This window comes from Protopterus annectens, chromosome 10.part0, assembly GCF_019279795.1.
Source record: "Protopterus annectens isolate FY-2018-M chromosome 10.part0, PAN1.0, whole genome shotgun sequence".
In the NCBI taxonomy this organism is placed as follows: domain Eukaryota; kingdom Metazoa; phylum Chordata; order Ceratodontiformes; family Protopteridae; genus Protopterus; species Protopterus annectens.
In genome coordinates, this window is record NC_056744.1 from 579,589,400 (window position 1) to 579,661,488 (window position 72,089).

The following is a 72,089-nucleotide window of genomic DNA, read 5'->3' on the forward strand; positions in this document are numbered from 1 at the left end:
CAAGAAGGATGCTTCATGCTCATCAAATGATTTACAAAAATCAGTGCATACCAAGACTATATATTCCCTGTTCTGAATGAGGTATGGACAACCTCAAAATTGATTACATGTATAGATCTGCAATAGTGGGACTGGATGCATATCTGCTGATCTCACAAGATGCAAATGTAGTGAAGGTTTTAAAACATGAGGAGAAAAAGTCTAAGATGACTTCCCTGCTTAGTTTAGCAGAAGCATATTGGCATCAAGTGGGAATGGAAATCAAACCTGAACTAAATAAAAATCAGGTAGTAACTCAATGTGCCAAAAAAAAAAAAAAAAACAAAACCAAAGAAATAACATAAGGTGAAGGATCAGATGAGAAAGCAAGAAATGTGGAAAACGGATAAATATAGTGCAAGTATAGAAAACACTTGGAACAACCTCATGTTGATCAGGATCGAATGTAGAAATGGTTAGTAAAAGGTGAATTTAAACCAAAAGACAAAAGGTTAATATTAGCTGCTCAAGATAGTGGACTACATACTCGGTTTACAAAGTCCATTGAACATGTGGGAGAAACAGACAAATGTAGGTTTTGTAAACCAGAACTGGAAACAGTTACACATCTTGTTGCTGTCTGTGATATACTAATGGCAGAAGGACTGTATGCTGAAGGGCATAATAATGTATGAAGATTGCTGCATTGTGGATTGTGCAAATATTATAATATTGAAGTAGCTGAAAAAAAATGGAAACATGAGCCACAATGCATCATAGAAAATGATGAAGTTTATTTCACATGGGATCATCCATTATCAGCAGTTCAAAAAATAGATGCAAGAAAACCAGATATAGCAGTCTATGAAAAGAATACAAAAGAGGCATTGATTATTGAAATTGCTACACCTAGTGACTACAATGTCTTACGTACAGAGAGACACAAAGTGATAAAGTACCATGATTTGAGGGAGAAGCGAGGGCAATGTGGAAGAAAGATACTCAGACAGTTCCATTATTAGTAGTAGCCACAGGTATTATGAAAAAGAATTTACAGTCATAGTAAGATATGTTACTGATGCATGGAACTCCATATATATTGCATAAGGAGTTATTACTGGGCACATTACAGGTGCTGCAAAGAGTACTTCTGGGTGACATCAAAGATTGAAACAATATTAATTTCATAAACTTTAATTATATCTTGACATAGGAATGGGGTCCATTTCTGTCATGGTATTAGAAACCCAAAAGACTTGGAGAAATTAAAAAGGGAGAAACTAAGATTGAAGGAAGCACTGAAACATAAAGAGGAGAATGATATTGCTTTCTGCAACTTACAGTGATACAGCTTCTCTGCACAGTATAATGAATCTGGAAGCCAAGCAACAATAATAGCTATATTTAGTGTATGAACAGTATAACATTGCTTATAAATTAATATAAGAAAATAATGCTACCCAAGCTGCAACATAAAATGGAACTAATAAGCTATGACATAATGCACCACCAAGAAATTAAAAAAAAGTCATGGTTTATAATCAATGTTTTTAAGTTGTACTAGTCTTATGATGGAAAATAAAAATAAATACATTAAAATGTACTATTGAAAAATAAGCTGCAAAGTTTTGAGAAATAATTCACATAGTATACATGAGACATCTACTAAAAGGAGGTTGACTGTCATTTTCTTATTTGGTGGAATATTTTAAATGACATATGATTGAATAAGTGATTATTAGGTCCATTTACAGTAGAAGAAATCAAAAGATGAATGATATCTTTTCTGAAGAAACAAAAAAGGATACTTTTGACTCAGTAGAATGAAGAATTTGAGCTGGAATAAAGCTGTATAAAAGTTGAGTAAAACCCAGAAAAAATATAACGAGCTTCTAATTGGAAATGAGGCTGTCAAAACAGGGAAATGCTTTGTTTACAAAAAGCTGATATAGTTAATGGAGAGTGATGTGGGAGGTTTGGGTTTAACAGATTGATTGGACCAAGCAGCAGATTCATAGTAGCTTGGTCTCTTAGTTAAGCACAAGGTCACTCCAGACTCATTCAATATTCAAGGCAACCCGAGAAAGCACTAATGTGCACCACCCTTATGCCTATCACCTATGTTCACTACAGTGTCTCTAAGGTTTTCGTGGAACTAAAAATTACACTGTTTTGGGAAGGGAAGGTCAGAAGACAACCACAAGAAGATCACACTGTGCCCCCCTCCATGAACAAAGCTGACCTGAAGAGCAGAAGCAGTAGATAGCAGGACAACTGGGAGAGTGAAACTTGCTGTATACTTACTACCTACAGATATGTGCTATTATTTTGTACTTGTTTAACCTTTACAGATTACATGTTGAAATCAATTAACATCAGTCTTACCAACATATTTAATATTCTAAACATATACTAAAATGAGCCCTTATTTAACAAGTAATTAATTAACTGACTAACTCAACAATAATTTGTAAGATACTAATCAAATATTAATTTTAAGAGAAAGAAAAAAGTGATTTGTCATATTAACATATTTGATTAAAGTATTATTTGTCCATCATTCTGAATTGCCTAAAATTAAGCCATCAGGCAAGCTATAATCTGAAAACAATTAGCAAAGAGAAAATTAATTATGATTGTGATGTCATTCAGTATATGAGGAATGATTATAATTAATCAACTGACAAGAGTGCATGCTAAGATTAATTCATTTATGTAAAAAAAGCAAGGGAAAATAGTCTGGAGCTATACAGTTAATTAACAAAAATTAGGGAACAATACATTACAAAAGGATGCACCCATGGATAAACACAACAATTCACAGGATGGAAAACAGTGTAGTGGTACAGAGTACAACTGATATAATATACAGATATTAAAAAAAAAATCAAAGAAGGTAATTAGACAATAGCAGAGAGGACATGTAAAAGAAAGGAGGAGAAATTGATATCTTTACACTTCTGGCTAAGAAAGCAGATTAATTGCCAAGACAAGAACAATAGAAATTAGATTTATTTAAGAAGTATACTTCATTATACTAGATGAAAAAGATGGCTATATAAGTCTGTGCAAGAAGGTGCATTTGTCAGAGAAGTAAATCAGTTTAAACTAATATGAGGTTAAAAGATTTTATCATGCAATAAAACCTAATGTTGATACTTCCCTAAAATTATTAAATAAGTAAATAAATAAATAAATAAATGAATAACTGTAATAGTAGCATGGCTTCTTAGATAAACATAGAGGTATGCCAACATAGAGGTATGCCAACATTAATAGTTGAGACTGCCATTGAAAGAGCTACTGTTGCCCAATTACTGCCCATCATTACTATGTACTTTGCTGTCTCAGTTTCACAAAGTCTCACCTTAAATTGCTGGACAGGAGCTTTGGGTACTAACTTGTCTAAACATGGGTTAAACTCTTGGCTAGGCTTCTAAGGACCTCAGGGCCAATAGCCTAGTAATCTCCTATGATCCTATGGAGGTAATTGAACACAGTTTAAGGAGTGTCCACAGCTTCCCAAAGAAAAGTCTGTTGAAATCAATTAACCCTTAAAATGTCGGAGTGGGATCCAGATAAATTGCTGCAGTGAAAGAATTTGGTGACATGCCAAAAATGACAATCACCAGATTATGCCAAGATTCTGGGACACAGCAATAGCTAGGTTATGACAATGGACTAAACTTTTACTGAAGAAAACTTGCTTTGTATGTTCCAAGCATTATCATGGTCAGCTCATTATTCATTCCTACTAAATGCTCAAACAAAACTAAGTTTCTAACTAAATTATGCATACCAAAGTATATACTACAGATAAATATTCAAATTAAACGTAATGCTTACAGCATTGTACTAATGTAGCAGAAAGATAAAGCCCAAACAACAGCACAAGCTACCTCAGTTTGACTAGTGGTTCAGGTGTTTGATGGTGAAGGCAAGGAAGATGGGCATCTCCATCCTGGAGAACAGAGGCTTGTAATGCAGTTGGGGGAAGGAGTTGCGAGACAAGGGCATGATTATTCAAGCCAGTTCTGGTACTCCCTGTTGTCACATGTGGGGGAGAACAGTCGCATAGACTGATGGGGCCATAAGTGGTGCTTGCAGAGATGTAATTGTTCATTTCACCACTGGGGGGCAGGGTTTAAGCTCATAAATGAAAAATGCTCTAATTGCCGGAATGCTAGTGATAGCACAAAGCACCTTTATGGCCACCTGGATGATGACCCCTTAGAAAATTTGTAATCATAAGGAAGGGGCAAACACAAATTAAAAAAAAAAAAATCAATGCTTACAACAAACTTGGGAAAAATTCCAATATGATAAAGGTAAGATATATAAAAAATTTCTACATGTTAAATCTTACTCTATCTGGATTAACATCTCACTGCAAGTAACTAGAATGAACAGCTAAAGTTGTTGGATATTATTGATTGTTTACAAAGACAAAGCAGTATTAATATTTGTTCATCCAAACAACTTGCCCTCAGATATGTAACATATTAGTTTCTTAGCGAATGTATGACCTGGACAACCCATTAACCCTAACTGATCGATTACAGATGATTCTTCAGGGCATCTTTCACCTGAATAAAATATTTATTAGCCTTATAAAATGTAACATAGCTAATCTGCATATGTGGTTCATTCTGTGTACATGAGTGAACCCATATGTAAAGCTAATAATAGTCTCCTGTTACAGTACTGCATTTATATATTACTCTGCAGAGTTTTCTGTATGGATGGTATAGATGATATTGTATTGTACAAAATCTCTACAATATTCTACATTCTCAAATGACTGCAAAACATTTTTATTTGTATTTATCTGTGGTAGAGCACTGATATACATGGACAGTTTTCAGTATCAGTCTGAGAATACTGTCTGATGAAATGACTTGCTCAGACTCACATAGCGAGCAAATACTGGCTGAAGGACTCAAACCCTGGACCAGGAAGCAAATTATTAAGAATTCATAGTCTTAAACACCTGCACAAGCTACTTACTTTATATAAATTTGGTGCCTTAACAATAATGAAACTTACTATATCTGATAATTTATAGTGAAATATCTGATGTAAACATTTAAATATTCCTGATCACTTTGATTACACTTCCTTCTTAACTGCTCATTCTTTATTTAAGAATTTAGTAACATCCTTCGTAAGTGTATATATCTATAAATGTGTCTTACCCATTGGCCCAGACCATGTCTCAGAATGATATTCGGCCAATGTAATTGCCAATTAACATATGTAAAAAAAAAAAAAAACAGGAGATTGGAGTATGCAAAATATGAAGAAGATATAGAGGATGGAAAGTGAAAATGTATGCATATGTGGGAGGAGTGGGGGGGGCATTGCCTAAATGCATTCACAAATGAGAATGTAGCATTTGAGGAGGGTGCAGGTGATGACATAAGCGGCAGAAAAATGACAAGAGTGGAGGACACATAAATTCTGGAAAAGCATGGTTTTGTTTACTGGAAATGTCTAAAGAAATGTGCAAAGAGTCTGACCTCAAGGAAATGGAAAGGAGTTCCATAAATTCTTCCGAATAAAGATACACAAGGTGAGAATATCAGCACTTCCCAAGCTCATGTAACATATCTTCCACATTCTTCAGTTAGTACATCTAGCATATCCAAAAAAGCAATGCGATATTTTTTTGTAGAATGAGGACCTGGGCAGTTACTCATAGTATAGAATTATGCCGGACTGATCTTTTCTCATGAAAGTGAGTTTCCTATATTTCCATCCAGTGTCCATTTTACTGGTACTCTTCAAGGCACACTTCATTCCCTACTATTTTGGCTCTTTTTCCTTCATGAAATACCTTACACCCTGGGAGTCATTAAATTCCATGTCAGAATAGTGTTATTCCAACACGGAGTGGACTATGTCTGTGTAAGCGCAGCCATAGCAATAGTGCACCTTGCATATTCATGAAGGAGCGCTACTGTTACGGCTATGCAGTCACGAACAACACTGAGCAGTGCACGTACATTTAACATGCCCCCTGCACTCAGAAAGTGCTGTATGGCACTTTTGAAAACCATTTCAGTGTCTGCGGACACTGAGATGAAATAAAATGAGGATATCAGTGTCAAATAGATAGGGGAGTAAGAAACTATGCAGGGGGTGTGTGACAGGTTCTGTCACACACCCCCTGCATTGTAAAAGTTCCATATGGCCTTAGCCATCAACTGTACATGTTTCTGCAGAATGCCCGGATGCCTGTCTCACATACCCCTCAACCTCCTAGAACAAGGAAGCTGTACAAAGCCATAAATAATGGGGGGACAAATGCACATAAATAGGGACACTGTAAATATTGCACTGACAAACCCAGAAAGCTGATAGAATAAAAGGTTTGCAGTAGCAAGGACTTTCTGAAGTATATGAAGACTGGGACACAAAGGTCTGCCATTTGAAAGTGCCGTACAGCCATAGCCGTCAACTGTACAGGTTTCTGCAGAATGCCCAGATGACTGCCTCACATACTTCTCAACATCCTAGAGCAAGAAAGCTGCACAAAGCCATAAATAATGGGGGGACAAAGGCACAGACATAGGGGCACTTTTTAAATATTGCACTGACAAACCTGGAAAGTTGATAGAATAAAAGGTTGAGTAGCATAGACTTTCTGAAGGGTATGAAGACTGAAATACATATGTCTGCCATTTGGAAGCCCCGTATGGCCATAGCCATCAACTGTACAGGTTTTTGCAGAATGCCCAGATGCCTTCCTCACATATCTCTCAACCTCCTAGAACAAGAAATCTGTACAAAGCCATAGATAATGGGGGGGGGGGGCAAAGGCACAAAAATAGGGACACTTTTTAAATATTGCACTGACAAACCTGGAAAGTTGATAGAATAAAATGTTTGCAGTACCACGGATTTCCTGAAGGTTATGAAGTCTGAAATCCAAATGTCTGTTAGTATGTTCTGACTTAAACCCCGAGTGATTTGCCAATGATTTGCTAGAAAACCACAGTCACACTTCCTAACTTTGTAAGATCAATAATTGAAATCTATCCCTATGTGTCCCTTTACAACTTCCCTTACTGTGACTGACAAGGAGTACAGATACATGTATATAAAGTGGGTTTATGAATTTATAACTTTTTTTTATTCTAAGGTATGTTTAAACATAGCTGAGCTGGTGTGCGCGTTATGGCCCTCTGCTTATAATTGCTGAAACATCCCATAGGAGATAAATAAAAATATACAGCTGAAGTCCTCATACTGAGATAGCATAGTGGTTAGAATCCTGGCTTTGCATGTAGGGGTTCAAGTACCAAGACAGGGACTTTATGTTTGCATGGGAAAGCAGTGTTAAAATTATTATTTTATTTTTAAATTATGTAGCAATTGATACTTGTCAACCAGGGTAGTGTAGCTGGTCTAAAATGTAAGTGTGAGTGCATATACCATGTAAAATCACCCATGTATACACTGAAAGCACATAGAGGGATGTCATGTAAAGTAAATCATATACACTTACTAATATGTCAGTAATGATTAATGAAGTCATTATCCTGATATGTTCTAAAATGCCACAGAAGTACCTCACAAAGAAGATTACTGGCATAAAACAAATGTCCTAAACTGACCGCCTCAAAAAACTCCAGCTTTACTGTGTAGCATATCACCTACTCTGAGGAGATCTCTGCCTAACATAAAAAGCTATGTTAAACCCAAAGCTGTTGGACATGCTACACCTGAAGAAATCCCAATCCCTCTGAGCTACACACTCTAGGGACCTAAACCTTGTCACCACAATAAACAAGACATGCTGGAGGGATAGATTCCTGTCCCAGAGACTTCCTGTACTCTGGAACAAGCTACTCATATATGTCAAGCAAAGTTCCTCATTAGCATTCTTCAAGAAAAATCTTGATGAGTGGATGGGACATAGAAAATACACCCTGAGGATTACTTATGTGGTTCTGCTCAACAGGGGCACAGGAAATTAACTTTCTTGGATGGAGTAAGCCAGGGAATCTGGTTGGCTAGGCTTACTTAGGCCCTTGGGCCAATAGCCTAGTACCTACCTATGAACCTATGAACCTATGAACGTATGAAAAGTGAGCAATGGTTAGAAGTGCCCAGCTATGCTTAGCTGGTTTAAGCATTGCTCAGATGTAAATGCTAAGCAGCAGTCAGCTCAGCTAAATGGATTTGCACATTATTAAGCAATGCTCAGCAATTGCCACTTTAAGCACTGTTCAACCCAGCCTAGTAGATTTGCACACTGCCTAGCTGAGCTTAGCATTTTCAAAATGGTCCAGTGATGGCAAAGGGTGGGAATGTGGCCTTATTTAAACTGTGCAGCCTGGAATACAGCCATAACCTGTTTAGTATGATATCTGTAGAAACATGTCTGGCATTGGAGACTGTGCATGCTTTCAGGTGCAGTGCTGGAGCATCCTGGATTCCAGGGTCAAGGCTGGACTCCTCATAGAACACCATGATGACAGACTGCTGCAGGGCCAGTACCAGGCCTCTCAGTACAAAGTGGAGGCCTGGGACCATCTGGCACGTGAACTCACCAGTGCCACTGGAATCCCCTGAACTGGTGAGCAGGTATGGCATCATTATGCTGACCTAAAGCATAGGAAGGGGGACAGGTATGCAAAATGTTTGTTTCTCACCCCTACAGCTGCAAAAGAGAGGGCTATGAACATCGAGGCCCATGCTAACAGACTGACAAGGATGAGCCAACAGGCTGCTGAGTACAGATCTACCTTTCAGTATATATTGAAATAAATAAGGAGTAAATTGTTTACTGTGTTCTATGTGACATCATTAAAGAAATGTATGCCAGACTAATAGTCATCTACAGCATATGCAGTAGTAGAGCACTGTGTCATATAACTACAATAAAAACCAAAACCACCAACTGTTGTGTTTATTCTGGTATATTGTTGTAGAAATAGAATGTGTATAGGTTCTGCACAGAAAATATGGCTTTGCCAGCATGAATTAACAGAGGTTGTTCCGAGAATCAGCTAGTATGCAAAACAATAGCTTGTGGAGCTGTAAATCAAAATATACATGAAATATGACATATGTTATGCACCAAGATCCGAACCCTGAATACTAATTCCAAATGTATTATGGTGTGTCCTCTGCTACAGTGCCTTGTGTTAACCTTTGTTTTCCAGATCATATAATTTCAAAGGATTACTACACAGTACAGTAACTATCTGTCATGCATGAATCTCAGGATTACAAGGTCAGACTGTTTAACCCACAGAGTATTAGACAGAAAACAGTCAAACAAAAGAAGTAGTAGCCCAGTGTGATGAGAAACAGCCTTGTAGTTCATTTTACCACACCTAAACATGATTTGAATCCAGGAAATGGTACTGAAATATGTGCATATAAAGAAATCTGGAATGTCGGTAGAAACAGTCAGATAGTGGTAACCAATATTTTCTCCACAGGTCTTACAGGTAATGAAATGTTTGTAGTAGCTGTTTGAAGGGTATAACAATACACCATGAACAACTGTCCCACTGTCCAACCCCATGCCTGCAAATGACAGAAAGATAGATATATACACCACACCCTCTGCCAGATACATGTCTCTCAAGTGTCATGCTGTCACAGCTAGTGGTCACTGCTGCCAATCACCTAGGACACAGATAGGAATCCAGGTGAACTATGCTAGTAGCAGACTCACACAACATCATTGCAGGGGACCCCTTCTTTGTCAAGTATGTAACCCTGACATCTAAAAGCCCCCTCCAGTAAAGTAGCTACAATTTACCCAGTCTGCCCCATACTATTACAGGTTGACAGTCTAACAGGTACGTATGTGCCACAGAAGCTATGGGTCATAGGTAGATGTAAAGTGAGGGCAAACCTGTAGAGTATTAAGCAGTACTGTTATGAAAAATAGAAGCCAATAGAGTTGTTAATGGACTTTTTATTCACTCCTCCCACCCATCATCTGCATTAATAATCATTATTCATATACTATGGGTATGTTGTTCTCAAAACCTATTGTTGAAACATGTGGTCAATTATTGTTCATAAATTTCATTGGTTGCATATTAACATACCTTCTTCAAATACCATTATTGGTGGCCTGTTGCCATCAGTGTAACTTGTATGCTATTAAAACGCTTAATGTTGTTCCATTTATGCATGTGTTTTGTTTGCTATGCAACTGTTTCAAATCTGTTGGTTTGGGTTAATTGGAACACCCATGCATGCTCTTATAACTAAATTTACAATGTATTGTTCATGACTAAACAATATATCTGGGAAAACAGCAACACCATAGCACATTTTCAGAAGGCAGATCCTGGCGGAGCCGCTTGTCCTACCCCATCTAGCCATGGCACCGGGCCCCAGCACATCTGGGACCCAACCAGGAACATCCTCCACTGGTCCTGCAACACCTTTGGGTGGAACTGCCTCAGGAGATGGGGCCCATTCCCTCCTGGGCGTGGGCCCAGAGAGGAGCCCATCACCCACAGAATGTTCCGAGGTATGGTGCTCAGCATCATCTGCTCTAGTTGTGTGGGAAGCTGAGACAGATGGAGGGCCATCTGGCACATGTCAAGGGGCAGGCCACCCTTCTTGTCCAGCCCCCAGCACAGCCACCTTCAGAGCCATGAAAGTGCAGTAGTGACTGCTCATGGGTGGGGACCTCAGTCCCACTGTATACATTTGGGAGCTCATGGGCCTCTTATCACAACCACCCTCCCCATTCAAGGTGTTTAACCCCTCATGTGTCATATACTGTCCCTGTCTGCTGTCTTGTGTGTCTGGCTGTCTGCAAATGTTACCTATCCAAGCCAAACCTACCTCCCCAAACATATTTACAGGCCTTCCCCAAGGGCATCTGTCCCACAAAAAAAAATGGCCCATACATAGCTCTACATTTTACCCCCATGTACAGTGAAATTAATAAATCTACCCAAAAATGATTCTACAAATATCTGTCACCAACACCCTTCCCTGTGGAGTGTGAGGCTGTAAATTCCAAATTCTTCAGATTATTCACAGCTGTTGCTGCAGAAGAAATGTAGAGCTATAGTCCTTTCCTACATCTGAACAGCACATCACTAGCTGGTTTTCCTAATGTTTTACCCCCTGCTAGTCCCCATTTCATCACCTTTTTTTCTTTTCTTTTTTTTATTAAAATTAGCACGGGTATAGTGGGAGCAAGTAATGCTAAGTGAAGCTAAAAGGGCTTAACCGTCTGTTATCATTGCTTAGCTCCATGCAAAATCATGCAAATCCACTTACAATTGCTTAAAGGTGCCTTAATCACTCTGTATCTATCAACCGTTATTCTGCCCAGCAACAGAATAATCAGAACTGCCAAGTCTCAAACCCAGGATGCTGTGCACTAAAATCACAGCAATGTACAACTACACCATCTGAGCTGTGAGAATTTGTAATGCTTTTACAAACATATCATGTATCATGGTCATTTAACATTAATGAAAAAATGTATCCCTTCTAAGTCTTGAACCCAGGATCTTGTACACTGCAATCACAACAACATACTTCTACACCAGCTGAATTGTAGGAGTTTATAATGTTTTAGAAACATGGCATTCACTACAGTAATTTCATATAAAGGAAAATATATATCTGTAGTACTGTTATACACATATATATGTATATATAAATACAAATATATATATATATATATATATATATATATATATATATATATATATATATATATATATATATATACACATATATATACATATATGCATATATTATATATATATATATATATATATATATATATATATACACACATATATATATATATATAGATAGATAACCAAACCCTTACTGCAAAACATCTGCAAAAAGCCTGACAAAGTGGGGGAGTTTAAAGGGCAAACAATAGTGACATCTTTGAAATATGGCTGTTATACATGTAGAAGTCTGCTAGAGTAGCATGGGTTCATTTAACATATAATTCCTGATAAATTCCAGGTCTAAAACACAAATTAATGTCATTATTTACTGATGTCAATCCTCTCATCATCAGTGATTTCTAAGAAACCCACAACTGTTATGGAGAACAGACCAAACATATGAGCCACGGATCTTGACAGTGGTGAGGTATGACTGCAGTCATATAACAGAAGAGAAAAGACAGTGAGACCTGCCAACCATTTCACCCAGCACCTTTTGAACCACAGTAAGACCAACACGACACTACTCCAAATCAGCTCTGGGGAATTACCCATGTATTTTCAAATATAGCATACAGGGATGGAACTGCAGGGAAAAGCAGATATTGGTGCGAAAATGTCCACCCACAACCATTTGCACCACAGTCACAGCAACATACCAGTACCCCAAATGAACTGTAGTGTAAAACAACTGTTTTAAAAAAGATATCATGATTGCCAGTCACAGACTACACTGACATATACTGGCCTAACTCACAGTCTACTGAGAATCCTGAGGTGTTACAGGACATTTCCCAGTCTGCCCTTACAAACATATACACCTGATAGACCACCAGCAACTGTAGAAGCATGCACATTCAGACAGAAAAGGAGCTATTACACTCACATCTGCTACTCTCCCTACTCAGCCCAACAAACATTTACACGCAATACTGTTACACAATCTTGGCAGTCTAATAGCCAGACATACATAACTCTCAACTGTACAGATTTCCACAGAATGTCCAGGGTGTGGGACCATATTTATGACCACTGCAGCATACCACTTCCAGGAATCTGCTAAGTCACTGGGATGATACCAGGAGTGCAGTCACTAAATAGTGTTATACCATAATTCCGAACCTCTTACTGCAAGACATCTGGACAAAGCATGAGATATTTGGGGGGCCAGGTGGCCAGAAAGAGGGACATATCTCACATAATTGTGTTACAAACTGAAACAGTTGCTGGTGTTACAGGGTTTGTTGTAACATAACATCCTTGAAGGATATGATGTCTGAAACTGTAATGGATGTCAACATTTACTGAATACAATCCTCACATTATCCTACTGATTTCACAAAAACAGAAGTTGTCTGAGGAACAGACAAAACATGACAGGCAACGCTCTGAGCAGTCTGTGGACATCTGGAAAATTGAGAGGTATGTCAGAGACATATCACTGTCAGATGTCATGTCACTCAGAAAATGCATGTGCAGACAAACTTTGTTAATCTAGCAATCCTCTATGTGTATAACAGCAATACTTACAATGTGTACCCAATTCTAGAGATTTGTCCCCATGTTGTTGGGCTGTCTCCACATGTCTTGTCCTGAGAAGTGTTTCCACTTACTGTCTATGAAGCTGTAGCCCCAACACCTCAATAATGTCCTCTACACAGGCAAGGAAAGAGGCAAGGCCCACATGAAGGACTTAATTATAGCACTGTGTTCCTATGGCATTGGCTAATGGAAAGACAACACAGCTGCTCTGGATGCAAGTAGCAAGTGGGAGACACCGATTGGTGCACAGGCCATCACCTGATCATGAGCATTACCTACAAAATGCAAGCTGCTGCCTATGCAACACAGGTCTGAAGCCATCTACACAAAGACAGACTGTGACTACACAAACCTAACATTTTGCAGTATTCTGAGGAAACTCTTCAGCACTATAATAGGTATGTCAATCACATAAGCTTGTAATGGAATGCAGAAGGGCTGATGCAATAATGTCAAATAAGACATTAACACTAGGTCACGACAAGACCTGCTAGACTCACATGCTGATGCCTGGCCTAGGGCCTAGGGCCTATGGCCATTCCTGCTTGCCCTGTCTGCATTGACAAGGATTACATCTCTGGCCCCTGAGTCACCCCAGCAAAGGTCACCTCATGTATGACTATTACTGGAGTGTCTGTTGTGCAATACTGAGTGTGACACTGCTAGGCCAGCTACCTGGGGTGTTGTACATATTCATATTTTACCTGTGAATGCTACCATGATACATATGCTTGTCCTACAAATGGAAAAGACTTATATAGGGTATGTGCATAGTACACAACAAGTGCAGTGTGTGTTGACCTGTATGTTATGTACTGAGCCCATGCCTGACAACTGTCCAGAGTTTTGCAGACTGACCACATGTCTGCCTCATATTTGTAGTTAATGCCTCATACAGTTGTGTTTTTTGGCACATCACTGGCAACCCATTAAAGACTGAAATCATGATATACTAGCATACATTGGATTGTCAGAAGTCATATCCTGCGGAGTAGACATGTGAATGTGGCAATGCTTTTGCTGGCAACTACCTGTGTTTCAGTTAAATTCATAAGGTGACACTATTTTCTGGCCTTTGCCCACCAGTGACATGTGCTCTTGTGCAGATGTCTTGCTCTAACAGGAGCTAGGTGTCTTAGCATGAAACCCATGTCAGTGCAGGCGTACCTTGTCCTGTAGGATGCTGACATCTGTGCAGTCACTGACACCTGCTTTGTATCTTTGAAGAGCACAGTAACCTTGTCAGGTTACTCATCCCATCATATATTTAGACCCCAAATGGAGGGCTGCAAAGCCACAGGAGGTGGAGTACTGAACATAACATACACATACACACCTCCAGGCTGGCCAAACAGCATGATGCATGGGAGACCTCCCGAGTGCAGTTAATAGTTGACAAAACACCTACTCAAATCATAGCTAGCTACAGGCCTCCAACCATGACTATGGTATGCACTACACCTATTGGGACTTGCTGTAATCTGTCAGGATTCAATCTTCTACCCTGCTCCTGGATGACTTCAACTATCCAATCATAGTGTGCATGACCTATGCCACCTGAACATGAATGCACAGAGATTCCTCAGCTTTGTCTATGGTAATGCAGTGGATCAGCTGGTCAACACTCCTACGACAGGTGGAAATAACCTGTACCTGGTCCTAATCAACATGAGTAGCCACTTTAGCACTCCTACAATGTCATCATCTTTGGTAAGATCTGACCACATAGCCATCACTGTTCAAGTCACTATCTCTCCTGTCCCCCCTTGTCAGGGTCAAACAAAATTAACTTTACGCAAATTACTATAAATCTCCTCAGAGCAGGTAGAAGTAGATTTACAGCCAATATCCCATCAGATGGAAGTAGCAAAAGTGTCCAGGCCCACACCCCAATACTATGTGGGTACCTACACAGCTGTATGGACTCACCAATACCTGACAGGACAACATCATCTCCCTCAATTAGGGTAAACATCCATGGTGGACAGCAGCAATACACAAACACCATAACAGGTTGAAATAATTGCTGGACAGGGCCAAGAAGGACCAGGTGCCTTATTGGAAGCAATATCACCTTGGTTTGCACAATCAAATAAGGTCACAGGTGAATTACACTAAGACTATCTTTGAGTGCAGATTGGACACATCCACCAAGGCCAATCACCAGGGATTCCACACATGTGTCTGCAATCCCAGAGGCAACATACAAATCTGCTCTGTAGTGGTGATCAATAACACCACATACACACATGGCATAGATATAGGCAACTGGCTGCAGACAGGTGAAGTGTAAACATCACCCCCTGTCACCCTATTGGTACACATGTGCATGCAACAGCACCTGCCCCCCCCCCTCATCATCAGGAAGCAGGTCCATAATGCCTTCTCTAAGGCAACACACAGAAGTCTTCATAGGCCTGATACCATCCCTGGCTACATCTTACATGAACACAGGCATGGCCTCTCAGATCCATTCCCCATTGTAGTCAACTACAGCCTGAGCACTGGTGTCATCTCATCTGCACAGAGGACAGCCACTGTCATCTCTATAAACAAAGGTGGAGCAATCCACTGACCCAGCCAATCATATGCACATCAGCCTAACTAGCCTGCTCTGCAAGTCAGGGAAGGCAATATCAAAGACATTATGAACAGGGACATCGGAAACATTGAAATGCCTGAGCCCACACAGCATGGCATTGTCAAAGGGAGATCAGGCCTGTTAAACCTGGTCAAACTTTCTGAAATGATCAACAAACACAAGGATGAGGAAAAGATGGTGAACAATGCCTGCCTTCAGCCAGCCCAATTCTCTCTCAATAATCTCCAGGCGGTCAGGATACATACGCCTACACAGCTAGGCACCAACCTGTATGTTACCAGATGGCAGCTAACTGGCCCAATGATAGTACTCACTCAGTCAAAGTAGTGGAACCCACCTCTAGTAGTAGAGTCTTCCAAAGTGGTGTACCCCAAGAATCAGTCTGGGTGCCTCTACTGTTTGAGATATACATATCTGAGGTACAGGACACAAGCAGTGGTCTGTGGTTGACCAGGTGTACAGATGCTTGTAAGCTGGCCACTGTCTTACACTCTCCTACTGATGTGATCATCCCGAAGAGGCCCTCACCCAATTAATGACTGGTGCAAGAAGCATTTCTGAAAACTGAATGCCAGGAGAGGCATCATTCTCCCTGCTGTGGCAGATATCATCCACACTAATTATAATAATGTGGTGAGCATGCAATCAGGTGTGAGGCAACTTGTGCACCAAGGTTGGTAGCAACCTGACAGTTTCCTACCATGAGGGCACCATTGTACTGAAGGCTGTCTATATGGCCCACCTCCCAAATACAGGTATATGATCCAGGAACCAGGAGGCCACAACATCCCTGTACTCCACCCTTATCAGATGCATTACCAAGTGCAATGGCTCCTTTGGCATGCACCTTGCCAAGCAAATGCAGCAGTTGCAGAGACCACAGAGGTTACTGACCAGGTAATTCCAGGGTCTGCAACATCTATCTTATACAGGTAGGCTGAAAGCCCTTTCCCTGTACTCAGTCTCATACAGACTGATCATAGGTGTCCTGTATCTGGCATACAAAGCCATGTCCAAACCAACCTTGATGGCATTTCTGCATATCTGTAAGACAAATTGCACTCATGCATCATGCACACAAGGCTCTCACCTGGTCTGTGACATGTATAATACTTGTTGGCGGGATAGTGTAGTGTCCCACACAATACACTGTCTGTTAAATACACTCCTTCCCCATGTCTAGCAGAGTACGTGTATAGCCCTCTTGAAGAAGAAGCTGGATGACTGCATGGGAAACAGATGAGACACCCCTGGGATCCCATGTGTGTCCCAGCTGGATAGGAGAAAGAGGTGCTGACTTGGAAGGGGCATGGGCAAAAGTCTGGGCCAGGCTTATGAGGGCATCAGGGCCAATAGCCTGGTATCATCTTATGAGGCTATGCACCTAGTACTTTACATGTTGCCTGTATGTATTGCAGACTGTCCTGCAATGATTTCTGAAATTAATCCCTGTGAGTCTGAATTGTGTATGCACTGCAGTGATAGTGTATATTCTTGTCCCCTCATCAGTTACCATCACATATCATTACATCTTATTGTGTGTGGTCTGTATAGCAGTAAGTTAGCTCTTACAGTACATGCATATGCACTTGGTGATACTGTATAGCTCACTCCAATAGCCTTGGTCTTGGTCACAATTAAAATTCTGCTACTAGGCGCTTCACACAATAGGATTTGTCACCCTTTGTTGTGGGCCTAACAGTAGCAGTGAAAGAGATGGATTGCAGCAGGCAGACTTACCACAAGGTCTGCCCTGAAGGGCCCATAGGTGTCACAGCTGTGCCAGACTATACCAGGAGTGTGTGTGTGTGTGTGTGTGTGTGTGTGTGTGTGTGTGTGTGTGTGTGTGTGTGTGTGTGTGTGTGTGTGTGTGTGTGTGTGTGTGTGTGTGTGTGTGTGTTCATGTGTGTAGATATATCAGCAAACATAATGCTGCAGTGTATTAATTTACATATGTTGTGTTCCGCTCACAGGTGAACATAGGGGTTGGTGTCCCTACCCCTCACAACCTGATGTCAGTGTCTTAGCATACTCCCATGACAATGGTGGACATAGTGAGGCATTGGTGGGGTTGTTGGTGCCTGGATCTGTTCCATTGTTTGGTATCCCACTTTCACCCACCATGTCCCTGCACACAGTCAGTATGCCCATACATGTCCATCCATAGCAGTCACGGATAATGGACAGGTTACGGGTGGTGGCATGGAAGAGGCTAGTGTGTTGAGTATGCTGAGTGTGAATGTAGACACCAACCATAGGCAGAGAACAGGCGAAGTCACACACAGGCAAATGGAAAAGGGTGCTGCCCATCAAGCCCCTGTTGCAAGTGCCAAGGCAGGTGTCACCAGATGCATGTTATGGTCTGTCATGGAGGCACTGGCACATACTGACTACAATACCAGACAGATGTTCAGGGTCATGAATGCAGCAGTCCCTGCCATGCATGATGACCTCCATGGCAGTTTAAAGTCATACATCATCTTGCCAATGTTGTGGATAGACAGTGGGGTGAGACATTGTCACTGCTCAACCGTGCAATGTCTGTGCTTGAGCATGTGGTGGGAGTAGGGCATCTCCCAGGTGGACGTAGGTCAGCAAAATGATCAGCCGTGAGCCCACATGGCCATGCGCATTCACAGTCCCGTAGTGGCAGTACAAACAGCACTATTGAAGGGAGGGTGCTGTCCACAACACACCAGAGCAGGCCATAGGGATGTTGTCCTGGCCAATCTCATCAGACATGTGGGACAGCAGTCACCATCAGGGAGTAATACTGCATCTGTCCTTGGGCCTGGAGGTCCCAGTGATACTCCTGGCAGTACCAGTTACCACATCCCTGCTGGGAGACGGTGAACTATACATGCTGCCATGTACGGTCCCCAGCTGTCCAACATAGCCCTGTGTCCGGCATCCACATTGCTTTCAGGTGTGCAGATGAACACTCACACATCCCTATCCCAGGCCAGTCACCACCAGACACTCACAGCTCCTCTGCATGGCTCAGTTGAACATCACCCCTCCAGAAACACACACACACACACACACACACACACACACACACACACACACACACACACACACACACACACACACACACACACACACACACACACACACACACACATACACGATGTCGGCCATATGGCCCAGCTTAGGCCTCTGGCAACTCAACACCACACTCTGTGCATGTGATGATACATGTGCTTCAACCCTGTTAGCCATACCATTGATGTACAGATATGCTCAAATGGGTCTGATGCACAGGGTGACTATGGTAGAGTGTAGCAATGTCATGCTGTGTAAGGGGCTGTCTGCTGGCAGTAGTTATGGGTACACATCGAGGTGTATGTACCTTGTTAGCCATGATGCACTATTGTTGTTAGTACTGCTGACTGACTGTAGTGTCATGTACTGTATTCGGTTGTGTTCCAGGTGTCTGTGTGTCTAGAGGCTGTGTGCCTGCTGACAGTAGCAATGATGCGTAAGGTTTAGTGGAAACACAGCGACCTTTTCATAGCCAAGGTACAGCTGTACATGTACATGTTTACCAGGTGTGTTTGCATGCAACAGTGTGTGAGGGGCAATTGTGGCAGACAGTGTGATCTTGCATACATACCCTTGACACAGCCACCTAGCCTGCAAACATGTCACCTGGGTGTTCTGAGGGACTGCAGGCTCACACATACAGAGGAGGTTACTTGAGTACTGGCACTAGGTCACTCACCAGCTTAGCCATTACATTCACTGCAACAAATTCAGCTATTAGCACCTGTTGCTCCTGCTGTTTCTGTCACACTCGACCATCATACAGTTAATGAGAGTTTGCCTGGTACTGGGTATGACAGGTTTGGGCTATGTATTTCTGACACAGGTCAGCCTGTGTTACTCTAACCTGAAAATCACCAGCATGTGTGTCTGCTATCTCATATGCATGTCTGGCCTCTCGTGCTGGTAGTGCACACAGAGTCATAGTCCTGTACTTGGAGCAGCTGATGATGGGCTGAGCACAACCCCTACCTGCACAGTCTTATGAATGATAGCACTAAATACATAACATAGATAGCACAGCTGTACTGTATTGTGGCTGTGTCTGACACTACTATTGAAGTGGGTGACAATTGCAGGGACTGTTAGGATTGGCAATGGTGGGTTCTGAGACTATTAACATGTTAGAGCCATTACACACACACACACACACACACACACACACACACACACACACACACACACACACACACACACACACACACACAAATACACAGCTGCATGGGGACATGCATTGAGACATACATGCACATAGTGGTGACACTTATCAGACCTACGTATCTATTAATGTACAATATACAGTGATGAAACCATTGCACCATAGTGGCTTGATGTTAGAAATTGTGTAACTGTGCTTGTACGGTGGATGACATCTGTATGGGCCAACACTAAGCTGGCAATGTGAGACTTACAGGGTGGAAGAGGCACACAAAATGGTATAGTCATCACATACACACACTAAAGACAGCCACAGAGGCTGTGCATACAGAAACACATGCACCGTTGCCAATAAACATATTAGAAACCATACTTATCCACTTGTATGTACTGTAGTGTTGCATACACATGCCATGCTCCACATACATTATATACCTGGGACATAACACACAACCTCTTACAACAGGTAATCTTGCAAATGCCTTCATGGATGGTGGGATAACTCACCAGACATAGCGATTGGTCCAGTCTACTGCTCCTACATGCCTGCACAAGTGATAGTGTGACAGACTTTGTATCAGCATGATGTGTCAGTCAGGTATGATGTCTGATACTGGCATGTGTGTCAGTATGGTAATTGTGACATATTTGGCAATTATATCACATGAATGCTCATTGTATGCAGACACAGACCACATATAGGTTGCAAATATGTGGATATCCCATGTACATCTATACAGATGACTGGTATGGGTTATATAGTATTACATGGTACATGTTAGGCAGATGCCATTAACAGGGTCTTTACAGTAATGTCATGGGTAGGGGTCAAGAGGCCTTAAAATAGTATAACCTACACACACAACAGCCACAGGGGATAAGCTTCAGACACTGCTAGTGTTGTCAGTATTGAGAGTAGAACCTTTACCTATCTAACTATTTCCATTATAGTATTACACAATTATTGCAAACACCACAGAGCTTAGAGGGCTAATAAGTGTATATAGGTACATTTAGGGTGAATGACTTCAGCAGGCCTTGTAAAGTAGGGCAATGGGACGTATACTGGGTGGTACATGCCTCAAAATGGTATAAACCACACCCCCAGCGGATATGAGTCTCACCCAAACATTGATGTGAGTCTCACACACATAAACTATCAAAGTTGCCAGTACTGAGATTAGAACCCCTACATATCTAGTTATCTATAGTACAGTGTTAGGCAGTTATCACACATGCCATGGAGCTTAGACGATTTAATAGTGTCACAAGGTATGTCTAAGGTGATTATATCAAGAGCCCTTTTAAAGTATGGCAATGGGAAATGTACTGGGAGGGAAGGGCATCAAAGTACATTACTTTACAAACATACACACTTACAAACACCTTTAAACACACGCACACAAATTTGCCGCTCCTGAGTGTAGAACCTGTGTGTGATATCTTTCTTACCTGAGAAGTCATATCCTGGTGTAGCCATACCTCTCAACTGTACATTTTATGGCAGATTGTCCAGGTGTTTGCCTAGAAGTTTCATACAGTCAACATAAACTTGTGTTTTTATGGCAAGTTAGTTTCATATAATTGAAGACTGACATTACAAAATAATGACAGACATTACTGTTTCAGACTACATAACCTTCAGACAATTCCCGTTAATGCAAAACCTCTCATCCTACCAACTTTCTCAGTATATAAGGGCAATACTTATAACACGTGCCTATCATTGTGCCTTTTTCCCACTTTTATTTATGACCTTGTCCAGATGTCTTACTGTCAGAAGTTGGGAGGTATGGGTTTGCCTACAGAGTGCATTCTACTGTACAAACATGTCCATTATATGTGTAGTATATTCCACATAGCACTGTGACTTCCAGGTATATCAGTGGCAAAGCAGTACACTATAATGTGGTGAACCACTGACAGACAATTGTGTATAGGTTGGTGGTTTGCTATAACATTAGTAGTGTATTGGCCCTGAACCCCTTATAACCCACACAGACGAGAGCGTAGCCCATGTTAAGACATGTCAGCACACAGAGCCCCTGTTCAGCAGGGACACAGGTGGGATCACAGGACTGTCTTCTGTGTTTCCCATGCACTTATACAAGGAGCACATCACTAGGGGTATTAAGTCACTTGGCTTGCTGTTGACAGGGATTGAATTCCACAGATGGGGGAGTGTGTGGTACACATATCTGTCATACCAACAAGCCATACTGATATCACAGCTCAGGTTGATGCTGCACCTACAGGTCGATGTAGTGGGCCTTGAGTTCCAGATGTGCTACAGTTCCATCAGGGCAGGGTCTGAATTGCCAGACAGGGGTCACCGCAGTAGACTCTGTATGGAGCAGTGTAGAGGGACAGTGCTGTTAGCCTATCTATGTAGGTTAGGTGTTTGGGAATTGGGGTAAGGCTTCAGTGTTTGCAAGACCCTTGTGTGTGGAGTCTACATGGTCTGTGGTGTGTAGGTTTGTGGGGTTCTCATGTGATTTTACCTCTGAGGTGTCCATTGTTTTGGTTTTGTTTTGTTGTGGATCTTCTCTTACATGGGTGTGTGTTGTGTATTTGCAGGTGATATTTACTGACCCCTTACACTGCATGGCGCCTATGTTACTGCACAATCTATTCTGGTGTGCACAGTCTCTTTGTCCTTCTATAGTCCAGTCATAGGCTTTGGCCACAGTGGCTGCTGTTATGTATTTGTAATTCTGATGTGGGCAAGGTACATGCAGTTACATTGCATATAGGGTTGTGGACTTCACACCTCTGAGTGTACCTATTTAGCAGGTTGTCCATCATTGCACCACTCCATTTACTGTGGTCCTTAGACGGTTTGTGTTGCTATATGGTATTATGAGGTTACACGTGGGCCTAGTTGTCATACCATCACAAACTGACATCTGCTCAGGCCAAAATATGACAGACAAAGGCCCACACATGGGGACAGGGTGTTAATCATGTTCTGCCAAACATAGACAGTTGTGAGTCCAGTTTGGTAATTGCTTGTTTGCTCTTATGGGATTGATGTCTGCTTCCCCACTGTCTGCCATTGCTGTTTTGACATGACCCTTTCTTGTTTGTCAAATAGTTGGCAGGCAAATGCAATGCTAGGACAAGCTGAACAGATATACAAGGCTTACTTGTGCTCCTTCTGTGACAACCTGTGTCATTCCAGGGGTATGGTTGTTGGTCACTGACATGTTGTCAGTGCTGACACAGAAGGGTTGCAGCCTTTTATACACTGGCAATACACTGACCTTCAAGTACCTCAACTTCTGAGAACCAGACATCTGGACAACACCATAAGTGATTGGGGGATGGAGGACTAAATGTAGGGACCATTTTTGAGTTTGGGCCTTACAAACCTAGAAAGGTGATTTGATAACAGGTTTTGCATTAGCATGCTTGTTTCTTTGGGTATGCAGTCTGACACTACAATCGGTCATTACTTTCTGACCTTAGTCTTGCCTGATTTGCCAATGAATTGCCATGCAACCACTATTTCATGTTATACAGACCACAATTATGATGCAAACCTTTGGACATTCTGCAATAGGTCTGTATAGTTGAGAGATATGGTAGGCATTGTGTAGGTTACTCCAAGCTGTGTACTGTCCATATGTGTGGCCCCCTGTCCATGACCTCTACAGCTTTCCTGCATTAACAGATATTGACATCTGGACAGTGTGAACATCTCCTACCATAGGTGCAGCTGACATGCATAATAGTTGGCACTGCAGTTCTCTGAACATAGATCTGTTAAAGACAGCACTGTACCTAGGCTATTATAACACAACAGCCCAGAGTAAGTGCTGGCCAAATCCTGACAGTATTAACCACACATATACATAGCTCATTGACTCCTGCGTATTGTGGACATGCAACACGTTATCATGTGTATTGGGACAGCCCTGGCAATGTGTGCTCTGATGCTATTTCTCTGCAAACATACACATTACTGCATTTTTGTGGGAATATGGGGGGTGTCGCACCTGTCAACTGTACACATTTGCACAGAATTTACTGATATTTTCTTTACAATTTGGTTCCATTGAACATATTATTGTGCCCTGTCTTGGGCACTAGAGGCATATCACTAAAGACCACAGGTCAGATTGTAATGGCATACATTTGAATTTCAGACTTCTTTCCCTTCAGAGCCTTACTGCGACTGCAATACCTGCTGTGCTGTCACTGTGTAAGTCTGTAGGGGTGTATTTCATCACTGTCACCATTTGTGGGCCTTTGCCAGACATTTCTTTATGGTTTTCTACAGCTGACTTGCTGGGTGAGGGTGAGGGGTGAATATGGGACCCCCACACTGACATCCATGCCTGTGACCTATAACCCCCCAGTTAGTTGGCCCCCCACATATACTGCAGAGGGATTTGTTACCTTGGGACTACTGCATAGTGTGGGGAGGCCAGTATTGGGCAAACATTTCCTGGTGTCCCACATAGCTATCAGTTGTCTGCTGCTATCCCAGTAGGCCACCCTATTCCCTTGCATGCATACAGCAATACCATAGATATGCTACCAGAATGTACTAATACATTCATTTATTGTTAAGAAGACTGACTTACCTTGTGCCTGCAGCAGTTGTGTGGACGGTGCTTGAGAGTTGCCTATGATGGATGCATGCGGTACACTGCCTATACATAGTAAGTTACAGGTAGTGTGATGTTTGTGTCATCCATTTCACTGTGTGTGCGAGTTGGAGAGAGGTGTCAGTCCCTGGGTGCCTACAGTGTCAGTGTGTGTGCTATGCATTGCCTCTTTGCCAAGGTCAGGGCATACTGGGCACACTTCCATCTGCCTACTGGAGCTGGCTCAAAGGGTTCATCCTCCAAGTCCCTCTGTGCCTCTGGGGACCTAGGCAATGGTGGGGGGGGGGCTGTGTGGCCCTTCTCTGTGCTGTTTCTGTTGCAGCTGTTTCTGCAGGATCATATTGTGCAGCATGGCACATTCTATGAACATGTGCGTACATGTGGCTGGAGAGTACTGCAAGCCTCCACCAGATATGTCAAGGCAGAGAAACTGTGACTTGAGCGTTCCAAACACACTCTCTATAATGATCCTGGTTTGTGCATGTGCCTCATTATGGCATTCTTGAGTGGGTGTGTGTGCATTTCTGATGGGTGTTATCATCCACAGCTCCAGTGCATAGCCAGCAGCACCCCCCCACCAGATGGCTATACAGGATGTGTCCCCTAGCAAATCCCTGATACTGCTGTGAGGAATGCCAAATATGGGAGTCGGGATAGTTTCCAGGGCTACCAGCACACACATTCATGATAATGCCCTGGGCATTGCACATGACCTGGCAGTTGATGGAGTGAAAGCCCTTGTAGTTTATGTAAACCCTACCCTAATCACCGGGTGGTGCTTTGATGCGGTTGTGCGTGCAGTCTATGGCACCCAGTACTTCTGTGTAGTCTACTACATGATGAAAGAGGTGCATATTGCTGGTCCACTCCTCATGGGTGCTGGGGAAGTAAATGTGCTCACTGGCATGTGGTAGCATGGCATCCAGGAACTGGTGGAGTAACCTGGATGCAGATGTCTGTGAGACCCCCCCATGATGTCTCCAGTAGGGATTTGGAAAGTACCTGTAGATAGTATTCTTAAGGATCCACATACCTTGGTATCCACTGAAATGGGTTCCCCTCTATTGGCTCTGGGTCTGAGGTGAGGCCGGCACAGCTTGATGAGTTGCTGAAGTATGTCCCTGTCCACCCTGTAACGCTCTACTATCTCCAGATCATGTAGCCCCTGGTAGGTTACCCTGGGTCTGAACACTCTTCTCCTCTTCCTCAGTCTGGGGTGGTTGTCAGCATTATCCTCCTCACTGCCCTGAGCCTCTAGCACATATTGATGTATCAAGGTGACAGTAGTCCCTAACATTTTTTGTTTTTCTCAGTTAAACTTCCCCCATATTTGTACACAAATGGTGCAGAGTTTGTGGGAAAAAAACAGACTGAAAGGTGTTTACATAGTTTATACTGTTGTACTGCAGATGCTGCCTGTGTGACTGGCTGACTATGATACATTCCACCTGCCAGCTCTATTTATACTTGATTGCTTTGATTCTGCTAATTCCCTTTTTTTTTGTTTCTTCTCCTCCCCATTTCTGCCCCTTTTAAGCCCTGTAGCTCACCGTGCAAACCCACTGCCTAAATGTTCTGCTATTTCTGTCTTTTTTTCTTTTTTTGTTTAAGACCCAGTGTGCGCCACCCAACCCATTTAGCTAAAGTAAACACTTTTGGGCAGTAATGGCCCTCACCTGGACACAAACACATTCCTCATTTCATGGAAGAAGTAAATACAGCCTCAGACAACCCCCCTTGCTTTGTTGTGCTTAGCTAATCTCAAATGGCAGCTGTGGAGCTCCAATGTGTTTACACCAAGCATAACATATCCCCTTTTCATGTTAACTGCTTCTCCTGCTTACACTGCAGAATTATAGCTCCTACACAGTTAGGTGCATTCGGACATGGTCTCCCATTTTGTGATTCAGTAAATTTTGCTCATTTGCATACCCCACTGCCTTAGTCCCTTGTTACACTGCTACAGTGGATGCTTTCTCCTTAGCAACCACTGTTTCTTATTATTGTTTTGGTTCTGCATGCTACCCACTATAATGGGAAAATGCAGATTTCACTTATAATTGTCTTTTCACATTTTTTTTATTTTCTGCACAATCCCGTTTGTGCACCACTGCACTATGCTTAAATGGCCCAAAGTGGCCAAAAAACTTTTATTTTTATAATTTTGAAACTATATTTCATGACAATGCCCATATTTTTGGCCATTGGCATGCCTAATGATTATAATATATGCTTTACTTTGAGCTGTAATGCCCTTGATTTAATTTTTGCAGAAATGTATTTGGTTATTAGTCAAATACATTTCTGCAGTGGACACTATTCTGGCACGGATGCTGGCCTGCTTACTGAATTGCTAATTTATCTAATTTGCATAATTTTCACCAGCAAATGAGGTTATTAGCATTATTCAGTGGTGTCCATGCCAAAATAGTGCAGCCAGGCTCATGCACGTCCCCAGCCTGGTTTACTGAATTGCACAGGCTCCGAACTCCGTGTTCAGGCCGTGCCACTATTCGGACATGGAATTTTAGTTTACTGAATCCCAGGGACTATGTTTATCAGGGAATTGTACTAGCCTATATACCAATGACTGGATTCAATTAACATTGTGTAAAACAACAAACTATCACTAAATAAAGGAATAATTTGTTAAGGCTTCTCAGTGAAATGATTGTACTAGATTAAGTATAATGCCATCTAATCAATTAAATAGTACTAAAACTCAAAATGTACTCTTACTCAAACAGTGAATTGCAAGTATTTATTTATTTATATTTATTTAAGAATGTCAGGTCAGACTTGACCCATCTGTATCCTTTAATGTTCACATAGAAAAAATTGTAATTAAAGTCTTAGCTCAGGTGACAATTTCCTAAAAACATCCAAAGCTTCTTACAGTTGTGGACAAAGACTCAACAGACAATTATTACAACCTAAACTAGAAATACATATTTTTATTAAACTAGAAATAGATATTTCCTTCATACTATTGAACTATGCTTATGCGACCACTCTGCTTGCTATACTAAACAAAGAGTGTCAATTCATCTTCCTGTTAGCCTTTTCAAAATGGCAGAGTATCCTAAGTATCACTACTTCACTTTTTAATAACACAGAATATAATTGGCTCACACTTCAAAATACCAACTGGCTTTCCATTGCATATTAAGCTGCTGTTGTTTTTTAGGACCTGAATTTTTAATCTACTTAACTGTATTATTTGTCCTTTTCAGCTCAGAAACTTAAATTAGGCTCTAACTCCTATGATCCCAGATCACACTACCAAGGCTGCCTCATGCTCAGCAGACTTGTTTATCATAGTGGTAGGTTAGTGATCATTTTGCAAGACTGCCTTGTTATCTACACCTCCCTTCAATCTGACATAAGCTGTAGTAAGTAACTTTAAATCAGGGATCCTCCCTGGGGGCTATATTGAAATGTCAAATATCACTAATTTGATATTTCAGTATATTGAACAGATTACATTGTTTGACAGTAATTCTGAAAATACATTAAATAAGTGTTTTTGCAGAGGAGAAAGCCCCTCTGCACCCTCCATATTGGGACTGCTACATTCCTATATCACCCACTAATTAAATACACTAACTCTGAGATCACACAACAGTGGAAAATAAAAAAAAATCTCCTTTCCCCACTGTTATCAGTTTCACAAAAAATAGCCAGCAATGCACCTAGAATCCAAATTCGCCTCCCCCTACATACGTCCAATACATACACAGACTCTCACATATGCACATATTCACACACATTCAAACATACACACACACACACACACACACACACACACACACACACACACACACACACACACACACACACACACACAGGTGATCCATTTTCACTTGATTTTACATACATCAACCAAATAAGTTTGATATAATGCAGAATCAAGCAAAAATCAACCATCTGATCTTTGATCATATGAAAGGTACCCTCCTGGCTGATAACCTTTGATTTTGTCTTTTTTCTAGCTAGACAAAGAATGTTTTCCTCATGCTCACAAACTCTACAGGCTGTATTGATGTCAGTGTCTGAACACATGCATATGAAAGTTAATGGTTCTTAGAAATGCTTGCAGAGAATAGTGCATTGAACTCTGTATTGTCAAGGATGATCTAAAGTACAGTTCTGATATATACATGATGGTCTTGTACCAAAGTCAATATTGAAATTATTTTTTTTAAATGCAAAAAGAAGTCTGTGTGATGGAGTAAGAATTTTGTACTGACTGCCAAGCAACTAAAGTGACACCAACCCCCCCCTCTCAGTGTAACAAAAAATAATTATTCATTTATTTATTTAGTTATCAATTATTGTATATTTATTGGGTTGGGTTCTAATCACCCTGGTCCACTTTCAGGAGCAGTCCAGGAGTGTACAAGTAAAAGATGAAGGGAAAAAAATAATGGAGTGTTAAAAATAATTAATGTCCTATAACACAGGAGTAAACAATGACTGTATGTATGCAAGTACAGCTCTATTTGAAACATAAAGAAATAATCATGGTGAGAGGACTAGATGTTGCAGAGTAAAGAAGATACTACATATATGCAGGCTCAATAAATAAAGCACGGTGACCTACAAAACATAAATATATAATATTTACAATACATCAGTAATGCTCATGCCTTAGTTCAAGTTCCAGCTTCAATTTAAAATAATAAAGTGTTGGTTGTTTCATACACTCCTCATATTATACTGCTTTATGAGGCTGTAACATCTGGTCTTAGCATAGATAACCTTAATTTTAGGTTAGGTAATGTTTGTAGGCTTTGGGACAATTGTTCCTATCAGGATGGTTAAACTTCATTATTTGAAGATGTGCATAGTGTTTTTTTTTTGTGTGTGTGTGTGTGTGTGTGTGTGTGTGTGTGTGTGTGTGTGTGTGTGTGTGTGTGTGTGTGTGTGTGTGTGTGTGTGTGTGTGTGTGTGTGTGTGTGTGCGTGCGCGTGCATATGTGTTTATGTATGTCGGTTATGGGAATGTTCTGGGGGTGTGTTTGTTTTTTTGTTTGAGGGTTTCACTAAAACAAAAGGGCTTATAAAATGTGAAATAGGTTCCAATGATACTGGCAAGAAACAACTGTATTAAGGATCCACCTGTCAAACAATGGTGGTTGCATGTAACACAAAAGCTGGAAAAAATACATTTCAAAAATCTGTCATATATAATAGGTGGGAATAATAACTTCTTATCATAATGGCTACACTATCCATATTATTTTGGAACATGAATGGCCTCATGGGTATAGATAAAAAGTACAAGTATTGAATTATATTAAGAAATGCAGAGTGCAAATAGAAATTCTGCAAGAAACAAATTTGGAAATAAGTGAGCACATGAATTTAATAAAGAAAGGATTTCAGTATGGATATTCAGTCAAATATCAGGGTCAAAGGAAAGGGGGGTACTTATACTAATTGATAGAGGAACTCCAATAGTGACAGATGAAGAAGAAGAAAAAGAAAAAAAGATAATAATGGTAGATTTGTGGTAGTAAGGGACTACTGGCAAGTGACAAGGATTATACTGGCATGTATTTATATTCCACCTTAGACTGGTATTTTTAAGAAAATTTGGGAGAAGTAATCAGATTTCAGCCAAGAACATTACTTATAAGTGAAGACTGGAACTTGATTTACAACAGTGAGGATGTGTCTTGGGGAACTAGGGAGAGAAAATATAACAAAAGAGAGTACATTTCTGGAGAAACTTATGAAATATTTAGTATGAAAGACGTGAATTCAGTTGTAGGACCTCAAACAGAATTTACCTTTGATTCCCCAAGTTATAATAAGTGGGCTAGACTAGGCAGAAATTATATTTCACAGGAATTTGTGCATTTAATTGAAAGCTTCAACACACGTCTAATAACTATTTCAGATCACGTGCTAATAACAACTAAGATACAGATGCAGTGCAATGAAGTAAAAAATGAGACACTGGTACTTCCCCTCCTACCTGTTAAAAGGAGAGAAGTTTAAGGAATGAAAGATAAACATTTTTCTGATGTTATAGCTAGACACTGGGATAAAATAAAAGCAGAGTTTAAAAAATAGGGTATAAATAAAGGAGAAAGAGATATTGGTTAAGAAGTAACAAGAGGAGCTGACAAAGGTTAAAATTTTGCAGAATTAGGGGAATCTCACAGAACAAGAAGAGGTGCAACTGTAGAGTGCTAACAATAAATAAGGAAGCATTTGGATAATATGCAGGAGTTTGGAAAGATAGCTGGTAAGCAACTGTTTTATATATATTTTTTTTATAATAACTCCAGAGCACAAAAACTTTTAAGACAACAACTTAGGCATCAGAATGTAGAAAGGGCCACTGCCAAATTTAGGGAGCCTATAACAAGAAAAGTAACCAGAGAACCTTTCATGGTATAAGAGGTATTTTGGGAATTTTAGTGAAAATTTGCATATAGCACAGAAATGTGGAAATCAAGAAAGAGCACTAATGGAAATATTTATGGAAGGCTTAACTATGTCAAAATAAGCGGTAGATGAGGCTCAACAATTAACAGTTAAGTTAGCAGGAGATGAGATCCACAGGGAAGTCTCCAGGAGCTGATGGCTTTCCTAAAGAAGTTTGTAAGCAAAAAAATGGAAAAAAGTGATAGAGATCTGGAAGATATTGCTTAACAGTATTCTAAAAGGAAAATAAGCACCAACATCCCAGAAGAAAGCTGTTGTGGCTGTAATACCTAAAATGGTAAAAACTTATCAGGCCCAGCTTCATAGAGGCTCATTCCAATTTTAAAACATGATTACAAAGTATGTATGTATGTCTATAATAGCTAAAAGAATGACAATGGTGTTGCCAAAATTGATAAATGTGGATCATTGTAGTTTTGTGGAGAGGAGGCAATAACTTGATAACATTAATAGAACAATGATGATCCTGAGGGAAGAAGAATGTAAGAGAATGCTTCATTTATTGGTGGGTAATGATGCAGAAAAAAACATCCGACAACATAAGCTGGGATTTTATAAAAAGGACAATGGAAGCATTTGCATTTCCTGATGCAATAATAAGGTTACTTAAGAGGATACATGAGGGACTGGAGGTAAAACTCAAAGTGAGAGGGTTCTTCTTTGATAAGTTGCATCTGAACAGGAGAAACAGGCAGGGGTGCCCTCTTTCCTCTGTGTTATTTGTGTCATATTTAGAGCCATTGGCAAAGAAAATAAACAACTCAGAAATTCAAGGATATAATTGATATGGAAATTAAGTAAAGATGACTTTACTGGCAGACAATATTATTCTGTACCTCATAAAACCAGAAAAGGACATCTCAGTGTTGTAAAACACTTTGATGCAGTTTCAAGTCTTTGCAGCTATAAAATGAATGGAGATAAAACAAAGGCTATAGCTTGTGACTATGCATCCACACATGAATTGGCTTAGCAATACCCATACTTACAGGGATCTGATAAATTAAGTACTTAAGAATATGGATTAAAAAAGATTCTGTTGTGTAAGGAAAGGATATGTGGGAAGAGACTAAACAAAAGATGATACAAAAGCTGAGAAACTGGAAGCTCTTATTTATGGACATGATTAGCAAAATACAAGCAGTACAAAGGTTTTAGTCTCTTTAGATCTATATACAGATCAAACATATTTTTATCAACCAGAAGAGAAGTTGTGGAAAGTAATTAATAAAGAGTTGAAGGATTTTATGTGGGAGGAGAAGAGGGCAAGGTTTAAGTGGGATAAGTTGATTCTTCAAATACAACAAAGGGGTTTAGAATTAACTGATTTGAAGGGGATATTTCAGAGATATACAGTTAAGGTTCATATTCATAACACAAAAGCAGAAAGCTATAATTTAAACTGGAAAGGGATGATGAAGAAGTGTGGGGGGGATCCAAGAAATAAGGAGAGAGAGTGGGATTTTGGATTCAGATCCTTAAGAAGAACAACAGCCATACAGTTATAAACCCTGACTTATATAGTACCACCATATATTAGAAACTCATTTGTCTTTGGCTAAATCTTCTCTTTTTCTCCCTCAGTTGCCTGCAATAACTAACTTCCCTGGCTTTCAACTATATCAACCAAGCAACAAAGCTGACTTAAACTGTAAATGGATACTGACCACAACTCACACAAAGAATTGACCTCACTCCAATACTGGCCAGCACTATAGAGCAGTGTATTTTATTTTTGTGCTAGTACGCTTTTTAGCTTGAATGATGTAAACACTTGCAGGCTTTCAGTTTACACTGACGCACACCAATGCAAAATCAAAGTTGAACCCAAACTGAAAAATAAATGAGCAAGCTAAATATGTTACAGGAAAAGATGGCTCTAGAAAAGGTACTTTATTTAAATTAGTAACCCCCCAAGCAGCAATACAATTTTCTGTTTTTACTAAGTCTCTAGTTCAGTTGACCCATGTATGCATGTACCCTCAAGCTGCTAACCTGGATTTGGCTGTACTTTAACTAAAAGAAATATGATGCAAGTGCTGTTACACTGATTGTTTTTCCTCAGCCCTTCTACTCGAATGGTTCAGCCCACTCTCTTTGCTTCATAAATGCTCAGGATCACTCCACTCCTCTACCCTAGACCCATCGCCCCACCCCAGATACTCCACTCTTTTAGTCATCCTTCTCCTTCCACCCACATCAGCAAACAATCCAATTAGCCAAATTAATCTCCTCACCCACCAAGGCCCTCCCACCTTATCATCATCATCATCATCAACCCACATTTTCCCATTTTCGGCATGAGGTCGGTGTGCCTTCTCAGCTGTTGCCATCTCTCACATTCTCTCTTTTCAATGCCACTCTCTTACCTTCTTTGACACTCATGGCTGATTGTCACAGGTCTTCTCTCATACAACACATTTACTTATGTTGATTGTCCTCATTTTCATTTGCCTTCTTCCTGTCCATCCCAACTCTTTTTCAACAGATTGTCTTCTGCTTTTTTGCATATGTGCTTGCACCACAGTAATGTGTTCTCTTTCACCTTTTCTGCAGTTGGAGCTACTTTGGCTTCTGCTCTTATGTCATCATTTATTTACTAGTCCCACAGTGTACATCCTACTACCAGTCTCAAGGCATTTCATCTCCATTGCCACTAGCTTCATCAACCACTCTACCTTTACTGCGCAGGTTTCTGTACCATGCAGTAGTACGGGTTGCACCACTGTTTTGTACACCTTACTTTTCAGCTTCTTTGACATTTCTTTTGTCACACCTTACCCCTAACTCACCCTGCAAGTTGGCTGCAGCCTCTCTGATTCTAGCTTTGACCTCCTCATTCAGACTTCCCTTCTCCTCCACCACTCCTCCCAGGTACCTGTTAGGCTGTTAACCTGTTCCACTGTTGCCCCTTCTACCTCAATCCTAAGTTGCTTCTGATTTCCCCTATTTACTGCAATTACTACTGTCTCATCTGTGGTCAGTTTCATTCCATGTGCCTTCAGTTTTGCATTCCATTCCCCAATCCCTTGCTGAAATTCTTGCTTAGAGTCTGCCTGTAATGCCACATCATCCGCATACAGCAACTTTGTTGATCTGTCCCCTCTGAAATGTTTGCTAATGTAATCCATCACTAGTATTAGTAGCAGTGGGCTGAGAGTTGAACCCTGATGCACACATATTCCCACTGGCAACCCTTCTTTCAGACCAAACATCATTTATACTTTAGTCGCTGGCTAATTGTACATAACCTGTACTAATTCTACAAATGTTTCTGGGACTTTGAACCACCACAGAACTGCCCATATTAGGTTTCTTGGGATTTGTCATATGCTTCTTAAAGGTCTAGGCATGTCCAGTTGAACATCTTCCTCATCTCTAGCTTCTTGTCAAGTATCTGTCTCACTGTAAACAGTGAGTGAGTTGTGCTGCATCTTGATCTAAATCCAAACTACTCATCTCCCATCTTACTTTCTACTACTCTGCATATACATGTATCAACCCCACTCTTCAGAACTTGCATGCAGTGTTACAAGAGTTTGATCCCACTATACTGCCCACAGTTGTGAATGTCCCCTTTGTTTTTGAACACCGGCACAAGTATGCTTATTCTTCAATCATCTGGGATATGCCAATCTCTTAGTATCATCAGGAGCCATTTCTTCCCTATCTCACCCAACATCTTTATCATATCTGTTGTGACCTCATCTGAGCCTGCTGCTTTATCATATCTGTTGTGACCTCATCTGAGCCTGCTGCTTTCCGGACTTCATTTTCCTTTGTGCTGTTCTTACTTCTACTATGGTGGGGTCCTCCTCTTCTTTCATCATAGGATGTGCCTGGGGCAGTACAGCTTCTGTTGGATTTTCTTCATTCAGAGGCTGCTGTAAATAGTCCTTCCATCTACCTTTGATTTCCTGTGGACTAGTGAGCAGATTGCTGCTGGCATCCCTTTTGAATGGTGTCTGGCTATCTTCTTTATCTTTCTGTGTTTCCCTCTTACCTGATATAATTTCTTTGTGCCATCTACTGAGTCACTATCTAGAAGCTGGTAGAGTGCCTCTGATGTCTGTTCTTTGCTATTGCAACTCTTCTCTTAACCTTTTTGTTAGCCAACCAATATTCCTTCCTAGCCAGGTCTGACTTTTCTATCTCTCACTTTTTTCTGCACGCCTTCTTTTTTTATGACTTCCTGGATTTCTGCATGCCATCACCATCTTTTCTTATGTACCTTATTTCCATACCTGGATCAGTCACACTTCTGTTCTGTAGTCCTCATACATGTTGGCTCTGACAGTCATCTTCAACTTCACCTATTTCCTCTTTTCATGAGGCACTAGAACCCTAAGATATTACTAGAACTGTTGTGCTTTTCCTCCAGTCAACATCCAGGTCTTCAGCCTGGTCCCTGTTGATATTAGAGGCCTCTCTGACCACTTCTTGCAGCTGATTGTGGCAACCAGTGGTTCATGTTGTGGGCCGACTGTTTAATTGGGGATGATTTTACAATTGCTGATTCTACTCAACTGCACCTTCCTTAGTAGGAGGATGTCTACCTGAGCTATGCTGGCCACACTTGTATATGGTCTTACAACTGTTTTTCTTGTTAAACCATGTGATAGTCAGCATCAAGCCATTTAATGGACAGAAGTATAGAATAGCCTCTCCTTATTTATTCCCATCACCTCACCCATGTGGACCCAGGGGTCTACTTCATATGGATTTCACAATGTCGAAATTCATATCACCAAGGCAATATGATTGACATTTAAAATGTCGATCCATACAAGTAGAACATAAAAAACAAAAAAAAAAACCTTACCTTAACACTGCTAGCAGGGAGGCTTCATCCCCCTGCACCACCTGTGGGGGACTCCGCCCCCCCCCCCACACCACCCTGAACTTAAATATACCACCTCCAAGATCGCACTACAGTGCAGAAGTGGAAATCTTTCCATTCTGCACTGTAGGGAGATGCGGGTTCCCCATGGTCAACATTTCAAATGTTGATCATATGGTCTCGGCCATATGAATGTTGACATTGTGAAATGTTGACCATTTGAAGGGGACCCAAACCAAGGCATTCCTCATATCCTGTTCTGTCTGTACCAATGTGTGCAGTTAGATCTCCCATTATTAACACCAATTCATTTTTCCCCGCATTATCTAGTAGATCCTGCAGCTCCTCACTGAAAGCACTTTTTTCTCACTATCATAGCCCTGCTGTTGGCCATTGGCTGAGATCATAAATACCACCCTAGCATTACACTGGAGTCTGACTGCCATGAGTCTGTCACTAATTCTGATGACATACCTCACTGTCTTCTGAAATCTCTCCCTTACCATAATCATCACTCCATTTCTAGCCTGTCCTCATCCTGAGTAGTAGACCCTGATCCAAGCCAAGTGGCTTTCCTGCACTGTCTTTCCTTCTTGTCTCCTGGGTATCCAGCATCCTTCTTCCATCATGTCATCCCCTTCCAAGCTGCATCCTGTCATTGAACCTATATTGAATGTAGCTTTGGTTGATTGTTTTTTACACACAGCTTTCACCCAACAGAGCTGTCCCAGGTAATCAAAGCTAGGCAGCTAGACACTGAATAGCCAATAGTTTGGTTATTTATTTATTTATTTATTATTTATTTATTTTTTTATGATTTTTTTTTATGTCCTTGATATCATTTTACTGGCCTGGAACCCCAGTGTCCAACATCCATGCTGGGTCTACCAGCTGATCTCCTACCTCCCTGGACTTATTCTGGTATTATTGGGGGAGATTGTGGATACTCAGGGCATCCTGGGGGCTTGGCCATTTTTGCAACTATTTTTTTTTGTCTTTATGTGCCCTACTCACTGCCTTCCCAACTCCTGGGGTGATCGATTACATCCAAAGGGATCTCCCCTCTTGGACTACTCCTCTGATATATAGGACACGTACTAAATACAATTTTTTTTCTCATTCAGAACACCAAACCCTTACAGCTCCATTAGGGTGACTCATCAATGAATGCCTGCCCACCTTGGATGGCTAAGCTCATCCCTCCCTGCTGAACCACTATTTGAACTGCCATAGTCAAGGCTTTAAGCTTCTATGCCATCAGATCACCCTCAGCCAGTAGCTTATTAACCTAAGGTTCCTGGGCTTTATGGGGTACACACTGGCCAACAGGGCACGTAGATCCCATCTACCATTAGCATGGTTCCCTGGCATAGGTCAAGGATGGGCAGGTCCTTAGCCTACTTATCATTGGCAAGTATCCATTACCATTTTTGGCAACATTAGTCAATGTGACCAAATTACCATGAGCCAGTTTTGACACCACTGAGTTGCTTGCTCTGATATGGCAAGCAGTCGGTGATGCATGCTCTCCTCTGTTGAGGATACCAAGTGCCACAGTTGATGCCCAAAGTGGTCAGTCTATACAACTCTTCCCCTAGTAAGCACCATCTAGAGTCTGTGCTTCTACCCAGAGCTCCATTCTTGTGTCAATTTCAGCTAGAGGAGTCTTGTGTTTTGGGAGGTGGCAGGAAACGCACAGAGACATTGGGAGAACATGCTAACTCCCCACATGCATTAGTTGGAGGTCAGGATCGAACCTTGTACCTTGTATCATGTGCATGGGAGGCAACGACCTTTACTCTTATGCTCTAAAAGGATGAAATACAAACCACTGCAATGGTCTACTGCACTGGCCCTATCTCACCCACCTACGGCATATGATTTATTCTTTTAAGATGTGCAAAAATCAAAAAACATACAATAGATACACAAATTTCAGCCTTGTCATGTGACTATGCTACAAACTTCATTATTTGCTTGACAAGTATCAGTAAACTGACTGTACCTTAATGCAAATGTTTAAAAATCATTACCTGAACAGGGTGTTTTTGTCTTTCCGGGGAAAAAAGCAAGTGACAGAATAGGCATTCCGATATATTTGCAGCAGCAGTGATACATAAATGCAGATGAGGACATGGCTTATACATTCTGTTGAACAAAAGTGGGAGGTGAGCTGTGAAGAAGAGAATGAATTTAGGTGACCTTTTGCTATATTCTGGAATGCAGATATTACATTTACCAGTGATTTAAGGATGACAGTATTATCTGTGGACTAATGATTTGTAACATAAAGGAACATTACATATGGATATGTTGTGTTTAAACAAGTTTCTTACAAATCAGCAAAGTTGGAGAAAGCCCTGCATTATGTAGAATTGAGCTGTGTAATAAAGACATTTTGCTTTTAGTACTAGGGGCTTACAGCCAGCTGCTATCATTCTCAGGGTGCAGGAGTCGTAGGAGATGGCCATGTCATGTGAGGATCACTAACCATATTATAGGCCTGAGTAGGTGATGTACATCTAATAATCATCACGCTGGCACTAATACAAATTATTCCGGGTCTGTGAATTTTGATAAGGTTATTTGAAAGACGAAGAAGAGGAGGAAAGTGTGGAATATAAAAATGCTGCATGATCTTCTGTACGAACATGGTTTTGTATTAGGACAGCAGAGGGCATATTAAGTCATCTACACATTGAAGGCAGAAGTAAATAACTTTTTTTCTGATGTGCAAAATATGTACTTGCTATTAAATACCATAGTATTTTGTGAAAGTAAGAAATACATTTCTGATGGCAAACATAATTCTAATAATTACAACTTAAAATCCTTTAGAGTATTAACAGCAGTGTTTTGCTGTAGATTCTGATATTAAATATCAGCAGATATATCAGCTTAGTGCTTGGCTATAAACTGGCCAATTAACTTCACAGCATTTCATTCAAAGCCATTGAGAAGTATATACTGTAGCAATACCTCCAACTCTGAAAATGGAGCACCTCTGCAATTTCACTGTGATGTTTGTTATTATTGGCTGTACTCCCTACCTTTTGCAAGCTGTTTACTACTAATTGATATCACCATTCTACATTTAGAAATCTGTAATACATTTTTCTTATTCTAAACCTAAGATGACAAATTACTTAGATCACATACAGAACAAATAATGTGTTCCTTTGTTAAATATGTAAGACGATTTGCTGTTTATAATTTGAAAATTTGGATGCTGCCTTTTTTCCTTCTGTTACTAGACTTGATTTTTATTTACTTTCATATTTATTGAGAGAAGACAATAGCTGGCCCATTTAAGATCCTGGTTCTTCTCAATTTTACATAATAAAAGATTTCATCTTTAACAATTCTGATAACTTGTGGCCATTCACATAGCTATCCACACTGGTTAAGAATCAAACTGTGATTTTTCATATTTCAGGCATGCCCACTGACATTTAAAGCTCACTTCATTTTGTTGTACACTTCAGTTTTTAGTTGATTGTAATACATAGCAATATAAAGGTGAGGTATTTTATATACATCTCAGGATTTCCCAATTTGAGTACTTTTCACTCAGCTGTGGATGAGTTAAGGTGTACAAGGGATTATTAAGAAGAAGAATGATTCATTCAAGACGTTATAGCATAAGCATTAATTGGGAATAGCAGCATAAAAAGTGGCCTTTTCAGGGGAATAAGGGGCAGCACTGTGGTGCAACGGTGGCACAGTGGCACAGCTGATAGCATTATTGCCTCACAGCAAGAGGTTCCTTGGTTCAGTTCTCAAGCGGGGTGCCTTCTGTGCAGAGTTTGCATACCCATCCCTGGCTACCCCCAGCTGACTAAAAGTATACCTCAATAACCCAACCATTTGCAACCCCGAAGAAAATCTTACTGGTAACTCAGTGTCAATGTTCCATGCACTGCAAAATATCACTTCTAGTATAACACTGACCATGTCACTTATCTTACCAACTAGGACTAAACAGCAAATCATTAGTCATACTGCTACATGTCACTTCACAGTGCAATCAGCCGCACAGGAAACATATAATTAGAATATAATAAAATATGTGTGCGCAGGTCTGTGTGTGTGTGTGTGTGTGTGTGTGTGTGTGTGTGTGTGTGTGTGTGTGTGTGTGTGTGTGTGTGTGTGTGTGTGTGTGTGTGTGTGTGTGTGTGTGTGTGTGTGTGTGCACATGAGTATGAGAAAGCGAGAGAAGACCCTCAACAGTCAGGCATGACTGTGGAAGAAGGTAGGAGAGTGGCACTGAATCGAGACAAATGGCAACAGTTGATGTGACACATAGACTCCCCAAGTAGAAAATGGGAAAAAGGGTTGATGATGATAATGACAATAATGACATAATATAAAGAGCAGCACTGAACTAACATATCACTATAACTTCACACCAAACCAAATACATCATGAAAATAATGACATAATATAAAGAACAGTACTGAACTAACATGTCACTATAACTTCACTTCAAACCAAATACATAATGAAAATAATGACATAATATAAAGAACAGCACTGAACTAACATATCACTATAACTTCACACCAAACCAAATACATAATGACAATAATGACATCATATAAAGAACAGTACTGAACTAACATATCACTATAACTTCACACCAAACCAAATACATCATGAAAATAATGACATAATATAAAGAACAGCACTGAACTAACATATCACTATAACTTCACAACAAACCAAATACATAATGAAAATAATAACATAATATAAAGAACAGTCTGAACTAACATGTCACTATGACTTCACACCAAACCAAATACATAATGACAATAATGACATAATATAAAGAACAGCACTGAACTAACATATCACTATAACTTCACACCAAACCAAATACATCATGAAAATAATGACATAATATAAAGAACAGCACTGAACTAACATATCACTATAACTTCACACCAAACCAAATACATAATGACAATAATGACATAATATAAAGAACAGTCTGAACTAACATGTCACTATAACTTCACACCAAACCAAATTCATAATGAAAATAATGACAGAATATAAAGAACAGCACTGAACTAACATATCACTGTAACTTCACACCAAACCAAATACATCATGAAAATAATAACATCATATAAAGAACAACCAAAAACACAAAGCTCAGAAACAAAATACGAAAAATACACACCAATCAGCCAGTACTTCACCAGTAATTCCTGTATTGTTCCAACGATCTGGTACCTCGACAGTTCGCCTTCAAGGATCACATTTTACTTCACCATGGCAATACACTTTTATACCATTTGATTAGAAACAATTACTTAATTAATCAATTAAAGTTTCAATTTAATAAAGGAATAGACATTGTGTTAAAGTGACCTTTGAGAAAACATTTTCAAAATTCATTTGTTTTATATAATTTAAATTTATATGCATATAAATGCCAAGATAAATAAATAATGAACATATAAAATTATTATAATGAAAAAATATACATTAACAAACAAATAAATAAATAAATATTTTTGTATGTATAAATATATATATATATATATATATATATATATATATATATGTATGAAATTATTATGTGAACATATAATGTCACATAGTGATACTGAATTCAAAATGCTAAATATAATTTTAAATACCTAATTCCTGGTTTTAACCATTTGGTTTTAAAGTATTACATTTTAATATCATTCTAGTTTCTAATTCTAATAGTTTATTTACTATATTGTCTCCCCTTTGAATAAAAGTTTTCCCCAAAACACTAAATCTAAATCTTAATCTATCAGAACGGCCACCATGTTTATCAATAAAGTGTTTGGCAACTGGACTAAATTGATTCAAATTCCTTATATCTTTCAAATGTTCCAAAATTCTTATTCTCACCATCCTCTTGGTTTGTCCTATATACCAAGTATCAATGCAAGAGCAACCCAATATCTACGCAACACTAGTTGATTTACAATTAAAATAATATTTAGAGATATGGTTAACCTTATTTATTAATTTCACATTAATTACTTTATCACATACACTGCAAGAACCACAAACAAAAGTGCCCACCTTGACAGAAATAGGTCTCTCCAAATTTAATAAATTATTATTTAATATTTCTTTTAGATTTTTTCCTCTCCTATAAGAAAAAGTTACAGAATGTGGAAATAGTTGACCTATAGATTCATCATCACTTATTAGATACCAACATTTTTTAACCAATGATACAAATTTATTAGAAAATGTTGTGAATTTAGTTACAAAAATATTTTTTCTGTATCTTCTCTAATTTCATTCATTCTCATTTGCTTTTGAGCATTAGCCCCTGAACTTAGTTCTATGGATCCTTTTCCAATAATGCTATCCCAGCATCTCAATAAGTGATTTTTGTTGTATCCTCTGTCCAATAATTTCAAGAAAACCTTATTTAATTCATTTCCACTTCAACTTCTATGCTAGTATGGTCATGGATTCTTTTAAACTTTCCATGTGGTAATGCTTTTAATAAATGTGGGGGATGCATGCTGGTTGCGTGCAAAAACATGTTCACTGATGTATGCTTTCTGAAGGGTCTAAATTCTATCCTATTTTCTCTTTCAAATAGAGTCACATCAAGAAAATTAATTTCATTTCTATTGACCTCATATGAAAAGGAAAGATTTTGTTCATTATTATTCAACATCTCAAAAAACTCAAAAAATTCAAACACGTTCCCTCTACAAATAAAAATCAAATCATCAATGAAACGTTTATACAAAACCACATTATTTTTGAAAAAATCAGTTGGATAAATAAACTTTTTTTCAAATGAATCCATGTAAATCACAGCATAAGATGGTGCATAAGCTGCACCCATTGCGGTACCCTTCACTTGTAAAAAATATTCTTTGTTAAACAGAAAGTAACTATGAGTCAAACAAAATTCCAATAGACTAATCAGAAAGTTGGTTCTAGGTCCCTCACCTAATATATTAAATAGAGATTCAAGCCCCCATTTTGTATCAATGTTAGTATATAAGGACTTTACGTCAATAGTGACCCAATAATATTCATGATTCCAAGTGATTTTTGATACCTCACTAATAAGATCTTGTGTGTTGGAAATATGAGCAACTACCCTGTTTAAATATGCCTTAAATTGAAAATCCAAAAAGATATTTACGTTTTCCAAAAAAGAACCCACCCCTGATACTATAGGCCTACCAGGAGGTTCTACTAAGTCCTTATGGATTTTTGGTAACGCATATAAGATGGGTGTAATAGGGTTTTTTATATACATTTTATTGACATCAGCTTGTGTAAAAAACCCTAAACGTTCACCCTTTTCCAACAAAAATAACAACTCTTCATTGTAAGATTTCATGGGGTCACTATCCAGCTTCTGATATTCATCATGGTTCAACAATAATTTGTTGACCATTTTACAATAATCTTTTTTGTCCATAATGACCCAATTTCCACCTTTATCAGCACATTTGAAAATATAGTAATTTTTAAGTTTCTTTAAATGTTTTAAGGCCAACCATTCCTCTTTATTTAAATTAAATTGCTTTTTTTCTTTGACAAATTCCTTATAAGAAATCTCTATTTCCCTAAGAAGAACTTTTTGGAAAATAGAAATAGCAGGCACAGATATGTATGGTGTAAACTTAATATCAATGTTCTTAAATTGAGGCATTGCTAATTTACCATATCCAGTTAAAAAACTAGTGTTTACGTTTGTTTGTACATCATTTGATATATCAGCACTAGCATCCAAATCATCACATTCATAGTTGTAAACAGACAAATTCATTAAGCTCTCATCAAGTTCAGAATCACTGAAAAATTCCTTAGAACCTTCATTCAAATCACAATGGGAAACATTTTGTTCTAAAATTCTACCAAAATAAACTTTAAGCAGTAATTTCCTGACAAAAGCCTTGATCTCAAAATAAATATCAGCAAGAGAAGGAAAAATAGTAGGAACAAATTTGCTCCCTTTATATAACACTTTTAACATATCATTATTCAAGGTTAAACAAGATAAATTAATGCAATTGTATGTTTGCGCATTGTAATTCTCAGAATTAGATAAAGTCACTGTGGTCAAACCTTCATTTATAACAATTATGTCCCTTTCTTCCATTTCTTCCATTTCTCCCCTTGTTGGAATCACCACTTTGAAAGTCAGTACCCATAGAAGTTGAATTCAGAGTTCCGTCGACCATTAGCTACAGTTCTAGCAAAATAAACATTTCTAGCTGTATTGTGTTCTGTAGAGGAAGCCGAAGATGTAGACAAACCTCTCCGTTTGGAATAACTGTTCTGGCTCCTGCCCCTTGACCTGCTACGACCTGGTTCACGTTGCCACGTAAACAAAACACCTGTTTCATAGTCGCTGAGGTCACGAACAAGTTTATTACACTTTCTTGACACTATCTCAGTCTTTAATTTATAAATTTTTTCATTAATGCTCATGATTTGGGTTCTATAATTAGATTCAGCCACTAGTTCATCTTGTAAAAGTAAGATCTCACTTTTTAATTTTTCGTGAGATCTTTGGTTGCGTTTAAGCAAAATATGGAGCCAACCCAAAGTGCAGGAAAGGGAAACTTGCTTCCACTCATCAAGTAAGTCAGACTCTTCCTCAGCGAAAGGTGCTGCTGGCAATTTATCAATGTGTAGACCACGGGGAGTAATGTTTAAGCTGATATACTTCTCCAATAACCGGGTATCAAAATAAAGAGCAATTTCTTTAGCCATTAACTTATCTAATTGAGCGAAATGCCCATCAGCATCACTATTGACCCCCAAATTCCAGGGATCCATATTTGTATACTTTTTTTCATGTTCACTGACTATGTCCAAAAAAAGCATGGCATCAGATGAATGGCTCTGTTCGGAGCCTCCATTACAAAGCGACATAAGTAAGTTATATAAGTTATATAGTCTCAAAACTGGTAGAAGTACGGCTTTGTCAAAAAAATAACCAAAAACACAAAGCTCAGAAACAAAATACGAAAAATACACACCAATCAGCCAGTACTTCACCAGTAATTCCTTTATTGTTCCAACGATCTGGTACCTCGGCAGTTCGCCTTCAAGGATCACATTTTACTTCACCATGGCAATACACTTTTATACCATTTGATTAGAAACAATTAATTAATTAATCAATTAAAGTTTCAATTTAATAAAGGAATAGACATTGTGTTAAAGTGACCTTTGAGAAAACATTTTCAAAATTCATTTGTTTTATATAATTTAAATTTATATGCATATAAATGCCAAGATAAATAAATAATGAACATATAAAATTATTATAATGAAAAAATATACATTAACAAACAAATAAAATAAGTTCAGGGGCTAACATATCACTATAACTTCACACCAAACCAAATACATCATGAAAATAATGACATAATATAAAGAACAGTACTGAACTAACATGTCACTATAACTTCACAACAAAGCAAATACATAATGAAAATAATAACATAATATAAAGAACAGTCTGAACTAACATATCACTATAATATATATATATATTATGTCATTATTGTCATTATGTATTTGGTTTGGTTTGAAGTTATAGTGATATGTTAGTTCAGTGCTGTTCTTAATATTATGTTATTATTTTCATTGTGTATTTGGTTTGAAGTGAAGTTATAATGATATGTTAGTTCAGTGCTGCTCTTTATATTATGTCATTATTTTCATTATGTATTTGGTTTGGTGTGAAGTTATAGTGATATGTTAGTTCAGTGCTGTTCTTTATATGATGTCATTATTTTCATTATGTATTTGGTTTGGTGTGAAGTTATAGTGATATGTTAGTTCAGTACTGTTCTTTATATTATGTCATTATTTTCATGATGTATTTGGTTTGAAGTGAAGTTATAGTGATATGTTAGTTCTGTGCTGTTCTTTATATTATGTCATTATTTGCATTATGTATTTGGTTTGGTGTGAAGTCATAGTGACATGTTAGTTAAGACTGTTCTTTATATTATGTCATTATTGTCATTATGTATTTGGTTTGGTGTGAAGTTATAGTGATATGTTTGTTCAGTGCTGTTCTTTATATTATGTCATTATTTTCATGATGTATTTGGTTTGGTGTGAAGTTATAGTGATATGTTAGTTCAGTGCTTTTCTTTATATTCTGTCATTATTTTCATTATGTATTTGGTTTGGTGTGAAGTCATAGTGACATGTTAGTTAAGACTGTTCTTTATATTATGTCATTATTGTCATTATGTATTTGGTTTGGTGTGAAGTTATAGTGACATGTTAGTTCAGTACTGTTCTTTATATTATGTCATTATTTTCATGATGTATTTGGTTAGGTGTGAAGTTATAGTGATATGTTAGTTCAGTGCTGTTCTTTATATCATGTCTATTTTCATTATGTATTTGGTTTGAAGTGAAGTTATAGTGATATGTTAGTTCAGTGCTGTTCTTTATATTATGTCATTATGTTCATTATGTATTTGGTATGGTGTGAAGTTATAGTGACATGTTAGTTCTGTGCTTTTCTTTATATTATGTCATTATTTTCATTAAATATTTGGTTTGTTGTGAAGTTATAGTGACATGTTAGTTCAGACTGTTCTTTATATTATGTCATTATTTTCATGATGTATTTGGTTTGGTGTGAAGTTATAGTGATATGTTAGTTCAGACTGTTCTTTATATTATGTTATTATTTTCATTATGTATTTGGTTTGGTGTGAAGTTATAGTGATATGTTGTTAACATCTGATTGTTCAGTTTTTATTGAATAATGAATTAATGAAGGTGTGTATAAATGTTACTTGTTTTTTTACTGTAAGATACTCCTTGAAGGCTTTTTGAAGCCGAGGCGCTAGAGAGAGAGAAGCTACTTGGAATAAATTGTTTGGATTTACTGGCAGTTGTTTTCTTTCCTTTCTGGATATATTTTGCAATTTGGTGCTTGTGTTGTTTTCATCGTTGTGAGCAGTACTACCTCTTCATGGCCAGTGATACAGGAGCTAATGTTCCTAGAATTTTTAGGGAGGAAAGCTCAGGTACCTCCCAGCGGACGATCGAAGGTTTCCTGAATAGGAACATGGAACATAATTCTAACCGTACAGATGGTAATGTGGAAGTGAATTCAGGCATCCCGGTTTGGGAACGTTTTCTGGCAGAAGCCAGAAACAAGAGAGAGAGTAATCCCTTTGCTCATGTCGGAAGGCGATCAACTGAACATTAGGGTGAAGTAAAAGTTTTGTTGTCTAAATTAAAAAACCTAATGGACAAAGAAATGCTAACTTACTATAATTATACCAGCTTACAAAGATATGTAGACCTCAATATAATACCGAGAGGTCTTAGAGCTGTTAAATTTCCATCAGAACCATTCAACACCTCTTGTTCCACTGATAAAGCGTTCCTAACCAGATGGGAGAAGGCAGCGCATCAGTGTTCCATTGAATGGATTAAGATATTAATAGAGCATGATATCCTAAAATTGACTAATATTAAAAAAGACATAACTTTACTATGCACAAATTTAATGTCTGTCTTGGACAGAATTAAATTTGAAACATGTTTAATAGAAATCCAAGATAAAATCACGATGCATGAAAAGAAGGTAATGGATCAGAAAGTGCATAAAATGACCAGAGATTTACGGGACTTTGAGAATGGGACTGCTTTCTTTGGAGGTTCCAATCAGCAGGCTCGTTTCAATAGACGTTACTCTACAGCTAACGTTAACCAGCAAGATAGAGTGAACAGTACGAGGAAAGAGAAAGTGCAACAACCTAACAGAGCTCCCAGCTATAATGTTCAAGATGAGGAATTTCCTCCATTGTCATCACCGGTAGACGACTGCTTTTTCCTGAACATTTTGGATCGTACAGACAACAAGGGAGGCAACAACAGCAGAAGAGAACTTTTGCAGAACAAGACGCATATAGGGGAGGACCGGCGCGACCATGGCGAGATAATAAAAGGGCAAAATGGTACTAAATTTATAAATATAATTGCAACAAAGTTATCAATTTGTCTGGTTGTTTTGTGAAAAATGAAATTTACGAAGTTCTGAATCATGGTTTGAAGTTTGTCCCAACTATTTTACCTAAAATATATACATGTAAAATTGAAATATTTCAGTTTGTACGTAAGCTGCACTTATGGTATTATTTTAACCATGTTGTGAATAAGAGAGAGGAATGTAATAATTCACTTACTAATGGAGATTGTTCAGATAGTTATGAAAGCAATATGATGTTATCAGAAGATTCTTTTGAATCATGTGTAAGTGAAATGAATGCTTATTGTGCAATAGATACATCGAATGTTAACATAAATAGTAAGTTTATGCCACCATTTGTGCACGAAGGCATTAAAAACTCCCATACTATGATAGGTTTTGAAACAGAACAATTAATAAGTAATATGAATATTACTAAGATACATTTCAATTTATCTAAGAATGAATGGATAGAGTTGATGAATTTTTCCAAACAAAATGAATTGATTGTAAAGCCATCAGCCAAAGGTAACAAAATTGTGATTATGCATTACACGCAATATATAAAAATGTGTATGAATTTATTAAGTGATGAAACTAGAGAGGTTGTTGCCCTGGCAAAAGAAAATTATGTACAATTGATTAAAAATGGCTTGAGATTAAGTTATTGGACTGAACAAGATGTAGAAAGTAAGTTAGATATAAAGGAAAGTGCTCCTGCATATTTCTACTGTCTACCAAAAATACACAAGAACATAGACAACCCTCCAGGAAGACCGATAGTTTCAGCAAGGAAGTATTTCTTACATAATTTAGGGAAAATTTTACATCAAGTATTATTAAATGAAGCTATTAAACTTCCATCATATATACAGGATTCATTTGACTTTTTATATAAAATAAGAGATGTGATTTGGAGCGAAAATATGTATTGGTTGACAATGGATGTGAGTAGTCTTTATACAAATATTAAAAATGAATATGGTATTGAAGCATTATTAAAACAAATGGGAGACTCTCCTTTAACACACTATGTCATTGAATTAGTAACATTTTGTTTGGAGAACAATTATTTTATTTATAATAATACTATATACCATCAAATACAGGGTACAGCCATGGGTGCAGCATTTGCACCCATGTATGCAAATATTTTTATGGGTATGGTAGAATTAGAATGTATTTATACACATACTTTTGTTAAGCAATATGTTATGTATTATTTTAGATTTATAGATGACTTGATTTTCTTATGTAAAGGTGGTAAAACAGAGAGTAACAATTTTGTTCAAGATATTCAAAAAAATAGATTTAATATAAAATTTGATGGGATACAAAGTGGTAGTATTGTTTCTTTTTTATATGTAAATCTAAAAGGAATAGTGGGTGAACATGTAGTTACTGGAATACACAGAAAATTTGCTAGTATTAATCAATTTTTGATGGGTAATAGTTGCCATCCTAAACATGTTATAGAAGCAATACCATATAGTGAATTGTTGAGAATTTCTCGAATATGTAATAATGAGGAAGAATTCCTCGATGAGATAAATAAGACATGTGATATGTTTAAAAATAGAAATTATGATAGTCAGTTGATTAATATGAGTAAAAACAAAATATTTAATAAAAGGTATCATAGGTATCCCAAAGGACATATAAGACATACATTTGAGTCAGGTAAAAATAGTGATAAAAACATCTATATGGTATCTGTATATAATATATGCAGTGAAGATATAAAAAGATGCATTTCATATTTTTGGAAATATTTACAGAATTTTGAAGAATTAAAAGACATGACAAATAAAATGTTAAAATTTAGTTATAAGAGAGGAAGAAATATTAGAGATATAGTAGTACACACAAAGTTTGAGTTACCTATACAGAATTTAGTTAGATCTGTTCAAAGTATAGGCACTAAAGAGTGTGGAAAATGTAAAATTTGTATTTATGTGGATAATTCTTTCCCTTATATTAATGGAATTAGTTATATACCTAAGGGGCATTTTAGTTGTACCACAGAACAAGTGATTTATATTATTAGATGTGGATGTAAAAAATATTATGTGGGTCAAACAAAAAGGATGTTCAAAATTAGGATTATGGAGCATCTGAGAGACATAAAAAATAAGAAAATAGAAAGTCCATTAGCACAACATTTTATTGAATACCATAACTCTGAATGTAATAGTTTTAGAGTATCTATTTTAGAACAAATTGTGAGACAAGAAGTTAGTGAAGTTAGGATTAGATATGAACTTCTGAAAAAAAGAATTGATTTTTATTTTGAAATATCAGACCCTGATTCCTAAGGGGCTGAATACTGAATGCTGCTGGAAGAGTGTGATTTAATTGTATAATTGTTTTTACATTGTTAACATCTGATTGTTCAGTTTTAATTGAATAATGAATTAATGAAGGTGTGCATAAATGTTACTTGTTTTTTTACTGTAAGATACTCCTTGAAGGCTTTTTGAAGCCGAGGCGCTAGAGAGAGAGAAGCTACTTGGAATAAATTGTTTGGATTTACTGGCAGTTGTTTTCTTTCCTTTCTGGATATATTTTGCAATTTGGTGTTTGTGTTGTTTTCATCAGGACTGTTGAATTAGACTAGTCGCTGGTGTCAGAGACAAGTATTCAATTGAGGTTAGAATTCTTATGATTCAATTTGCTAAGTCAAATGAACGTTTTGTGGATGACATATTTATGGTGTGGCAAGGACTTAAAGAGTCTCTGTTGAAATTTATATCTTATCTTACTACCACCACTACATTCCTAAATTTTGAAACCTGTATGTCCACTACTATGATTGAATTTCTAGATGTTAGATTAACCCTAGATGAGAATAGAGGTATAACCATGTCCATATTTAGAAAAGAAACATGGAGGAATCATTTACTCCATAAGAGTAGTATGCACCCCAGACACATTTTTTTTAGCATCATGGAAAACTAGCTGGTAAGGATTTCCAGACTCTCCACCGAAGAAGAAGTTTTTAATCATGAACATCATGCTTTAGAACAACAACTCGAGAATAGAGGTTACATGAAGAGAGATTTTAACATGAACATGAAGAAGATATATGAAATAAGAAGTCAAAAAGGACCCCCGCTATACCCAGGACATAGGATTAATAAAACATATCAAAAGCAACAAAGGGCTTTTGATAATGCAATGACACCTCACAGATCTGTCTAATAGTGAGAAAATATTGGTCAGTTTTAACTGTAGATGAAAATATAAAAAATATTGCAGGTGAATCACCTAAATTTGTCTTTAAGAATAAGAAAAATCTGAAAAGATTATTGTGTAATAAAGACGGAAAAGCAAGAAAAATAATGCCATAAAAGTACTTATATATGGGGCCACTGCAAAGCATGCAGTTGTATCAACATACACTGTTTTCTTCATCCAGTTACTGGAAGGTCTTATAGTTGTAAGGGGTATGCTGACTGTAAGAATGTTATATACTTAGCAGCTTGCCAAAGCTGTTCAGCTTTTTATGTAGGTAAAACCAACAGAAAATTTAAAGAATGGATTTTATGCCACATGAGTGATATAAAGAACTGTGTAAAAATCAGTGGTCTAGCAAATCATGTTATGGAGCATGTTAGCCATTCGTTTAACTTTATGGTTCTTGAGACTCTTCAAGAAAACATACGGGAAGGTGATATACACAGTAAAACAGAGATCAACAAAGTTAAATGGAGAGCGGACTTGCAAGCTGATTCAAAATCCTGGCTTGAATGCAATACTTCCAATAAAACCTGTGCTAAAGGGACAGTGCCCCTATTAAGGAGCACTGAATAGTCAGAAAGCAGGAGTTGTTCCATTCTAAAGCTTCTGATTGGTTGATTGTCACAAGCAGAACAAACTGAGGATCTGAAGAATGCTATCAAGCTTAAAGTACTTATCCATTTTCTCTGCTGAAGTTGCAACTTATTTTTCTTTTGTTTTTATGTTTTTTTCAAATTGTCTTACTAAAGGGATTTTAGCTCCGTGTTGGTCTGTTGTACATATTTTGTTTGCTGTGCTTCTTGTTAAATAGGGTGTTTTGGTTTAGCTTGAAATGGGCTGTAGACTTATTGCATGCCACTTACCTATGAAACTAAAAATAGCAAGATCCAATGATATAAAACTCTCAGGAAAATAGAAAAAGATAAACTTTAATTGTAATCAAGCCAGGAGTCTGACCATGGTAATCCTAAATAAATTTGTCATATTATTTTTATATATATATGTGTATACATATATATATATATATATATATATATATATATATATATATATATATATATATATCTATATATACTATTACCCCATACAAAAAATTTCTGGAGCAAACTGCATACCAGAAGAGGCAAACTATAAAATAGCCTGTAGAATGACTACTCATTTTTATACACTTTGAGTCATCTATCATTAGCCAGTATAGCCTTTCCTATACAAACATACACCTTCAGAATGTACTGTTACATTCAAACCATATCTGATCAAAACATGTGATACTTTCTTCTCAAAATCATTGTACCTGGCAATCAGCAAGAAGAATATCTGCAAAAAAATAACACGTGATAGCTTATCCTAGTGTAATTTTCATAAATCAAGATGTCACTGTACAATATTTTGCTCTTCTCTTAATACAAGCATATATTATACCCTGCATTAACAGATACTACCATTGAAACTCATAACCTTCAGACCCGTTGTCATGCTAGCTCTGATATCAAGCATATTACAGCACTTTATATACAAAGAAGTCCTCAACCAGCTAACAATACACACAGACAAACACACACACACACACACACACACACACACACACACACACACACACACACACACACACACACACATATATATATATATATATATATATATATATATATATATATATATATATATATATATATATATATATATATGAGTCTACTTTGTTCGACCGAACTTTCATTTGCCCGACAACCATTTTCCAGAGACCAAATGACCGAAAGTTCATTTGACCGACACTTCATTTGCCCGACAGTTCATTTGACTGACAAGCATTATTGGCAAGAAAATGGGATATGCCCCCTTCCCCACTGCAGTGTGACCCTGGAGTTAGAATATATAGTTAGGGGGGTGTGGGGGGCACAGCCCCCACAATGGGGGGTGTGGGGGCAAAGCCCCCCACTTAATTTCATATTATAATGCTTAGTTTTGGTTTAATATTCTTTAGTAACAGAAATGTAAATATATATATTCTCATCCCACTCAGCATAGCTTCCACTCAAGGTACAGCATCATTCAAAATATCATCAATAATAAACACCAAGATAAAGTTCTAGACATTATGATAGAGCAAAATCTTAAATGTTATCAACATACTAATGATGGAAAACAATAAAACTCAAAATATATATCAAAAGGCAGCCTGCTTAATCTGCTTTTTTTGGTTTTCGATTTAGTGTCTGAAGTCTCAACTATGGCTGATAGGAGTGATGACACATGAGGTTTGAATTTACATTCTGTGTTGGATATGCTTTTGAAAATTATGGACAATATTCAGGTTGTGTCGAGTTGTATTTAGTCGTATATTAACTATATAACATCACACACACACACACACACACACACACACACACACACACACACACACACACACACACACACACACACACACATCACACACACACAAAGGTACTTTCTGCAAGACAAAACCTTACGTCAAGGAACAGGTATGTCACACTACTGCAAGAACACTAGTACTGCCTACCCTTCTCTATCCCCCATCAGTCCTAATCAACCTACATTATTTCTAAATCAACAAACTAGATGAAACATTGCAGCACATTTACCAAGAAGAACAAATCTGTGTCTGGTTAGAGACAGATGAGGTAGGATATATCTACTTGATAATCCAGCTATTAAACGGCATAAGGTCGCTTACAATATAATTCACAAACCAAATAAATACCCTGCTCCACTGGTCCTTTTTCAAAATTATAATGCTCCTAGATCAGTAAGATCCCAAGAAAAATTTTGACTAAATATAGCTGAAACCACCAGTCATGCTGGGGACTCTGTATACTCAGTCCATGTAATTGCACAATATAACTTTGTACCTTTACAAATCAGAATCAAAGCTAACACTAATGCATTTTCACAACATCCCAATTACTTTCTAACTAGCACTAAGCCATGTCAGTATCTAAAGCATTGCCCCTTTCTATAACAGGATACATTTTAAGCATTTAATGATTACTCCCATTAATTAGTATATTAAACTCTAAAACTCTCCACCATTCCAAACATACTCTCTCTCTCTCTCTCTCAGTACTTATCAGCTTCTCCATCATTACTTTGCCAATGTCTCTAGCTCTTTCCTATTATCTTAATCCTATTTATTCTAAAACATTCTTCATCTTCTGTTCCTCCCTCTCGAATTTTCTCCATAACATCAAACACTGCCTCTTTCTGTAATGGAAATCTAAAAATAGACCTCTACAAATAGTTTCTTTATATTTGTCACTGTACAATTTCTTTAACTTATATACATTTTATATATCTATTTGCAGTAATTTGTTTGTGCTCTGGTATGAGGATTTCTCTTTTCTGGAACTTTCCCCCCATGCTGCTTTCTAAAAAGGGGCTTTGTTTTGGCCTAATCAGCCTATCCCTATTAACAAAGAAAATAAATAAAATAAATAAATAATTGATTATTGCAAAGGACATTGCTGAGAAGCTCAGCCATATTATCTAGTACTAATGGAACACTATCAATGTCCCTTGTTATGCAGGTTTCATTACATATCTCAAGTGAAAATGTGTCATCACCCATTTGGCCATCTAGACTGCTTTTAAATGTCACTAAGGAAATGATCTGCTTGCTAGGTAAGAACAGCCTATTCCATAAATGGGTATACATTGAGTTAAGTAGTTGTCAAGCCATTTAATGTTCTTGATTGCTCTACTTATGGTTCTCGCTAAGTGAAAGAGTTTAGAGAGTCCTGGATCATTCATAGCATGGAAGGTTAAGTGGAGATACTCCCCAAGAGTACATGCATACAAAGTAGAGGGACAGGACTTTTACTCTATCAGAGAACCTAATGGTGCTTACATATGAGATCATTTAAATAAGGAATCACTACAGTCTGTTGAGTTATTAAAGGTGCTTAGTGACATACATGGCAAAAGGGAATTGTATTCAAAGATGTGCATAATATGGGAATAATATAGTGATGCTATTCTTTGGACCTTGATGAGATACCAAATAGAATAAGTTTAGCAAGGTCAAAGGATTTTCTAACCACCATGGAGATATGGTGGTTAATGGAAAGCATGCTATCAATAAATGTACTCACGTTTCTGAGTGCATCAGGTTTCAGTGGAAGGTTATCCATAATGTAAGTGAAAATAATGCTAAATATACTAAATTAAACTGTACTGCATTTCTTGGCATCAAGGCTAAGACCATGATTAACATATCACATTTTGTTTGGAGTAGCCCCTGCTGGAAAATATAAGGATCTAAATGGGAGATGATAAATTCCCCCTATTTGCAGTCTTTAGAAAATTTGGTTAGCTTTAATCCTTTGTCAGTTTTCATGAAACAGAAGTATATACCAAAGAAGATGGGTCCCAACTTAATCCTAAGGGAATGGGGTTAGCACAAAGGGGGTGTAGTTAACACAGAGGGCACAGTTAGTATAATACAGCTACATCACAGATGCAATGTACAGGGTTTGAGTCTGCCCTGTGATTATTTGCTAGGCTTGTAATAGTCTATAGCCTAGTTTTTACCTATGAACTATTACTCTAAAATATTCTTCCATTCACTCTTGTTTTCCCTGCACATTAATTCACCACTTAGGAAAGCTGAGAATTGAATGAGGATGCATTCTTCTCCAAGTCCATTTTATAGGAGATTTTGTTTCTTGGCACTCCAAATTCTTCAAGCATGAAGAAAGTGTAAGAGTCTTCACAGATTTGGCCGATCTACTGACTACAGCTCTAAGATATATTCAAATAGACGTCACAAAAACATCTACTGGATAAAAACAAGTGTTCAAAAACACCCTAGTGATTTGATTTTGTTTTTCAACAGCTATATAGGGCCACTATAGTTGCAGGACTTCTCTGTCAAAGCCTTTCTGACTTTAAAATGCACACAGCACCTTAACTATTTCCATCTATTTCAAAGTTTTTCTAGAGCAATTTAGCTAATCTCTTTGATATAAAAGGTTTTCTTGCTAAATGTCAGTTCAACGACTGCTTTCCAGTGACACTGATTTCATTACAGTTAGAACATTGATTGAATAATGAAGCTAAATGCAAATACAGTTCTCGTTTCTTATCTCTTTTTATTAAACTAGGAGAATTTTTTTTCTTTATTTGAACTACTATTACAGCATTTGCTATTGAATTAGAAGGCACTTTGTAAACAACCACTACTCAGCCATTCCCTGTCTTTGCTTGTGTGATTATTTCATCTGCAGACCTTCTACACTACATTCATTTAATAATAGCCTAGTTCTCTCTTGGCCACTTACCCATTTCCTGTTTCACTTTTTTGTTATAAAATACCATAGCATACCATTAACAATCCTTACTGGCAAATCTTGGAGGAGCCCAACACAGAACAGCTCTTATTTTTTTGAGCTGTAAGAAAGGAGAAATGAAGAAAAAGTGGGAATAAGAAGATAAGCTTAGCATGGGAGAAGGATTTAAGCTGACCTGCAGATATTAAAGCTGAACAAACTCCCAACTCCAGTTGTAGTTATCAGAGGATACTGTTTCTTATTTGTGTCTAATCTGCTAAATAGGGCCATATGCATCAGACAGAAGAAGCAGTATCTGATGTAACATGAAGCTGTAGAAGTAGGCTGTCCTTCACACTTTCTTATATTTTTCTCTGTTAAGGACATTTATTTTGACTTCTACTATCACCAAGGCAGACTTCTTTTGTTTGCATATTGTTGCTGTTGTTGCTAAAATAATGAAGTACCGAAGAAGGATATAACAGTCTTTCTGAAAGTATGGTGCTTGGGCATAATAGCTGCAACTTGGAGTATTAACTTTTGTACATGAGTTTGCTCAATGCATATCAGTAGGATCAAAACCTTGTAAAACTACCAAGTAATATCTAGTAGTTAAGTAAATAAGCATAGTGAGAAAATGCACATTTCAAACATTCTGTCAACCAACACTAATTCATTTTGCTTTATTATACTGGAAGAAGAAAGTGTTTGTTGATCATAAGTTTATTTTGTCTTATTTTAGTTGATAAAAACGTGCTTGCTGCATGAGCTTAAAGCTGATAAATAGCTGGATATGTTTTTGTTTTTTTACAGAAGTTCCTTTATCTTTTAACGGAATTCAAAGGGACTAAGTGCTTTTATTATGGGTTGCTTAACTGATAATTTTGCTATGTGAAATTCTTCCATTGCACTTTCTGAACAAGCATTAGCAATATCAACAACATTATAGTAATATCTGTGGCCTCAAAGCAACATTAAATTAGCATTACATTATAAAATAGGCATAGCACATAGGGCCAAAATGTTATCCTTTTTAGAATTCAAGGAAGCTTATATAGTGTATTAATTTGTTATGTAATAACAGTGAAACATAAAATCTCATATCTAATTAAGATGTTAAAAAGTATCATAAATAGATGGAGTGAAGTATGCTTTTAATTAAGCCTTTTATTAAGTGCTAGTACAGAGGTAATACTGAATTATTAAGTATATATGAATTTTACTGAGTGAGGTATGTACAGAAAAATTACTACATGGTGTATAATAGGAAAGTAAAGGTGTCACAATCTGTGGTTGCAAAGTAGAATAACATAACAGTGCCATAATGTTTTCAAAACAGTTTTAACTATCATTTCTTGAGCTTTATTTTTTATCAGTCAGACTGCTTAAATATAATTGAGACATGTTCATGTCAATTCCAAAGACATATCCATTAAGAAATAATTAAAATTAAACTTAGCCCTGGACTAGTTAGATTTACTTGAGACATTGTATGTGCACAGAATAAAGACGTATTTATTAAGAGATACAATTTAAATTTTAGCTTTATCTGTTTCACTGATGAACAATGTATTCAAACTGCTTCTGTTAGAGAACAAAAATCCTTTGTTCTTAAAGTTGCTGCTTGAGAAATGGGTACTAGACAAATTATGAACTTCACATTTATTTTTTCTTACACCAACTACTTGTTTTCAATCACCTTACTTCTGTCATTTTTATGGTGGCGATTCACACAGGAAAAAAAATATCGTTTTTCTTTATGACATAAGTAGAAATCTTTTTCTTAAAATATATTTCATTCTCAGACAGTTATATAATAATTATACAATTCTGTCATACATTTAGAGAAAACATGCTCTACTTTCTACAAGCTGATTTTTATCTACATTTTCAACACAAACTTCTCTTGTTCAAATATAGTTATTTCGAGACACATTATATGCTTTTTATCATTACTTCTTTTGGTTCTGTAAGTAAAGTTGTACTTTGATTAGTATCATGTTATTTAGGCATTACTGTGTTTGTATTAACAGGCCATCCATTAGTTCATCTTTTGTATAAACTAATTAGGTTTGGTTAACCTTGTACATTTATCAAGTTGCCCTTTGGTTGACATACTTACATCAGTTTTATCATATCAGTTTCGTGTTTGATTCACTCAATGAAACTAGACATTAATAACTACATGTAGACTCTATCCATGAACCAAAAAGTGGCACTTGATTGATTGAAACATTTTTTGGGGGGTTGGGGATTTTAACATTATTTTGATTGGCATAATCCCATATTTTTATTTTCTTACACACACACACACACACACACACACACACACACACACACACACACACACACACACACACACACACACATCTGTCTATCTATAGGTTATACAGACAAACAACTTAGGAAAAATCACAAGAAGATCATTCAGTAAAAACTGCAGGAAAGACTCAGTCAAGCTGAAACCTGCACAGTGTAATACCTTAAACCTCTTGTACTGGAGGCCCATGTAATATATGTAAATGACCACTTAAGGGCATATGGGGCTTCAGCTGCATGGCTTCTAAATACACAGGACTTTTTTCTATTTATTTTTTTAACTATTTGTGGGTGTATTCACTCCAATAAATTCAAACTCCAATCGATGTAGAGATGTCGTGTTTCAGACTTTGTTTGACCTCATCAGCAGAGCATAAATGGACTATTTGACTATATTTCAAAAACACATGGCTTACAACCCTGTCTGATGCCTATAAATATTAAAATGCCTGCAAAACGTCACAAATAACATCAAAGCAGAGGTTAAAAAGGTTATACAGACAAACCATTCAGTAAATGTGCAAGAAAGACTCAGCCAAGCTTAAGCTTTCACTGCATAATACCATAATCTTCTAATAGTGGACACTCATGGGAAATATGCAAATGACCTCTTAAAGACATTCCAGTGTTTCAGTTACATGGCTTCTGAATGCCCATGACTCTTTACTTTTTATTTTTTATGTCTTTATGGGAAAATTCAGGCAAAGAAAGTCTAACCCCAGTTGCTGCAAACTTTCAATGTGTTGAATGTTTGTGACCTTGTTTGTACTGCATAAATGGACTGTGTGGCTATACCTTAGAAATGCAGGGCTTAAAACGGGTCTTAAAAATCTAGTGCGGTTCATCACAATATCAGAATGTTGAATGCAAAACATCCAGAACAATACAGTGAAGAATCACAATATCAAACACTCAAAACATCTAACATACTAAAGACTGCAAAATGAAAACAATTTCCTTTTATAATCCTTTCACTAAACCCTTCTATAACACCGGCCAGTAATTTGTCTAGTTGGTGGTTGTGTTACTTAAAGAGTATTTTAATGTAAGGTCTAATCATGTACCATCTTAGTAATACATGCTAACCCTGTTCAGCTCCCAGCTGTTGATACTACCCTTAGACCTTACTGTAGAATACCTTTTCTTTAACACTACCAATAAATAAGACACGATTAAGCATATACACATGCACCAGCACATCCACAAATCTATCCCCTTACTTAGTGTTAACTTTAACCAGCAAATCTTCTGAAAAACAATAAATTTACCTCCTTTTCTTAACTTTACTCTAGCCCATCCCTCAGACACACATACACACACACACACACACACACACACACACATATATATATATATATATATATATATATATATATATATATATATATGTCTACTTCACACTACTGAAAACTCAAAATACTGAATTTCATTTGACTGAGACCACAATACCTAATTTTCAAAATACTGAAAACTCATTTATACTTAAAACTTGCAATGCTGAATTTGAAAATACTGAATTTCAAGCCATAGACATGCACACTTACAACACCAATGAATAACTCTTTCCAAAACTTAAAAACTACTTACTTACCTTCTTAACAGAAACCAGATAGTATAAAAACAAACTAGGTAATGATCTTTCAGTTAATTCTGTCATGCAGTTGTATGTGAGACAGAATGAACGGTGTGTGTGTGTGTGTGTGTGTGTGTGTGTGTGTGTGTGTGTGTGTGTGTGTGTGTGTGTGTGTGTGTGTGTGTGTGTGTGCGTGTGTATAGTTAATGACTGGTTTGTTCTAAGGAGATTCATATTTCATAATCCTAGGTGGAAATAATGTATAAGATCACATTTAACTAAAACCAAAAAACGAAAAGTGCCAAAAGATTACCAATAAACAAGTTAAAAAAGCACAATGGTCCAACCGGTCCCAAAACTCGAAACACTTTAATAGCCAAAGAAATGAACACACATTAACGCTGACAATATTACAAATACGTTTTCATCCAACCAACTTCTTCAGATGAGCATGCTAACCTAACCTAACCAACATATTTAAAAAACTAACAATCAAATAATGACCAATAAGAAACAACACTCAATTAATACTAAAACATATAAATTTCCTAACCGTTTTGTTTAAAATGTTTCTAAAAACAGTTAATTCACTTTAACATCATGAATATCAAATGTAACTATTATACGTTTTTAAAAAATCAGTTAAAAACATTCATTTTATTTCATAATTTACGCATAAATTGTTTAAGTTTAATTAAATAATAAAAAATAATAATTTTTTGTGTCATAACGTCATCTAGTGAACAGATGATAAAATCACATATAATGTAATTTGATAATTCAAACATAATATATATGGCAAATACTAAGTAAATAAATACCTGAATCTAAAATTGATGTGTTTTGTGTTGATATAAAGATCCGTATCCATTTCTTTATCATTAAAAACTCAGTCTATAATTTAGCAGCTCTGAGCTTTAACACAGGCACAAGGGAAAACAATGGCATTATGACACAAAAAATTATTATATTTTATTATTTAATTAAACTTAAACAATTTATGTGTAAATTATGAAATAAAATAAATGTTTTTAACTGATTTTTTAAAAATGTATAATAGTTACATTTGATATTCATGATTTTAAAGTGAGTTAACTGTTTTTATAAACATTTTAAACAAAAGGGTTAGGAAATTTATATGTTTTAGTATTAATTGAGTGTTGTTTCTTATTGGTCATTATTTGATTGTTAGTTATTTAAATATGTTGGTTAGGTTAGGTTAGCATGCTCATCTGAAGAAGTTGTTTGGACGAAAATGTATTTGTAACATTGTCAGCGTTAATGAGTGTTCATTTCTTTGGCTATTAAAGTGTTTCAAGTTTTGGGACCGGTTGGACCATTGTGCTTTTTCAACTTGTTTATCACATCTAACTAACCTTTAAGAAACAGAACATAAATGCCAGTTACTGATTCATTTTTGAATAGTCTATGTTTTCAACTTTATGATTTTATAGGAAGGGATCATTGTGTCAGTTCAAATTGTTTTAGATATCTTGTTTAAAGGTGCTGGAACAAATTGTATTCTATGAGCATCATTATCATCTGTTTATGATCACATGACATTTCTGGTGGGGGGGTCTGATGTAGTATTTCGATATTGTGAGACAAATTAATCTGTGATACAAAACTCTTTAAAGTTCAAAGACTCCACCTTATCAATGGTTTTCTTAAAAACAGGAAATAATAGAGCTGCTGAGATCTCATCAAGCTGGCATTATTTTAGAAAATTAATGAATAGCTGTATTTAATAAGCCCTTATTCAAATTGCTACACTGCTTTGAGATTCCCCCAGATTCAGCAAGCAGCCGTGCAGTAATAAGTTATTCATGCATGCCAGGGACCGTTCCTATTCAACACGGCAGTACACCATGTATTTGTATGAAAGCATGCTGCCATGCTGTAAAATCGACATGGTTCAATGTATGAGCGCAGGGGATGTGTCTGTGAGCACAGCTCTCATAGTACACATGCCCCTGCACTCCAGAATTGCCGTTCAGCAATTTAAAATAAACGAGAATGCTCGTAACACCCCCTGCCCATCAGGGTAAGAAATCTGGGCAAAGCCATAAGGGACATTCAACCCTACCAAGACAAAAGTTGATAGAATAGCAGATTTAGCATAAGCACATAGCACACACCTCCTAACCCATCAGAGGAAGGAATGTGGACAAAGCCATAAGGGACAATTGTCCCACAAAGCAGAAAGTTGATAGAATAACAGGTTTAGCATTAGTATGGATATTCTGAAGGGTACAAATAAGAAAAGCACAACAAATACATTTTTTTATGTATGAAATAAAGTTTAAGCGTAGCTGCGTGGGTGTGCCCATTGCTTAGCTACTCTTGGCCCAGCTGAAATGGCACGGTAAGCTGAAAAGCAATAGACATCCAGAGTAAGCATAAGTGCAATAGTGTAACAGTTAGAGTATATATCTTGCATGTAGTCATTCACAGTTTGAGCCTTGCCAAAGCCATTTCCATTTTGTATGTGTAAACATTAAAATTTTATTTTTTTGCATATTTATGTAAGAAGTAACTGATTTTTGTCAACCAGAGTAGTCTATTAGGCCCAGATGTGAGGTGTCAGTGTAATAAAGTAGTGATACCCCCATGTAAACACAAGTGCCCCATACAGTTTAGTCACACAAGAATAAAAAAAATCACAGCACATTGGGGGATGTCAGGGAAGGTAAATAAATCTATATTATGTAATGAATGTTGAATCAATCCCATACAGGCGGTGGACCAATATAATAAAACATAAGCAATCCTAAGCATTGCACAGCTATGTTGACTGGGTGTAAGCATTGTGTACATATGAATACTAAGCAATGGATAGCCCAGCTAAGTTGATTTGTCCATCGGTAAGCAATGCTGAACCTGCCCCTTTAAGCACTGCCAACTTTAGCAAAGCAGGTTTGCCTGTAGCTTAACTTAGCTCAGCATTTTCAAAACCATCCAATCATGGCAAAGGGTGGAAAATCAGCCGTATTTAAAACACACAGGAGGGAATACAGCTCATAACTAGTTGTAGCTCTCCACTGTAGGCAGTATGGCAGGTGTTGGATCGGAAATGCACTTCCCAGTGCAGCACTGGGGAATACAGGAGTCCAAGGTCATGGTAGGACTCCTGGTAAAAAATCATGACATGAGACTGCTGCAGGACAAGTACCAGGGCTTCCAATATAAAGCGGAAGCCTGGGAAAATCTCGCCCATGATCTCACCAGTGCCACTGGTATGCCTCGGACTGGTTTGCAGGTCCAGCACCACTATGCCGACTTGAAACAGAGGAAGACGGAGCTCTTGAAACAGTGGGTCCAAGAAGCAAGAGACAGGGGAGATGTCCCAGCAGTGTGTAAGCATTCATAGCAATAATTGTTTACTAAAGTCCAGCCTGTGTATGTGATGGATAGGTATGCATAAATGTTTCTCTATTTTCATTACAGCTGCAGCTGAGTGGGCTGTGAACCAGGAAGCCAATGCCAGCTGGTTGCAAAGGCTGTGTCACTAGGCTGGTGGGTAACAATCCTGCTTGTTGTAGTCATACCAAATAAATATAAAGGAGTAAAATGTCACCTGGCACTATAAAAATGTGTATGGTTTCCACTGAATAAACCAGAGAGTATGACAGTAATAGTCCCATATAGGTCATATTTAAATAAAAGTGTTACTGCCTGGCAATTAAGTTCTAAATCCTGGACTGCCTGTGTTTACTCTGGTACTGTATGGCCTCACATGTTGCATTCACCAAGATCTGGTATGTGAATAGTACTGCTGTGTCAATTGTTTCTCACACTGTGCTAGATAAAAAATATGTCTAGGAATGTCTGTATAAGAATGTCGTAATTACAAGGTCAGATTGTACAACCAAGAGAGACTTAGACAGAAAACATTGAAAAAAAACAGCACTTTCTAACTAGCTCACTTTGATGAAACAAAAATTGTTGTATTTCTAGCACACACAGCCATGGTTTGAATCTCTGGAGTGGTAGTAAGCTACATGCATAATCATACCTCTCAACTGTACAGATGTGTGCAGAATATCCAGATTTTTGCATCATATTTTTGGCCTGTTCCTCTATTTTCCTGGCAAATCACTAGGATGATCTCAGGATTGTAGTCACTAAATAATGACATACATTTCAGTTTCAGACATCAGATCCTTCAGGAAATGTATACTAAAACAAATCCTGTTACTCTAGCAGCTTTCTAAAAGTTTATAAAAGCAATATTTTAAATATGTCCCTATTTGTACCCCCAGTTTGTCAAGCTTTGTACAGAAATTTTGCATTAAGAGGTTGAGAGGTATATGCAGAACTATAACTAGGAATCTGGGAATAAGAGTAGAAACAGTCAGGTAGTGTTAACAAACATTCCCTCCACAAGTCTACCAGGTAAGAGAAGTAGAATGTAGCTATAAGACAGTTGAAGTATACACTGTGTAGAAACATACTACTGCCCAAACCAAGGCCATAGGGTATTGTAATAATACCTATAGAGTAATGATTAGAGCAATGATCATTAAAGTTGTGAGTACTGCAAGGAAATACAAGTTATTAATTGACATCTCACCCCCCACCATATCTGCAACAATAATCTAAACACACAAATCAATGGGTATGTTTTACACCAAACCTACTGTTGGGACATATGTCCTATTGTTCAACAAATATTGAAATGTGTTTCCATTAATGTTCCAAGTTGAAATGCTATCATTGGTGGCCTGTTGCTATCAATGTAACCTGCATGATGTTGTAATGGCCACTGTGATTCGATATCTGCATGTGTTCTGTTTGCTATGCAACTGTTCCAAATCTGTTGTTTTGGGTTAATGGGAATATCTATGCATGCTGTTATAACTAATCCTGGACTGTGTTGATGATTACTAACCCAAATATGTTCTAAAACTGTAACACCATAGCAGGTTTGAGAAGGCCGGTCCAAGCGGACCCACCTCTCCCACCTCATCTGGCCGTGGCACCAGGCCCCCGTACATCTGGGACCAACCCTGGGGCCTCCTTGTCTGCTGGTCCTGCACCACCTTTGGATGAAACCACCTCACGAGATGGGGTTCATCCCCCCATGGGAGTGGGCGCAGACAGGATACCATCAGCCAAAGCCAGGTCTGGTGTTTGGTGTGTAGAAAGCTCCAAAAGGAGTTTGGAAATCTGCTATGCCAGCTTGAGGGCTGAATTGCCCAATTAGAGGGTCAGCCTGCCCCTTCTCCTCAGCCCCCAACACAGCCACCTTCAGGGCTGTGAAGGTGCAGTGGTGACTGCCCATGGGTGGGGACCTCAGTCCCACTGTTTCCATTTGGGAGCACATGGGCTTGTGATTTCCAAACACCCCTCGCGTCCAAGGTGTTTACCACCCACATGTATCATATACCACTTGTGTATGCTGTCTTGTCTGTCTTGTCTGTCTTCATACCCAACATACCTCCCCAAATATACCTACTATCCTTCCCCAACATCCCACTCTCACCTTAAAAAAAAGGGCAATCTGTTCCCAAAAAAATAAATTTTGCCCCATACATAGTTGTCCATTTCACACACGTGTCCACTGGACACATGTAATCTGGTCTAATTGGCTTCACAACACATTATTGTTGTCCTCACCCCTCTCTCAGGGGTTTGAGTGTCCAAATATACCTCCAAATTCAGTATATATGCACAGCTGTTGCTGTAGAAGAAATGGACAGGTATGGGCTTTCCCTACACCCATTCTGCACATTCATAGCTGCTTTCCCTATTGTCTTTCCCTCTGAGTGCCCCCTTTTTCACCACTTTCCTATCACCCCTTTTTTCTTTTCTTTTAAAGAAATTAGAGTGGGGGTAGGTGGGAGTAAGCACTTTTAAGCAGTAGTAAGCAGGATTAAGCTTGTTTGCATGGAGCTAAGCCATGTCTACACAGATTAACCACTTTTCCATCTAACTGTCTGTAAGCATATTTAACAAGAAGTTAGCATTGCTTACCGCCATGCAAACCCAAGCAAACCAGCTTACAACTGCTTAAAATTGCCTTAATCACTCTGTATCCAATAGCCCTTATTCTGTCAAGCAACAAAATAATCAGACCTTGCAAGTCGCGAACCCAGTACACCATAGCCACAGCAAGTTACTACTAAGCTATCTAAGCTGTAAACATGTTTGATGTTTTCTCAAATATATCATGCAGCACAGTAATTCAACAGTAGAAAATGCATTTATATATGTATATATACATATATATATATATATATATATATATATATATATATATATATGTATATATATATATATATACATAGATGGATCTAGGATGTTTGCTGGAATAAGCAAACGTCTGAATCCATAACAACCAAACACACCTTAACAAAAGCACTTTTATCGAAACAGTGCTTTAGTTATAGCATGTTACAAAAAAAAAAGAACACTGCATTAACGCACCCCCATGTGGGGGGCTGTGCCTCCCCAACCCCATTTAATATTCTCCCTCCGAAACCACACTACAGTGGGGAAAAGGGAATTTTCCCTTATCCGCACTGTAGTATGGCCTTGGCAACAGGCATACTTATGCAAAAGTGCTTCTTCGGTGAAAAACACTATGTGTAAGTATGCCCAGCTGTTTGGGTTTTGGGTGTTTTCTCATTCGAGCAAACATCCTAGACCCATATATATATATATATATATATATATATATATATATATATATATATATATATATATATATATATATATAGATATATATATATATATATATATATATATATATATATATATATATATATATATATATATATATATATATATATATATATATATATATGTATAAGGGTCTACTATACATGTTCGAAATTTCAGAAAGCTGAAACCCATATGGCTGAGACCATATGTTCGACTCGTGAAATTTCAAATATGTAATAAAAAATAAAACACACAACATAAACCTACTTTTACCCCCTGTAAGGTAATTATACCAACTCCAAGATCGCACTACAGTGCAGAAATGGAAATCTTTCCATTCTGCACCGTACAGAGATGCCGGTTCTGCATGGTCAGCATTTCAAATGTTGATCATATGGATATGGTCTTCGACATTGTGAAATGTCGACCATGTGTAGGGGAACCACATATATATATATATATATATATATATATATATATATATATACATATATAAACATATATATATATATTATAGGTATATATATATATATATATATCTATATATATATATATATATATATATATATATATATATATATATATATATATATATATATATATATACATATATATATATATATATGCATATATATAAATATATGTATGTATATCTGTAGACATATATATATATATATATATACATATATATATATATATATATATATATATATATATATATATATATATATATATATATATATATATATATAAACACACACACATATATATATATATATATATATATATATATATATATATATATATATAGATATAGATATAGATATAGATATATATATGCATTTGGACATCAGATCCACACTCTGAACCTCTCACTGCATAAACAACTGACCAAAGGCACTGTAAATGGGGGTGAAAGGGCCCAAAATAGGGACCTCATAATTATTGCCATTACCCATTTCTCCACAGCTGAACTGTTCTACCTTGCAACAAGGTAACCAGCCTTTGCAAGTCTTGAATCCAGGACCCTGCACAACATAGCCAGGACAAGTTACCACTAAGCCATCTGAGCTGTAAGATGTTGGTTGACATGATTTCTCTAACATATTATGCAGAACAGTCAATCTACCATCAGGAAAGTAAAGTGCTGAAGCACTAAACATTCTAATGATACACACACACACACACACACAATATATATATATATATATATATATATATATATATATATATATATATATAGATATATATATATATAAAGAGAGTATATATAGAGAGTGCACAGAATATCAAACAGCCAATATTCCTACAGCTGTCACCTTTTCAAATCACCAGTGTCTGATTTTTCCTCCAAATGAGAATTACCGCGTGAAACCTATACCTACACACAATGCAAAGGACATGACACCACACAAGTTTGCATACATATAAATGTTTATTTGTGTACTATTTCAGTTGTTTATGCCATTTCTCATAGCATTTAGGTGTTTGAAATACATAACTGATTAATGCAACTCTCAAAGAAAATATATGATACAGTAATCTGCAAAAGATAACATACTTTGCTGTCTAGGTTGTAGCCTTCAAGTAGTACAACAGTAAAAAACACACTTGCCTTGAAGACAAAAATCAATCAACACTTAATTACAGATGTAGTTCAACAGCCTCCAATTACATTCTGTAGTCAACCCCCTGGGGGAAAAGCATGAATTGTCACAATGTAAATGTATCCGTTACATAGCAATGCTTAACTTAAAACGTCACTATCACACTGATAAACAGAACTGTGTGCAAGACAGTAGGCCCTAGCCCACCACTATTCCCATGGTGAAATGTATGAAAATGTACAGCCATATACCTTCATGTTTTTTATTACTGATATTCCTCACATGTTGTAACAGTGTAGGCTAAAAATATTTAATACTCCTCCCCCATAAAATGTCTTACAAGGGCATATAACAGTGTTCTGTATACATTGATCTCCAGACTGTACAGGGTCATACGTGTTTTGTCCAGCTGTAGCCCTCATATATATTGACCCTACTCCACAACTTGTGTGGGGAGTCCACAACATCATTGGAATGATAGCAGAAATGTCAGCACTAAATAATGATAGACCATGCCTATCAACCTCTTACTGCATGACATCTGGACAAAGCCTGATATATAAGTGGATGACTAAGGCTGAAACTCAGGGCCATATTTGATATGCTGCTGTTATAGACTGTGAAAGTTCCTGGTGTTACAGGATTGACTGCAACATACCCTTACGCAGGAATATGAAGTCAGAAACACAAATGGATGTCACCATGTACTGATAGAAATCAACAGAGAGAATGCCACTGATATGTCATGGACAAGACCTGTGTGGGAAACAGACAAAACATGACATCCAGTCCTCTGGCCATCATGTGGATAGACCCACATTTTAAAGCTATGCAGACAGACTGCATTCCATGCAAAACTAGCATGTACACACAAACCCTGTAAAACTAGCAGTATTCAATGCATGTAACAGCAATACTCATACACTGTCCCTAGGTTTGGAACCTTATACAAACATGTAGTTGACCTGTGTCCACCAGTCCTGTTGTAAGGGGTATTCCTAGCTGCTGTCTGCAACACTGCTGCCCCCACACATGAAGGATGTCTTCCATACAGGAAAGGTAAAGGGACAATGCCCACATGATGTAGTTATTTATAGTAGTGGGTTGCTATGACATTGGCTATTGGAAGAACTACACAGCTATCTGCATGCAATTAGCAAGTGGGAAACAGCAATTGGTGTAGAGGCCATCACCTGAACATGATCATCACCTAAAAAAGCCATGCTTCGATCTATTCAAACAAGCTCAATCCCAGTAGTGGAGAGAGAGAACAAAAAAAAAAACACACATAAACAAAACCTCAAAATAAGAAATAAGAAACAAGAAGACAACCTGTATACAGCAGGAACCTGAAGATAAACCAGGTATGTGAAACATGTAAGCATGTAACTGAATGTAGTACTTGGTCTGTAATAATAGGATAGATGATTATGAAAGATGTATATGCGCCATCAATACTTGCTGTAATGATGTCCTGCTGAACAAATGCTATGGACATAGTATCTGGCTCTGTCTGCAGTGTGCCATACTTGTCAACTGTGCAGATCTTCACAGAATATCAAGATTTAGCCATCATAGTGTTTGTTCTTTACCTCCCAACATCTATATGAATTTGGCAAATAGCTGGAGATAGAAGTTATGAAGTCATGACAGAGACATGAGTTTCAGACCCCAACACCTTCAGAACAGTCATGATAATTTGAAATGTATCATGCTACAAACTTCATAGGTTTGTAATAGGCATATCTACAATCTGCCCCTATATAGCCCCCCCCCCCCCAATATTAGGCTTTGTCCACATGTGATGCTCTAAGAGGTGGATAGCTTGGGTCACAGCTGAGGAGCCTGACACACCCTAGTAAATGACAGCTCACATATGGCAACCACTAGAGTGTCTGTCAAATAGTCATGTCTGTGCCACTGCTAGGCCAGTTAATGGGATGTTGCCCATATCAATATGTTACCTGTGAATATGAGTATTATACATGTTTGTATTGTAAATCTAGGATACCTATATATGGCATGAGCATAGTAAAGCACTATTGCAGATGTGTGTGTTAAACTGCATGTGATATATTGAATTAATAACATTCAAATGTACAGTGTTCATCTGGACAATGTTCACAGTTGTGACAGATATCTGTAGTCACATACACATATACTTGTGTTATGGCAGCTATATTAATACTTTATCAAAATTGACTTCCCTGTTTTGTCACCCAGTGATGTGGACCAATGACCAGAAGTCCTGGTATAACAGGTTGAGACATATGGTTGAGCTGCAAGACGGTAAATACAGTAAATACAGTGTGACATAATGACATAGAACACAAATGTTTACCAGGTATCCCCTGAGTATGTGTATGTATGCGTATGTTCAGCTGAAAGGCACAGAGGTAATAACATGGGTCACAAGCAGTCCGGAAAATAGGATGCGCATGTTGCACATTTGTGTAATATTACTGCCACTGCGTACAACAAAATAAAATGTGTACTAATACTGAATGTTGCATTGCCATGACACTGATATGGGTACTATAGTAGGCATGCTTATCACATAGTAATCAGAGAAGTATACAACTGTGTTATGACCCGTTGTCCATGCCTACCATTAACAGCTATATCAACACCCATATACACTGGATATCAAAGTGTACACACCCCTGTTGGAATGCCAGGTTTGTGTGCTGTATGCCAATGAGACCACAGAAAGTCATGTCAAAATGTTTCTCACCTCAAATGTGACCCATAATCTGTACAGTTCTATTGAAAAAGAAGCAAAGCTGTTTCATGGAAGGTGAGCAACTATTGCCAAATGAAGATGTGAAATGATGTTAGAATACAAACCAAGACAAATGGATGCTGTAATCATCTCAGCAGGCGTTTACACAACATATCAGTGTAAGGGTGTGCACACAAATTCAGCTGGTTTACTGCACTGAGTATTAATTCCCATATGTTTCCACAGGACAGGTTGCTATGTTCCCTATTGAACTGAGCAGGCTATAGGACACATCACAGGTGGAGATTGTGCTGACATGTGCTTTTGTGGGGTAATGTTCCAGTTGCACAAATACCATGCATTGTAACAGAGGTGTGTGCACTTCATATCCACTGTAGCTATATGGAATCAGCAGTACCTTACCTGTACAACCATCCTCCACCAACGATAGAGTAACCCCCCTTGGTGGATAGCAGCAAGACACAAAGCACATAATAGGCTGGTATAGTGGCTGTACAGGGACACATAGGTGCAGACCACAACTTGGAAGCAAATGCACCACTATCTGAGCAAGCCTCCACATATGCACAGAGTCTCAGAGCCAGTAACACAAGTCATCCTGTACTTGGGGTAAAGCACACCTCATACACACATGCTATGGATACAGGCAACCTGCATCAGACAGGATAGGTGTGAACAGTGGCACCCTGTCCACAACATTAGTACAAGGGGATATGCACATCAAGCACACTCCTGCCTGCATCAATGGT